At 41.6% G+C, this 72,089-nt stretch overlaps 1 protein-coding gene across 1 annotated transcript; it reads right to left on the bottom strand.

Moving 5' to 3' along the window:
* Positions 1-11,492: 11,492 nt before the first annotated feature.
* LOC124622767 lies at positions 11,493-49,893 on the bottom strand. Its single transcript, XM_047148558.1, has 4 exons — positions 49,792-49,893; positions 46,414-46,754; positions 34,534-34,630; positions 11,493-11,546 (listed from the first exon to the last, which is right to left on the bottom strand). The coding sequence occupies exons 1-4, from the start codon at positions 49,891-49,893 to the stop codon at positions 11,493-11,495; spliced, it is 594 nt and encodes a 197-aa protein (XP_047004514.1).
* Positions 49,894-72,089: the final 22,196 nt, after the last annotated feature.

Genomic DNA, 72,089 nt, shown 5'->3' with positions numbered 1-72,089 from the left:
ATAATTGCATCATAACTGAAAACTACAGTCATTATGCGGACTGCTCTCCGGGCGATGAACACGGCTACGGTCACTGCATGGAACCCCTCCTATGAGTCCTGTAGCTTATATGCGAGGCATCACTGCCCATTTACTGTGACCCTCGCACCCACACATTCACGATGCGATACAGAAATTGCATCGCGATATAACACTACAGGCTGCATGACGAATTCTCTCTAAGAGACTAACCGCTATAGTCACGTCATGGAACCTCACCTGGGAGTCCTCTAGGTTATACAGATTGCACAAATGCACCTTTACAGTAACCCACGCACCCTCAAATTGATGATGTGATGTAGAACTTGCATCGCGATTTAATAGTGCAGGCTTCTCTGCAAGAGACTATCGAGGCTACCGCAGGTAGCTCTACTGGAAGTCTAGTAGCTTATACCCCACGAACCAATGCCCCTTAACTGTAACACCCCTACCCACACATTGTCGATGCGCTGCAGCAACTGCATCACCAAGAAAACTACAGGCTAGATGATCACTTCTCTCCAAGGGACCAACACAGCTGCGGTCACTGCACGGAACCTCGATGCACGATGCACGACTGCCCATTTGCTGTAACCCTCACACCCTCAGATTGACGATGGGATACTGAAATTGTGCCGCGATTGAGTACTACAGGCTCCATACCGAATTCACACCAAGAGACTAACGTGGGTACAGTGACCGATTCGAACCTCTACCTGGAATTCAGTAGCTTATACCCGAGGCACCATTGTCTGTTTACTGTATTGGCACACTCGCATTCATGATGCGAATCGGAAATTGCATCGTGATTGAATAATAGAGGCACCATGCTGACTTCTCATGAAGAGACCAACGTGGCTACGGTCACCGCGTGGAACCTCCCCTGCGAGTCCAGTAGCTTGTATACGAAGCACGACAGCCCATTTACTGTAACCTTCACACACTCACATCGGCGGTGAGGCACAGTAATTGCATCAGAACTGTAAACTAGTCTTTATGCCGACTTCTCTCTAGGAGATGAACACAGCTACGGTCACTGCATGGAACACCTCCTAGGAGTCCTGTACCTTATACCCGAGGCATCACTGCCGATTTCCTGTGACCCTCAGACCCTCACATTCACGGTGTGAATGTGAAATTGCATCACGATATAACACTACAGGCTCCATGACGAATTCTCTCTAAGAGTCTACGGTCACCACATGGAACCTCTCCTGGGATTCGAGTACTTTGTATCCGATGCACCACTGCTCGTTTACTGTAACCTCGCACACTCACATTGACGAAGGAAGACGGAAATTGCATCGCGATATAATAGTGCTGGCTCCATGACGACTTCTCTCCAAGAGTATAACGTGGCTATGGTCATCGCATGGAGCCTTTCATTGGAGTCCTCTAGCTTAAACCTGATGCACCAATGCCCGTATACTGTAACCCTCTCACCCTCACACTGACGACGCGGCACAGAAATTGGATTGTGATTGAATAGTGCAGACTTCATAACGATTTCTCTCCAAAAGACTAACGAGGCTACCGTCACCTCAAGGAGCTGTCTTGGAACTCCAGAGGCTTATACCCCATGCACCAATTCCACGTAAATGTAACCCTCACACCTTCTCATTGTCGATGAGATGCAATAATCACATCATGCAGAAAACTACAGGCTGCATGATGACCAAGAGACTAACATGTCTACGGTCACCGCATGGAACCTCTATTCAGAGTCCAGTAGGTTGTATCTGTACCACAACAGCCCATTTACTGAACCCTCACACCCTCACATAGATGATGCGAGTTGCACTCACGACTCAAGGTCTTATTTACCAGAAATTCAAATTATTTGTCAACTTAAGGCCCCAGTAGTAATAACTCAAAAAACAATTTGACAGCTGAAGGCGTGGATAGCAAATTCTTAAGAACCAGTTAAAGTACGGCAAGAGATACTAAAATATTTAAAAAAAGACAGTCCTCAAAATTTCACTGTTAAGTGACAGTATCTAATTAAAAATTCTTAAGACCAATTGCATTGACAAGAAATTCAAATTATTTATCGGCTGAAGGCCCCTATAGTAATGACTCAAAAAACAATTTGATGACTGAAGGCGTGGATAGCAAATTTTTGAAAAGCAATTAAACTTCTTGGAGAGACATTTAAAGAACAATCATGAACATTTCAGTGCTAAGATATTTTGTCCTATTAAAATTCCTTAAGACAAATTACACTCATGGCTGAAGACCTTATTAACAAGAAATTCAAGCTCTTTGTCGGCTGAAGGTCAAAACAGTAATAATTCGAAAGTAAAATACATTTTAAGAAAAACAATCATCACAATCCAACCAAATCAAGAGGGAAGTTGGCCTCAGACAGTGCTCCAAAGATCGACCTGGAAAAGTCGCTCAACTTCGTAAACGATGAGAGAGGAAGCCAAGAGTTGTATCACTTAACCGGATGGCAACTCAAACTGGTGACAATTTCAACGCAGCTCAACACTCTTGCAAAATCTACCTAACGCCTGATAACCAAACAACGACGGAATGACCCAGGCAAGGCGGAAACGGCAGGCAGCACTACGCCGGCCGATGTGGCCGAGCGGTTCTAGGCGCTTCAGTCTGGAACCACGTGACCGCTACGGTGACGGTTCGAATCTTGCCTCGGGCATGGATGTGTGTGACGTCCTTAGGTTAGTTAGGTTTAAGTAGTTCTAAGTTCTAGGGGACTGATGACCTTAGATGTTAAGTCCCATTGTGCTCAGAGCCATCTGAACCATTTGGACAGCACTGCGTCTTCAGAATCCGGTGTTTAAGACATCCAGAAGCAAAGGGAACCACAACGATAAATGTAGTGCAAAAGAAAATAATATCCGAACCACAATCAAGGAGGCTGTCGAACTACACATCTTACCGGATGCAGCGGCAAGGCGAGGAAAGGTACACTGCAACGAAAATACGCTAAACTCCGGGGCAGGTAACTGGGGCTTTAGCAGCCAGTAGGCAGAAAAATACCGCTGGTTGAACTTCACCAATAATAACATAAGGAATTTAATGTTGAATAATGAGAAGTTTAGGATGGATAATTAATTTCGCCAACTCCAAACACTCCACTCGTTTCTCTTCATCTCAGTGACCCTGCAAGCAGGAACGCGCGAACGAACGGCTTGATCCCAAATAGTGAAGGTTTCGCTACTAGGTTAATGTTCACTCAACTCAAACGTCCTGGGTCCGGTGGACAACGAGGTTGTGGCCCTTGCAGCTACAGCCCCTCGATCCGACAGTGCCTGCGTGCCGCCAGCAGTTCCGGCGTATCCTCGCGCTGCCGGAACTCACTGCTGATCCGTCCCAACCGAACCCCCCCGACACACCCGACACAGAAAACAACTGAGATCCTTCTAAAGAGAGTACCACCGTACTAGATATCGATACCCGCTGCTGCTGACACTTGCGGACAGACAACGCTAGGAAATGTAGTGGCGCCAGTAAACACAAGAAGAAAACAAAACGCCACTAGCCCTATTACACGATGCCAACCTACCTACTGCCCCAACGCGGGCTGCAACACGGCTCGGCTACGGTCACCACATGGAACCTCCCCTGGGAGTCCAGTAGCATGTATCCGAAGCGCAAAAGCCCGTATACTGTAGCCCTTGCACCCTCACATTGACGATGCGGCACAGAAATTCTTAGCACTTGAAAACTACGGGTTCCATGCTGACATCCCTCCAAGAGACTACCATGGCTACGGTCACCACATGGAAACCCTCCTGTTATACCCAATGCACCGCAGCCCATATACGGTAACCCTCGCACCTTCTTATTGACAATGGTACACAGATATTTCATCCTGATATACAACTACAGACTTCATGCCGACTTCTCTGCAAGAGAGTAACGTGGCTACAGTCAATGCATGGAACCTCTCCCTGGTGTCCAGTATCTTATATGCGATGCACCATGGCCCAGTCACTGCAACCATCGCATTCTCTCATTGACGATGCGATATAGAAAAAGCATCGCGACTGAATAATGTAGGCTCCATGACGACTCGTGTCCAAGAGACTAACGCAGCTACGATCAACACATGTTACCTTTCGTGGGAGTTCACTAGCTTATACCTGATGCACCAACGCCCGCTTACTGTAAACCTCGCACCATTGCGTTGATGGCGCGACACAGAAATTGAATCGCGATTGGCAACTAGAGCCTTCATGCCGACATCTCTCCAAGAGACAAACACAGCTATGGTCACAGCATTGAACCTCTCCTAGGATTCCAATACCTTGTATGCGATGCACCACTGCGCATTTTCTGTAACTTTGGTACCCTGACATAGACGATGTGACACAGAAATTGCATCGTGATTGTACACTACAACTCCCGCGCTTGCAATTCTCCAAGAGACAAACGAGGCTACAGTCACTACATGCAACCTCTACTGGGAGCCCGGTAGCTTGTATGCAATGCAACACTACCCATTTTCTGTTTCCCTTGCACCCTAACATCGACGATACGACAGAGAAATTGCATCGCAAATTAAAACTATAGGCTCCGTGACGACTTTTATCTATGGTCACCACATACATCATCTCCTGGGAGCCCATTACCTTGTACCCAATGCACGATTGCCCACTTCTGTAACCCTTACACCATGACACAGAAATTTCATCGCGATTGAATACTACAGGCTCGATGACGACTTCTCTCAAGGAGACTAACTCGTCTACGGTCACTACCTGGAACCACTACTCCTGCGATGCATTATTGCCTATTTATTGTAACCCTAGCATCCTCACCTTGCCTACACGACACAGAAATTGCATGGCGACTGAAAAGTGTAGTCTCAGTACCAACTTCTCTCCAAGAGACTAATGTGTCTACAGTCACCACATCGAATCACTCCTGGGAGCCTAGTAGCTTGTATATGATGCACCACTGACCGTTTATTGTAACCCTTGCAGACTCACATAGACGATGCGACACAGAAACTGCATCTCGAATGAATATTACAGGGTATATGTCGACTTCTCTCCAAGAGACTAACGTGGCTATAGCTATGGCACGAAATCTCACTCGGGAGACCAGGAGATTATAGACGATGCAGCACTGCCCGTTTACTGTAATCATTGCACCCTCAGATTAACGATGCGACATAGAAACTACGTCGCGATTGTATACCACTGGCTACATGCCAACTTCTCTAGAAGTGACGAACGCGGCTTTGGGCACCGCATGAAACCTCTCCCGGGAGTCCAGTAGCTTATACTCACTGCAATACAGCCCGTTTACTGTAACCCTCGCACCTCCACGCTAATGATGCGACACAGACTTTGCATCGAGATTGAAAACTAATGCTTCCATGCGTCTATATTTCCTTGAGATTAACCCAGCTACAGTTACCGCATTGAAAATCTCCCGGGAGTCCAGAAACTTATACCTGATGCACCACTGCTCGTTTAATGTAACCCTCGCACACTTACGTTGACGATGCGACACAGAAATTGCTCCGCGATTTAAAGCTACAGGCTTCATGGCACAATCTCTCCAAGAGACTAATGCAGCTATGGTCACGACAAGGAACCTCTCATGGGAGATCAGTAGCTTATACCCGATGCACCACTAACCATTAAATATAATCCTTGCAGCCTTACAGTAATGATGCGACACAGAAATTGCATCACAATTGTATATTACAGGCTCCATGCAGACTACTCTGCAAGACAGAAACTCCGCTACGGCCAACGCGTGAAACCTATCCTAGGAGTCCACTAGCTTGTATTCGATGTATCACTGCGTGCTTACTGTCGCCCTCACACCCTCACATGTCCGATGTGGCATGGAAATTGCAACGTGATTGATAACAGCAGTCTCCATGATTTCTCTGCAAGACACAAACGTGGCTACAATCATCACAGGGAGCCTCTCCTGGGAGCCAAGCAGCTTGAATCCGATGCACCACTGCCTGTTTACTGTAACCCTTGCACCCCCAGAATAGCGATGCAACACGGAAACTGTGTCGCGATTGAATACTGCAGGCTACATACCAACTTCTCTCCAAGAGACTAACTCGGCTTTTAGCACCGCATGGAATCTCTTCTTGAAGTCCAGAAACTTACACAAAAAGCACCACTGCCCGTTTATTGCAAATATCGCACCCTCACATTGACGATGTGACACACAAACTGCCTCACGATTGAATACTACAGGCATCTCTCCAACGGGACTAACGCGGCTGCGGTCACTGCATATAACTTCTACTGGCAGTCCAGTACCTTATACCCGATGCGGCACTGCCTGTTTACTGTAACCCTCATACTCCATCATTGACGATGCGACACAGAAGTTGTATCGCGATTGAAAACTACGGATTGCATACCAACTACTATCCAAGAGACTAACGCGGCAACGTTCACCACATTGAACCTCTCCTGGAATTCCAGTACCTTATACCAGATGCACCACCGTCCGTTTAATGTAACCATGGCAACCTCTCACTGACGATGCAGAACATAAATTGCATAGCAATTGAAAACTACAGGCTCCAAGCCGCATTCACTCCATAATACTATCACGACTATGGTCGCTACATGGAACTTCTCCTGGGCGTACAGTACCTTATACCAGATTCACCACTGCATATTTGTTATTACCCTAAACCCTCCCATTGACGCTGCGTCACAGAAATTGCATCGCGATTGAACACTACGGGCTGTATGGCAACGTTTGTTCAAGAGACTAAAGCCTCTACAGGCACTGCACGGAACGTCTCCTCGGAATCCAGTAGCTTACATCCGATGCACCACTGCTTGTTTACTGAAACCCTCGCACCCTCACATTGACGATGCACAGCAACATAAAACTACAGGCTTCATGTCGCCTTCTCTCCATTAGACTATCGCGTCTATTGTCACCTGGGAGTCCAGTAACCTATACCCGATTCACCACTGTGCATTTACTATATCCTCACACCCTCACATTGACGTTTCCACACAGAAATTGTTTCATGACTGAAAACTACAGGCTCCATGCAGACTTCTCTCCAAGAAACTTAAGCAGCTACGCTCATCGCATCGAACCTTTCCTGAGAGTCCAGTAACTTACACACGATGCACCACTACCCGTTTACCGTAAACCTTGCACCCTGACATTGAAGATGCGGCACAGAAATTGCATCGCTATTGAATACTGCAGGTCCATGCTGTCTTCTCTCCAAGAGAGTAATGCGCCTTCGCTCTCTTTGCATGGTCCACGCTGGAAGTCCAGTAGCTTATATCCGATGCACCACTGCTTGTTTACTCTAACTCTTTTACTGTCACAGGTGACGATGCAACACAGAAGTAGCATCGCGACTGAAAAGTAAAGGCTCCAGGCCTATTTCTCTCCAAGAGACTAATGCGGCTACGGTCATCGCATGGAACCTCTCCTGGGAGTCCATTAGGTTGTATCTGATGCACCAGTACCCGTTTACTGTTACTCCAGCATCCTCACATTGACGAAACGACACAGAAATTGCATCGCAATTGAAAACTACACGTGCCATGCTGACTTCCCGCCAATTGACTAACAAGGCTAAAGTCAACGCATGGAACCTCTGCTGGGAGACCTTTAGGTTATACATGATGCAACACCGCCCATTTATTGTAACCTGCGCATCCTCACATTGTCGGTGCGACACAGAAATTGCATTGAGATTGAAAACTACAGGCTTCGTGCCGACGTCTCTCCAAGGGACCAAAGCGATTACAATCACTGTATAAACCTCTACTGGGGGCCCAGTGCCTTATCGTGATGCACTACTGCCTGTTTCCTGTAACCCTCGCACCCTCACATGACGAAGCAACACATAAATTTCATCGCAACAGGAAACTTCTGGCTCCATGCCTCCTTTTGTCGCAGAGGGTAATGCGTCCTCGGTCACCACATGGAAAAGATCGTGGTTGTGCCTTAGCTTATACCCGATGTACCACTGCCCATTTACTGTAACCCTCGCAGCCTCACATAGAAAATGCAACACAGGAACTGCATCGGCAGTGTCCATGCCGACTTCTCTCCAAGAGACTAACACAGTTACAGACATCTTATGTAACCTCTCCTGGGCGACCATTAGGTTATACCCGATTAAGCACATCCCGTTTACAAGAACCTTCACACCTCCGAATTGACGATGCGACACAGAAGTTGCACCACGATTGAAGAATAAGGGCTCTCCAAGAGACTAATGCGGCTACGGTCACCGCAGGTCACCTCTCCTGGCAGTTCATTTGCTTCTATCTGATAACCACTGACCGTTTACTGTAACCAACACACCCTTACATTTACGATGCGCCTCAAAAACTGCCTCGCAACTGAAAACTGAGGGCTCCATGTGGACGTCAATCGAAGGCGCTAACGCGGCTACGGGCACCGCATGGAACCTCTTTTGCGTGTCCAGTAGCTTTTACCCGATGGACCACTGCCAGTACACTGTAACTCTCGTACCATCATGTTGTTGATGCGAGACAGAAATTTCATCGCGATGGAAAACTACATGCTCCATGCCAACTTGTGTCCAAAAGACTAACCCAGTTTCAGTCTGCGCATGGAATCTCTTCCTTAAGACCAGTGGGATATACCCGATGCACCACTGCCCGTTTGCTGTAACCCTCATACCCTCACATTGACTATACGACACAGAAATTGCATCTTGATTGAAAACTACAGGCTCCATGACAACTTCTCTCCAAGAGACTAATGAGGCAACGGTCACCGCATGTAAGCTTTCCTGGGAGTCCACTAGCTTTCACCCGATGCATCGCTGCCCATTTACTGTAAACTTCGCATCTTTACATTGACAATGCGACACTGCAATTGCACCGTGATTGAAAGATACAGGCTTGACGCCGATCTCTCTTCAAGAGGCTAATGCAGCTATGGTTACAGCATGTATCCTTTCTAGGGAGTCCAGCAACTTATACCCAGTGCGTCACGGCCCATTCACCATAACCCTCGCACTCTTACATTGACGATGCAACACAGAAATTTCATCTCGATCGAATAGTGCACGTTCCATGCTGACTTTTCTCTAGTTGATTAACGCGGCTTTGGCTGCCACATCAAATCTCTGCTGCGAGTCCACTAGCTTGTATTCGATGCACCACTGCTCGTTTCACACTGATGATGCGAGACAGAAATTGCATCGTGATTGTAAACTACAGGCTTCATGCCTCCTTCTCTCTAAGAAACTAACGTATCTAGAGTCACCACATGGAACCTGTCCTTGGAGTCCAGTAGCTCACACCCAATGCACCACTCCTCCTTTACTGTAACCTTCTCACCCTCACATTAACTATGTGAGACAGAAGTTGCATCGTACTGAAAAGTACAGGCTCCATGCCTCCTCCGCTCTATGAAACTAACGTGTCTAGAGTCACCACATGGAATATCTGCTGGGAGTCCAGTAGCTCACACCCGATGCACAACTACTCATTTACTGTAACCACACAACCTCACATTGACGATGCACTACAGACATTGCTTTCTGATTGCTTAATACAGGCTCAATGCCGTCTTCTCCCCAAGTGACTAACGTTGCTACGGTAATGGCATGAAACCTCTCCTGGGAGTCCAGTAGCTTGTATCTGATGCACCATTGCCTCTTTACGTATCACTCGCACGCTCACATTGACGATGTGACACAAAAGTTGCATCGAGATTGAAAACAATAGGGTCCCTTCCGAATTCTCTCCAAGGGACTAAAACAAGTACATTCACCACATAGAACATCTCCTATGTGTAAAGTAGGTTATTCCCAATGAACTACTGCTCATTTACCGTATCCCTTGCAGCCTCACATTGACGATGCAACACAGAAATTGCATCGCGATTTAATACAACGGCATCCGTGCCAACTTCTCTCCAAGAGACTAACGCGGGTACGGGCTCCGGATGGATCCTCTCCTTGGAGTCCAGTACCTTATACCCGATGCACCACTACGCGTTTAGTGTAACCCCTGCACCCTCACATTCACGACGCGACACAGAAATTGCGCCGCGATTAAAAATTGCAGGCTCAATGCTCACTTATCTCCAGGAGACTAACGTGGCTTCCGTCACCACATGGTAAATCTCCTGGGAGTCCAGTAGCTCCTGTCGACTGCACAGGTGCTCGTTTACTATACCCTCATACCCTCACGTTGCCGTTGCAACAAAGAAATTCCATCGTGACTGGAAACCACTATGCATTAAAGGAATAGGCACAATGTACACAACCATAACAACACGCACGTAGCAGGTTGAATGGCAAAAAACAAATTTCAGTGTGGGAACTTTTCAAAATATGATATCTCGTAAACGAGTAACACTAGAATCCTACAACTGACACTCTAATTTACCCTACTGTCGGTATGTTAATGTCAATAGGCATTATCGCATTAAAAAGTGTATATCTGCACAAAAAATACACTTAATAAGTATTTTTACAATCTGTTGATTGGCTAAAAATACGTGCCCCTGGCTACCGATTCATTCTTTCAAAATCGCGCATCGATAGTACTTTCCATTTCTGCAATGTTTGCGATGCAAATTTTAGGTGATTCACATTGTATATATGTGTTGATTGTAGTATTTTGTGCATGTCAGCATGAAATAATTTTAAATAAGTTTTCAGTCAGTGAATAAAGATTGTTTTGCACTATTTCACCAACTCTGTTCGAAAACAAATCCTGTTGTTCTGTACTACAATTACTTTGATCGATTAGTATCAACTGTCATGCTTATCAATCTCATGTACATTACTTTTCTTTAGCACATTACATCTCTGGTAAGGCACTGAACCGACGAAAAGAAACCAATATATTCAGAAACAAAAAGATGGACTCCACCAACCAAGGACCAGTCGTTCTTGCAACCGATCCGCTACATTTCTGGAGTCAGAAGTGGGATGGACTGGTTGCAAAGAATAATTTACGCTTCATTCCGATGATTGAAGACTGTAACTGGTGATTCAGTTTTGACAGCAACCCATGTAAGTGGCAGCTTGGACTTTTGCTTTTCAGTAGTGCGATCCTTGTATCCTGGTATCTTTGCATCTTTGTGCCATGTAGGATCGTATCTTTGTATTTTAGTTGCTCACTGTCTTTGCTTCCCACTCAGCCCCAGCCATTAACACCTGTTTACGCACAGAACGTAATTTACCAGAGCTCGCATCATTGTGCACCAAATCTCACGTATTTTGTTGGGCTTACCATCGAAAAGGCATTACCCAAGCCAGTGCCGAAAATGTGCCTATCTTAGACATCAGAACAGTGAACTGTAAAATAACATAACTACTCTAAAAAGGGAAATACAGGTAACACATTGGAGGACCTTTTACATTTGACTGATGTACGTGGAATATGTGAGTATTTGGATCTTCGCGCTTTTAGTAAGAAGAGAGATGTAACTGGATCAGATTTACTTTCTCTATAGAATGTTACAGTATTCTTAAGCAACAATATGCTGAGGCATTACACGTCTGCGAGACGTTCACAGTTGAAACGCTCCGGGTCTGCCGGCACACACTGCACATGACAGCACAGACTCAGTCAGCGTTATGTAATCACCACTGCTAAGAGTGATTTTCCGTAATTCCGTCAAACCTCTCGTTTAGTCAAGTGCAGTGTTACGTGGCTGATTGCAGTCCGACGATACTATAGCTTTAGCATTTGTTGTGGTAATTACACTACTGGCCATTAAAATTGCTACACCAAGAAGAAATATAGATGATAAACGGGTATTCAGTGGACAAATATATTATACTAGAACTGACATGTGATTGCATTTTCACGCAATTTGAGTGCATAGATACTGAGAAATCAGTATCCAGAACAACCACCTCTGGCCATAATAACGGCCTTGATACGCCTGGCCATTGAATCAAACAGAGCATCGATGGCGTGTACAGGTACAGCTGCCCATGCAACTTCAACACGATAACGCAGTTCATCAAGAGTAGTGACTGGCGTATTGTGAAGAGCCAGTTGCTCGGCCACCATTGACCAGACGTTTTCAGTTGGTGAGAGATCTGGAGAATGTTCTGGCCAGGGCACCAGTCGAACATTTTCTGTATCCACAAAGGACCTGCAACATGCAGTCGTGCATTATCCTACTGAAATGTAGGGTTCCGCAGGGATCGAATGAAGGGTAGAGACACGGGTAGTAACACATCTGAAATCTAACGTCCACTGTTAAAAGTGCTGTCAATGCGAACAAGAGGTGACCGAGACGTGTAACCAATGGCACCCCATACCATCACGCCGGGTGATACGCCAGTATGGCGATGACGAATACACGCTTCCAATGTGCGTTCAACGCGATGTCGCCATCATTATGCTGCAAATAGAACCTGGATTCATCCGAGAAAATGACGTTTTGCCATTCGTGCACCCAGGTTCGTCGTTGAGTACACCATCGCAGGCGTTCCTGTCTGTGATGCAGCGTCAAGGGTAGCCGCAGCCATGGTCTCCGAGCTGATAGTCCATGCTACTGCAAACGTCGTGGAACTGTTCGTGCAGATGCTTGTTGTCTTGCAAACGTCCCCATCTGTTGACTCAGGGATCGAGACGTTGCTGCACGATCCGTTACAGCCATGCGGGTAAGATGCCTGTCATCTTGACTGCTGGTGATTCGAGGCCGTTGGGATCCAGCACGGCGTTCCGTATTACCCTCCTGAACCCACCGATTCCATATTCTGCTAACAGCCATTGGATCTCTACCAACGCCATCAGCAGTGTCGCGATACGATAAATCGCAGTCGCGATAGGCTACAGTCTGACCTTTATCAAAGTCGGAAACGTGATGGTATGCATTTCTCCTCCTTACACGAGGGATCACAACAACGTTTCACCAGGCAACGCCGGTCAACTGCTGCTTGTGTGCGAGAAATCGGTTGGACAGTTTCGTCATGTCAGCACGTTCGTCTTCTTCCTGTAGGTTAAATTTTGCGTCTGTAGCACGTCATTTTGGTGGTGTAGCAATGTTAATGGCCAGTAGTGTACGTTTGGTTGGTTGCCACAGTGCCTGTGGTAAATTACACCATTTCTTTCGGCGCAGCTGAGCTTTTGTGGTGACCTAAACTCGTATCAGATGCAGGCCATTTCATTGATTAGTTGTCATATTTCATCACAGAAGGATTTAATTTTGGGTCATCAGTTTCAAAAATATATTACACATGGATAATCATTTTAACAGTACAGGAAGGGGTAGTCTGAATGTAACGAAGAAAGTGTGCTTACCTTTTAAGTGACAAAGTAATTAAGCTATCACAGATATTATATGGATAATCATCAGTCCTCTGGAATATAATAGTTTTTGTGTGACCTACAACATTTACTTTTCGTGGCGTGAGACGACTCGAACTGGTCGACTTATTTACTACAAAAATGACAACTCTTAACGACACGATCCACGTAATACATTGAGGATTAGTCATTTATCAGTAGAATGAATAATAACAATGAATAATAATTAATAACGCCACCTTTACAACTATTGTCAGGCAGATGCATGATGGTATATCTGCTTGGTCATTGTTTTGGCGCATAGTTTTATTGTTTCCTTCAGTGGTGCGGTGGCGCAATGAGGTGGTGTTGTTCTGTTCCGTCTTTAGTCAACTGTGGTATTTTTCATGTCTTCAAGACAGTACAACAGTTGTGAGAGCCATGCGGGTGACCTGGGTTCGATTCCTTGTAATGCCCGGCATTTATCCTCGGCAGGTGGACTGGAACAGTGTGCACTCAGCCTCGCGAGACCAACGCAGGAGTTACTTGACGGAGTGGTGGCGTTTCCGAGGTCTGGAATCCCGACAGCGACCGGAGAGCGGTTTCCTTTCCTAAGATCTTACCCAGCGGTTAGATAGAAACGCAGTATGAATAATAATTTGCTTAACCTAGGACAACTCAGTTCCAAGTTCCATTAGTAGTTTTAAAATGCCTACTAATGGTCGCCGGCCTATCCAGGCAATGAAACTGTAAAGTATTGGAAAAGCAAAGTATGTATTTTGCCTACTTTGTTGCTACTGTTTAACTTGGTACTTCAAATAAATATTACTCCACTTAAACAATGTTGGACTACACCCTTATACAATACGTTTTTAAAAGAGAAAAACCCAGTAGAAAACGTGAAGTAAACTAAAAAATTTGGCCAGGGGAGACCTTTAGAAAAGCACTTTCCATAATCAACAAACTTAAACACTAAAATACTTAGATACTAAAGCACATACTTGTTATACCGAACATTTCACTTCAAGAAAACGTATTTCTTACTGGAATTTGCTTTCAAAAACTATTAACGCTGTGAACTAATTCTGTATAGTCATTTAACAGATTCTAGTAACTTGGCTTCACTCTGATTGAATTTTTACGTAAGCAAACTTTTACTATAACACTTTGCAATAGTTAAGAAATCTTTTTTTATTATATACACATAAACAATTTGAATGGTGCCTCTTTATATTAACCTGATACTTCATAAGAATGTAAAACATCACATCCAGCGACGCACTGACAAAGGACGCCACGTCGGGCTTTGGGTCTGATTGGCTCGTGTAGGGCCAGAACGCGGGACTTTTCTAACTTTAGTGTCCCAACTGCCATGTTAACACACCGGACAAAATGTTAATGAACACCCAGGAGACGTCACGCTGACACAGTGCGACACTCCGTCTACGCTTGATAATAGCCTCAGACGGACAAGGACCAGAGCCTAGATGTTTCTTCGGGCACCATACCCGGCTGAAGTCACTCATTCTGCATCTACATACACCGCGAAGCACCATACGGAGCGTAGCGGAGTGTACTTTGTGCCATAGCCGGCCATTCTCTTTCCTGTTAGTTCCGTAAGTGGAGCGACGGAAAAACGTCTGTCCAAATGCATCCATACGAGCCGTAATTTCTCCTCTTCCCTGTCATTACGCAGTGGGTACATTGCTGCCTGCAGAGTCATTCTTTAGCAGTGGGACCGTAGCAACTGATGTTGGATGGTGCGTCGTCGACAGATGTAGAAGTAGCTTTGGGTGTGCCTCATGGAAGCGTGCTGCGACTCTTGCTATTAATGGTGTGTATTAATGACTTTGCAGGCAATAATAATAATAACCTCAGAATTTCTGCAGATGTAGCAGTTATCTATTTTGTACCGTCTGAAAGAAACTGCTTAAATATTCAGTCAAGACTTGTTAAGATTTCAAAGTGGTGCAAAGACTGGCAACTTGGTTTCAGTGTACAGAAATGTAAAATTCTGCATTTCTCAAAACGAAGAAACCTACTGTTCTATGACTATAATATCAGTGGGTCACAGTTGGAATCGGTTAATTCACACAAATACATGTCTGTAACATTTTGTAGGGACGTGAAATGGGTCGATCACGTGCACTCAATCGTATATAAAACAGGTGGTAGGCTCCGACTTAATATCAGAATAATGGGGAAATGTAACCAGTCTACAAAGGTAACTGGTTAAAAATCACTTGCGCGAGGTATCATAGGACACTGGTCAAGTCTGTGGGATCCGCACAATATAGTATAACCCTACCACTACTTGTACCGGTATTTAGTGTGGTTTAACCTAAATAACAGAAACCCTTCCTCTATGTTGCCACGTATAACCCTCTCACTAAAATTTAGTTTACTTTCCAAACAAATTACACTATAGAAGGATAGTCCTGTTTATAGGAAAAACTAGTCAATAGAGTTAGCGTTTTTACACAACTTGACCGTGTCTTTTATCGAATGGATAAGTAAATCAGACTATTAACTTCCGTTCCTAAGATCTTACCCAGCGGTTAGATAGAAACGCAGTATGAATAATAATTTACTTAACCTAGGACAACTCAGTTCCAAGTTCATTTAGTGGTTTAAAATGCCTACTAATGGTCGCCAGCCAATCCAGGCAATGAAACTGTGAAGTATTGGAAAAGCAGAAGTATGAGTTTACCCACTTTCTTGCTACTGTTTAACTTGGTACTTCAAATAAATATTACTCCACTTAAACAATGTTGGACTACACCCTTATACAATACGTTTTTAAAAGAGAAAAACCCAGTAGAAAACTTGAAGTAAACTAAAAAAATTTGGCCAGGGGAGACCTTTAGAAAAGCACTTTCCATAATCAACAAACTTAAACACTAAAATACTTATATGCTAAAGCACACACTTGTTATACCGAACATTTCACCTCAAGAAAACGTATTTCTTACTGGAATTTACTTTCAAAAACTATTAACACTGTGAACTAATGCTGTATAGTCATTTAACAGATTCTAGTAACTTGGCTTCACTCTGAATTTTTACGTAAGCAATATTAACCTGACCATAAGAATGTAAAACAGGATACTCGGATTAATCAAACACCAGGAAGGAACCCTATATAGCTTTATGATTAGGATGAAATAAGAGTTAGCCCTTTTACATGATTTGATCATGTGTTGTATCTAATGGATAAGTAAATCAGAATACTCACTTCTTTTCCTAAGATCTTACCCAGTTGTTAGATAGAAACGTAGTATGAATAATAATTTACTTAACCTAGGACAACTCAGTTCCAAGTTCATTTAGTGTTTTAAAATGTGTACTAATGGTCGTCAGCCTATCCAGGCAATGAAACTGTGAAGTATAGGAAAAGCAGAAGTATGATTTTACCCACTTTCTTGCTACTGTTTAATTTGGTTCTTCAAATAAATATTACTCCAATTAAGCAATGTTGGACTACAGCCTTATACATTACGTTTCTAAAAGAGAGAAACCCAGTAGAAAACATCAAGTAAGCTAAAAAAAACTTGGCCAGTGGAGACCTTTAGAAAAGCACTTTCCATAATCAACAAACTTAAACACTAAAATACTTATATGCTAAAGCACACACTTTTTGTACTGAACATTTCACTTCAAGAAAACCTCTTTCTTACTGGAATTTACTTTCAAAAGCTATTACGCTGTCAACTAATTCTGTGGAGTTATTTAACAGATTCAAGTAACTTGGCTTCACTCTGACTGAATTTTTACGTAAGCAAACTTTTACTACAACACTTTGCAATAATTAAGAAAACTTTTTTTATTATATACACATAAACAATTTAAATGGTGCCTCTTTATATTAACTTGGCAGTTCATAAGACTGTAAAGCTGGATACTCGGATTAATCAAACACCAGGAAGGAACCCTATATAGCTTTATGATTAGGATGAAATAAGAGGGCGAACCAGTTTCTTTAAAGTTAAAGAATGATTATTGAAAACACAGTTTAAATTAATGGTTCACGCTGTACAAAAGCAAAAATAGAAAAAATCCTATCTGGTGGCTGTAGACTTGGGCGCAGCGAACAATTATGACGGCTACACTACCCACAGTACGACCTGCAAGTATCTCACAGGTATGGGCTCAATTTCTCTTCTTGGCGTCGTTCAATTTTACATATAGTAGTCCATCAACTCGTATCTACGCCGTAAGCCGTTTGCAGTCTTCATCCGAGGAAATTTTGTGCAAATTTGCAGGCAAAGCTTCCGCTGCTTCACAAAGGTGTTGCCTCAATCACTGCTGTCTACAGACTGTGTCACTTACTTCTCGCGCTTGCTCTAGGTAGCGCGCCAATTCACCCTTGCCACCTTTTCCACGTAGCGCACCAATTCACCCTTGCCACCTTTTCCACTCCCCAGAGCCACTTTCGTTCCAAACATAAGCACATTTTTACATAACGCTGTTTCTAACATTGTTCCTAAGCGTGACCATTTCTTAAATTGTCAAATTTACATGAACATCAACAATTTATACACACAAATATTTTAAATACAAAATGTCATCATAAAGTTATTTAAGGTAGTAAACAATGTACATAGTATTTTCATACATTACGCACATAAAATGCAAAGATCTTCAAACTCCTGTATAGCACACTTTGCTTTACATCTACAGATAATATAGTACCAATATGTGAAAATTTTAAAGCAAAAAATTATAAAAATTTAATGAACCATAAACAAATAATGTTATTATAAGAGTAATATTGGATATAGAATGTATACAGAGAAGGGCATCTGAAATGTTCACATATCTGATTGACCCATCTGAGAGTGTTAGAAGGATGCTGAAAATTGAAGTTAGACATAAAGTGTCTCGACAAAGCAAACTTAGAAAGTTTGAAGAACAATTTTTAAGTGACTATTCAAGGAACATACAGCAAAACTCTACATATCGCTGTCATAGGGATCATGAAGACAGGATTACATAACTAGACAACCCATGGACGCACTTAAAGAAACATTCTTCTTGCACTCCATACGTGACTGCAGCAGGAAGAAACCCTAATAATGGGTACAATGGGACTTAGCCTCCACTGTGTACTTCACAGCCGTTTGTGTAGATGCAGTGTGCTGGATCTCTAAGCTTTCTCAATAATGTTTTGTGATAAGTGTGTCGTCTCCCTTCCAGGGAACTGACATTCGAGATCATGGAGCATTTTCTACACATTTGTTAATCAAAACTACGAGAAGCTTGAGCCGTCCTGACCCCGGCTTATGCGTTGCTTTAAAACTTGTCTGCTACTCTGTGTTTGGTTTCCCGTGGTTATTGCGGTCATGCCGTGGTTCTTCTCTTTCTACGTGTGGCAGCAGTGGTGTGTATCGATATTTGCACCGTGTACCATCTTCGGCCTGGTGCTTATAGATCTGGCTTGGCGGTGTGCAGCCAGTCAGTCGGTTGGAGCCGGTCAGCAAGCAGGTCTCCGTGTGGTGCAGTCGGCCGGGCCCACTGGCGGTCTCTACGTAGTGATGGAGCATGTGCTGGCTGTTCTGAGTGCTATTCATGTTGTCCCCTTGGTTGGTGGTTCGCTGTTGGCGGTATTCCTGGGAGCAACAGCGAGTGTTCGTGAAGATTTAGCCGCCGTGTGGTGGAATTAACTATATTTGTGGGTTTGAAATTCAAGTGTTCCGGTTACCTGCCCTGATCGCTGAAATAAATTCAGACAGTGTCCTTTCCTCACCTGTTGTCACTGTCCAGCCTGGTGTGTAGTTTTTGACACCTTAATGTATATTTGGTTGTGGGCAGTTGCGCCTGTAACGTTTTCGCTTTGGAGTCCTCATATACTGGTCGGTGGTTAGCAAGTCGTCTTGTCGGTGGGTCCCTGACTGTCTCTTGGTTGTGTTGCCGGTAGATCGAATATAGTTGGGCCGACTTCTTGTCTCACGTAAACGAACGGAAAGATTTCAAGGGCAGACTGATGCCCCTGGAAACTTCTGAGCACCATTGCTTATACTGCCTTTCTTATTGGCATTTAATTGTGTGTTTTAAAGGGCTCATAGCCGATGGTTTGAATTTGTATACTTGTAACTGCGTTTTTAAAATCGAAGGCTTTCTGCCTGTTGAAAATTTATTCTGTTGTTTTCTACAAGCATCAGCCATCAGCCGCTGTAAGTTTTAAGAATCTTACTTATCAAGTATTACATTCTTTCAAGATAAGCTGTGGGTCTTCTGCTTGTTGAATATTTATTATAGTTGTGTTGTTCTTAAAATGATGGGACTTCAGCCACTTTAAAATTTTGGATTCTTACTTATCAAGTCTTACATCATTTGGGCTTAAATACTACTTGAGGTTAAAACATTTGGGCCTCCTGGCTCGGAAAATTGGTTGCATCTTTTTTAAAAAAAATCAAAGGCCTTCAGCCGTTTTGAAGTAATGTTTCTTAATGGTCATAAAGCTTGGGCTTTCTGCAAGTTATTGTATTTATGTCGTTTTAAATTTATGGCCCTTCAGCCGCTTTTAAAAACTTAATCTAGCTGACTTGGGCTTAAATACTATTTTAGGTTAAAGCCTAGAGCCTTTTTCCTCAAATAAAAGTAAAAGCAGTTGTATTTCATTCATGGGCTTTCAGCTGCTTTAGAATTAAAGAAGATAGTCGAGCTTAGAAGCTGCGCTGTAATGTTTGGACAACTAAATAAAGTGTTATGTTTGTAGTGTAACTGACAGCCTCTCATTCTCGCCCCCCCCCCCCTTTCCACAATTCCTACTACTTGTCCTGCCCTGCGGGTTTAGCAGGCTGCACGGTTCTAAATTGCTTCGACATCTTCCAATAATGTGACCTTTTGGTGCTCCCAAACACTCGAACTGTGCTCAAGAATTCGTCGCACAACTGTTCTACATGCGATTTCCTTTGTACGTGACCTACACTTTCCTACAATTCTAATAAAGTGAAGTCCGCCATTCGTTGTCTCTACAAGCGAATTTATGTGCTAAATCCATTTCACATCGATGTGAAAAGATATTCCTGGATAATTCGTGCTGAGATTCTGCTTCGTTACCAAACTACAGGCGTGTTGATTAGTACCTTTCAATTGGTGCTCAAAACAGTCCAAGACTTTTTCTGTTTTCCTTAGCAAAAATGGTAGGATACAAACCGCAGAGTGTCTGAGGACAATGATATGGAGTGCAAAAGGCAAAAACTCAACAGCAGCGTTCAACAAGCCTCAGAAAAGTACGTTTCGAGCAAAGGCTTAAGGGATGTGGAAGACCCAATGTGGTTTAATTGCCATGGTAGAAAACTGTTCTGCAAACAAAGAGAGCATCTTCGGACGGTTCAGCGGGTCAGTCGACGTGAAATTATAGGGGAATTAGTGCTTAAACTATTGAGGTACAGTCTTATTAGACGTTACCTCCCAATTTCAACAGGAGTAAAACATTCTGTATTAATGAAAAGTGTCTATGTCGCTGAACATCAATGCTACAGGCATATGCTACCTTAAACCTCCCATGGGCCAAGGGTACATATTGCATAGTGCTGCGTGTGGATAAGCTTGTGGATACAGGTGCATTAGCAGAACTTGATTTCAATTTTAAATTCTTTTGTCTGTAACACTGTTGTTATTGTTGTTGTGGTTTATAGTCTGAATACTAGTTTGATGCAGCTCTCCACGCTACTCTACCCTGTGCGAATCTCTGCATCTCCGAGTAATCTAAATCTCTTTACTGTTCTCGTATCTTGGTCTCCCTCTGCAGTTTTCTCTCCTTCAACACAAAATTGACCATTCCTTGATCTCTCAGGATGTGTCTTATGAACCAACCTCTCCTGTCAGTAAGTTATGCCACAAATTTGTTGTTTTCCAAATTCGACTCAGCGCTTTCTTATTTGTAATATTAAAGTAAGATTACCCACGTGATCTCCAACATTCTTCTGTATTCCACATTTTTAGAGCTTCTATTCTCTCCTTTTATGAACTGTTAATTGTTCATGTTTCACCTCCATACATGGTAAAAGTAGTAGAGTAGGGTAGAGTAGTTGTGTAACGTACCGTCGACAGCGAGTTCGTTAGAGACCGGTCGCAAGCTCGGATTAGGGGAGGGTGGGAAAGGAAAATCGGACGCGCGCTGTCAAAGGAACCATCCCAGCATCTCCATGAAGTGATTTAGGTAAACCACGGAAAACTTAAATCTTGATGGCCGGACGCGGGTTTGAACTGTCATCCTCCCGGATGTGAGTCCATCCATACATGGTTACCTCCCAGAATGCCTTCAGAAAATACTCCTTAATTAAATTTATGTTTAATGTTGATTAATTCCTCTTCTTCAAATTGCAATTTTACACTTTTATATCTTCTCTATTTCGGCCTTGTTATATTATTTTACTCTCCAAGTAGCAAAACTGATCTACTAATTTTAATGTCTCATTTCCTAATGTAATTCCCTCATGATCACCTGATTCAACTCGACTACAATTCATTACCATTCGTTTGCCTTTATTAAGATACTGTCCGTTCCGTTCAACTGCATTTCAAAGCCCTTTGGCGTCCATGATGGAATTTCAATGTCAGTGACAAAAATTTAAGGTTTTTATTTCTTCTCCCTGAACTCCAATTTCCGTTCCTTCACAGTTTGCTCAGTAAACAGATTAAATGACATTTGGAATCGGCCACAAATCTGTCTTACTCTCTTCTCAATCACCATTTCCCTTTCAGGCCAGTGACTCTTGTAACTGCCGTCTGGTTTCCGTACATGTTTGAGCCGTGGTAAAAATTGCTGTTTTGAAGAGCGCTCCGCAGCGCGTAGTGTGCAGCAGTCGTCCTCCGTTTCTGGCGGTGACGCCGCTGCGGCAGTCCCAGCTTTGGTGTCTCCCTCTGGTGGGAAAAGGGGAAAGGTTGCCTGTTCACGTGCATTTAAGGGACGCTATGAGCTCGCCAGTCGGTCAGTCGGGGTCAGTCTCTCGTCCGCACTTGTTAGGCAGTTAAAGCCTGTCTGTCGTTCGGAGTGCCAGTATGTCTGTCGTTCGGATCAACCTTTAAAGTCGGCAAAATGAGCCTTTCCACTCCCCCAGTAAGAGAACTCAGCGAGTAGTCGCCCGGTCGGGGCTTAGTTCCTGCATCTGAGTCTGCGCGTTAGGCCGCCAGTCTGGTCGAGTTTGCTCAGGCAATGGTCATTGGCGGTTGGATCGATCGGTTGGTCGGTCACGCACTGAGACACAAGATGACTTGTCCGTCTTGAGCGTCGGCGCATGTGAGGTCGCCACGTGAGTCCAGTGGGCCGCGGCGTATAGCGAGGGGTAGTGACTTCGCCGTCGACACGAGAGCAACAGGAGCCAAACCACGACATCAGTCTGGCCGGTGCAAACTGCGACGCCGTGGACGGGAGATCGGCGCGCCTTCCTGCGTCCGTTGAAGCGGCTGGCAGTGGACGGTTCGGGAGAGCGATTTGGGGCTGCTGCGCCAGGTCTTCTCGAGAAATCGCCTTTCATTAGAAGTTAAGTGATTGGTGATATCTTGTTTGATTTACTCTTGTTAAATTCTACTTGTTTTCTTGGTGAGGTCACCAGCCGTTTTGCTTTGAGGTCGTTCCACCATTCTTTTCCGTTTGCCCACCCGCGGGAAGGTGGTTGTTTATAAATTGGGTGGTCCGTTTTTCCCTGGCGGAGTAGGGGCGGGTTAGAGCAACCTGCAGTTCGGGTTGTTCGGTAACCTCCCTATCAATCGACCGTACGTTAGTAGCTGCCTCTGTCATGTTTGTCGGATTTGGTGTGTTAACGAATTTATTGCTTGGAGTGTAACGGCCTAGTACCTGAAATATGTCTTGATCTTTGGAAACTTTGATATTATTGCCTATGATCTTGAGAGGCGATATCTGTGTACTGTAGAGCATCTTAACTATTGTTTGGCCAACCTTGTAGAATTTTATTTAAAATTGCATTTCATGGGCTTTTATTTAAATGGTCATTTTAGTATATAAAGTTGCCATTCTTTCACCGTAAGACTTTTCTTATAAATTAAATCAAGTTGCAACTTCAGTGGCAAGGTTAATATTTTAATTGTTAGTGTTCGTACCATTTCCATCCCTCCTACGGGGGGTGCATAGTGTGTATGCTTGTGTAAATTGTTAAAACTCTTAGTTTAAAGTTATCTGGTGTGTTGCAGATTTGCACCAGTGTAGTCTTTCAGAGGCTGTTGTTAGCGGTCGTAACTACGGCCGTGTCAAAAGGGAGCGGCAAGGTTCTCTGCCTGCAAGCTCATACAGTCAAAACTTGTTTCTTTCTGCCTCTGAATAAATTGAAACTTTGATATTTACATTGTGCTTTCTGATTATAATTGTAAATCTTTCTTTTGAAAAAATGCTTTTAGGCACTAAAAAGTGAATAAAATTCCCATTTGTTCAAAGAAATTTGGTTATGATTTCGTCAGTTATTCCATGGCAGCTACTTCCATGCTTACATAATGTGATTAAATGTGTTAATGTTCTTGATGAATCGCTAGTAAATAAAATGAATTCTTAAGAATATTCTTTGAAAATTAATCACGGTTCAATGTTGTAAATAATCTTTCGCCGACTGCATGTTACTCTTTCTAGTTTCAGTAATCTGAAGAGGGTAGTCCAGTCAACGTTGTCAAAAGCTTTCTGTAAATCCACAAATGTTATACAAGTAAGTGTACCTTTCCTTAACCTATTTTCTGAGATACATCGCAAGGTCGTCATTGCCTCACCTGTTGTAGCACTTTTCTGGAACCAAAACTGATCTTCCCCGACGTCAGTTTTATCTGTTTCTCCAATCTTCTTTAAATAATTCATGCCAGGGATATGCGCCTGTGACTTGTTAAATTGCTAGTACGGTAGTGCACAACTGTTTTCTTTGGAATTGAAATTATTGCATCCATCCTGAAATCTGAGAGAATTTCCGTGTCCCACGAATATCACACGAGGTGGAGTAGTTTAGTCGTGGCTGGCTTTCTCAAGGATATCTGTCAGTCTCAGGGATTGCCATCTAATGTAGGGGTATTGTTTCCACTTAGGTCGTTCACTGCCCTCTAAAATTCTTCTCGCATCTCATTTTGATCTACTTCCTCTCCCGTTTCTGTAATATTGCCTTTAAGTTGATTTCGCTTGAGTAGCCCCTCTATATATTCCTTTCTTTGTTCAGTACTGGTTTCCTGTCTGAGCTATTGATTTTCTTACAGCTGTTTCTTTGTTCTCCAAAGTCCTCTTTACTTTCCCAATAGGCGGTGTCTACCTTTCCTCTAGCTATATAACCTTTTATAGAGGTACATTTGTCCTCTAGAGACTCCTGATTAGCCATCTTGCACTTCCTGTCAGTCTAGTTTTTCTAACGTTTCTATTCCCTTTAGCCTGCTTAATTTGTTGCATTTTTATATTTTCTCCTTTCGAAAATGAGGTTTAGTATCTCCTGTGATAGTCAAGGATTCTGCTACGACTCGTCCTTTTACGTATTTGATCCTCTGCTGCCTTCACTATTTCTTCTCTCAAACCTACCCATTCTTATTCTACTGTCCAGTATTCCATTCACCTGTTCCAGTCAATGATTGTCTAATTCTCCCTTTGAAACTCTGTTACCGCTGGTTCTTTCAACTTATCCAATTCCCGTCTCCTTAATTTCCTATCTTTTTGCAAATGCTTCAGTTTTAATCTGCCATTCGTAACCAATAAATTGTGGTCAGAGTCAGCGTCTGCCACTGGAAATTTCTTACACTTTAAAATCTGACTGCGAAAATTCTGTCTCACCATTATACAATCAGTCTGGGACCTTACAGTGACACCAGGTCTCTTCCCTGTACACCGCCTTGTTTCTCGATTCTTAAACCAAGTGTGAGCCGGCCGGGGTGGCGGAGCGGTTCTAGGCGCTTCAGTCTGGAACCGCAAGACCGCTATGGTCGCAGGTTCGAATCTTGCCTCGGGCATGGATGTGTGTGATGTCCTTAGGTCAGTCAGGTTTAAGCAGCACTAAGTTCTAGGGGACTGATGACCTCAGATGTTAGTCCCACAGTGCTCAGAGTCAAACCAAGTGTGAGCGATGATTAAATTATGCTCTGAGCAAAGCACTGCCTGGTGGCTTCCCCTTTCATTCCTTTCCCCCAGTCCACATCCTCCGACTATATTCCCTTCTCTTTCTTTTCCTACTGCCGATTGCCAGCCACCGAACACAGTTAAGTTTTCCTCTCCCTCAAGTATCTGAATAATTTCTTGTTTCTCATTGTAGATGCTTTCAATCTCTTCATCATCTGCAGAGTTAGTTGGCATGTAAACTTGTACTACTGTGGTGGGTGGTGGCTTTGCCTTTCTCTTGGCTGCAATATGGCTTCACTATGCTGCTCATAGTGCCTTAACCTGTTGTCATTTCGTTATTCATTATTAAATCTGCTCCTGCATTACCTTCATTTGATTTGTATTTATAATTCGTACTCACATGTGCACAAATTCTGTTGTTCCTGCCTCTAAACTTCACTTTTTTTTTTTTTGGTCATCAGTCTACTGACTGGTTTGATGTGGCCCGCCACGAATTCCTTTCCTGTGCTAACCTCTTCATTTTCATGACGTATTCCAATCTCTGTCTTCCTCTACAGCTTTTGCCCTCTACAGCTCCCTCCAGTACCTTGGAAGTCATTCCCTCATGTCTTAGCAGATATTCTATCATCCTGTCCCTTCTCCTTATCAGTGTTTTCCACATATTCCTTTCCTCTCCGATTCTGCGTAGAACCTCCTCATTCCTTACCTTATCAGTCCACCCAATTTTCAACATTCGTCTATAGCACCACATCTCAAATGCTTCGATTCTCTTCTGTTCCGGTTTTCCCACAGTCCATGTTTCACTACCATACAATGCTGTACTCCAGACGTACATCCTCAGAAATTTCTTCCTCAAATTAAGGCTGGTATTTGATATTAGTAGACTTCTCTTGGCCAGAAATGCCTTTTTTGCCATAGCGAGTCTGCTTTTGATGTCCTCCTTGCTCCGTCCGTCATTGGTTATTTTATTGCCTAAGTATCAGAATTCCTTAACTTCAATGACTTCGTGACCATCAATCCTGATGTTAAGGTTCCCGCTGTTCACATGTCTACTACATCTCATTACCTTCGTCTTTCTCCGATTTACTCTCAAACCATACTGTGTACTCGTTAGACCGTTCATTCCGTTCAGCAGATCATTTAATTCTTCTTCACTTTCACTCAGGATAGCAATGTCATCAGCGAATCGTATCATTGATATCCTTTCACCTTGTATTTTAATTCCACTCCTGAACCTTTCTTTTATTTCCATCATTGCTTCCTCGATGTACAGATTGAACAGTAGGGGCGAAAGGCTACAGCCTTGTCTTACACCCTTCTTAATACGAGCACTTCGTTCTTGATCGTCCACTCTTATTATTCCCTCTTGGTTGTTGTACATATTGTACATGACCCGTCGCTCCCTATAGCTTACCCCTACTTTTTCAGAATCTCGAACAGCTTGCACCATTTTATATTGTCGAACGCTTTATCCAGGTCGAGAAATCCTATGAAAGTGTCTTGATTTTTCTTTAGCCTTGCTTCCATTATTAGCCGTAACGTCAGAATTGCCTCTCTCGTCCCTTTACTTTTCCTAAAGCCAAACTGATCGTCACCTAGCGCATTCTCGATTTTCTTTTCCATTCTTCTGTATATTATTCTTGTAAGCAGCTTTGATGCATGGGCTATTAAGCTGATTGTGCGATAATTCTCGCACTTGTCAGCTCTTGCCGTCTTCGGAATTGTGTGGATGATGCTTTTCCGAAATCAGATGGTATGTCGCCAGACTCATATATTCTACACACCAACGTGAATAGTCGTTGTGTTGCCACTTCCCCCAATGATTTTAGAAATTCTGATGGAATGTCATCTACCCCTTCTGCCTTATTTGACCGTAAGTCCTCCAAAGCTCTTTTAAATTCCGATTGTAATACTGGATCCCCTACCTCTTCTAAATCGACTCCTGTTTCTTCTTCTATCACATCAGACAAATCTTCACCCTCATAGAGGCTTTCAATGTATTCTTTCCACCTATCTGCTCTCTCCTCTGCATTTAACAGTGGAATTCCCGTTGCACTCTTAATGTTACCACCGTTGCCTTTAATGTCACCAAAGGTTGTTTTAACTTTCCTGTATGCTGAGTCTGTCCTTCCGACAATCATATCTTTTTCGATGTCTTCACATTTTTCCTGCAGCCATTTCGTCTTAGCTTCCCTGCATTTCCTGTTTATTTCATTCCTCAGTGACTTGTATTTCTGTATTCTTGATTTTCCCGGAACATGTTTGTACTTCCTCCTTTCATCAATCAACTGAAGTATTTCTTCTGTTACCCGAGGTTTCTACGCAGTTACCTTCTTTGTACCTATGTTTTCCTTCCCAACTTCTGTGATGGCCCTTTTTAGAGATGCCCATTCCTCTTCAACTGTACTGCCTACTACGCTATTCCTTATTGCTTTATCTATAGCGTTAGAGAACTTCAAACGTATCTCGTCATTCCTTTGTACTTCCGTATCCCACTTCTTTGCGTATTGATTCTTCCTGACTAATGTCTTGAACTTCAGCCTACTCTTCATCACTACCATATTGTGATCTGAGTCTATATCTGCTCCTAGGTACGCCTTACAATCCAGGATCTGATTTCGGAATCTCTGTCTGACCATGATGTAATCTAATTGAAATCTTCCCGTATCTCCCGGCCTTTCCAAATATACCTCCTCCTCTTGTGATTCTTGAACAGGGTATTAGCTATTACTAGCTGAAACTTGTTACGGAACTCAATTAGTATTTCTCCTTTTTTATTCCTTGTCCCAAGCCCATATTGTCCTGTAACCTTTTCTTCTACTCCTTCCCCTACAACTGCATTCCAGTCGCCCATGACTATTAGATTTTCGTCCCCCTTTACATACTGCATTACCCTTTCAATATCCTCATACACTTTCTCAATCTGTTCATCTTCAGCCTGCGACGTCGGCATGTATACCTGAACCATCGTTGTCGGTGTTGGTCTGCTGTCGATTGTGATTAGAACAACCCGGTCACTAAACTGTTCACAGTAACACACCCTCTGCCCTACCTTCCTATTCATAACGAATCCTACACCTGTTATACCATTTTCTGCTGCTGTTGATATTACCCGATACTCATCTGACCAGAAATCCTTGTCTTCCTTCCACTTCACTTCACTGACCCCTACTATATCTAGATTGAGCCTTTGCATTTCCCTTTTCAGATTTTCTAGTTTCCCTACCACGTTCAAGCTTGTGACATTCCACGCCCCGACTCGTAGAACGTTATCCTTTTGTTGATTATTCAATCTTCTTCTCATGGTAACCTCCCCTTTGGCAGTCCCCTCCCAGAGATCCGAATGGGGGACTATTCCGGAATCTTTTGCCAATGGAGAGATCATCATGACACTTCTTCAATTACAGGCCACATGTCCTGTGGATACACGTTACGTGTCTTTAATGCAGTGGTTTCCATTGCCTTCTGCATCCTCATGTCGTTGATCATTGCTGATTCTTCCGCCTTTAGGGGCAATTCCCACCCCTAGGACAAGAGAGTGCCCTAAACCTCTATCCGCTCCTCCGCCCTCTTTGACAAAGCCGTTGGCAGAATCAGGCTGACTTCTTATGCCGGAAATCTTCGGCCGCCAATGCTGATTATTTATCAAATTTTAGGCAGTGGCGGGGATAGAACCCAGGAACGAAGACGTCATTATGAATCAAAGACGCTACCCCACTATATCTATCTTCTACTTTTCCATTACCCTTTTCGAATTTTCTAAGATATTTACCAGATTAAAGATCTAACATTTCCCGCTCTTATCTGTAGAGTTCCAGTTTTATTTTTACTGATACCGACATCCTCCTAAGTAATCCACGCCTGAAGGCGCAAAGGATAACTGTTTTACTCCTGGAATATTTTTCCGTCATAATTTAACCATAGAGCAGAATTACATGAACCAGGGAAAAATGAAAGCTGTAGTTTCCCTCGCTTTCAGCCGTTTACAGTACCAGCAGAGCAAGGCCATTTTGGCTACTGTTAGAAGGCGAGACCAATTCATCATTGACACTGTTGCCACTGCAACTACTGAAAGGCTGTTGCCCCTCTTCAGAAGCATATGTCCGTCCGACCTTTCCAAAGCTACCCCTTCAGTGTGGCGCCAGCTATTGTATGGCTGTCTGTATCGTTTCGTTGAGACATGCGACCCAACACACTTTGCCAATGTTTGTGGTTCACTGGGCAGCATTGATGTATGGAAGTCATTACGGTGAATAAATGAGAGAGTTGCGTATCTACGTGTTATACACGTGAACAGTAAAACATTCTGAACCTGATCATAATAAACTGAGTTTAGGGCAGCACTTCTGTCATCTTATAATCTTAATCTCATGAGAGCTAGGAATACCAAAGGCGTACGTATTGAAATTAAATATACGGAAAAGAATGCAGGTATAATCGGACCACAGAAATTTTGTTCCCAACCACTGTGACGTACCTATCACGAGTGAGGCTCCATTGAAAAAACGAAAGGATATCATGATCTCAGAGTGATGTATTGTCAAACAATATTTTATATGCCACACCACCTATTTTCTGTGTTTCGTTAGACGATTTGTTGGCATGCAGAAGGCTATCCTTTCCAGTAAGTGTAGTCATCTGTCAGTCGTCAATTGTGAGGTGATATTCATGGCTGCTACCACATTCATTCTAGTTGTGTACTTGCTGAAGTGATTTTCATAGTTAGTTAAAATATGTATGACAGTAAGTTCTTGAATCCTGTATTTCGCGAGTAGTAATGTAAACGCTTTTTATAGGACTATTAGTTTTTTTGTGAATTATCAGTAATTGTCCAATTCTAATTTAAAGAACAGCAAGGTCAGAGGTACCATCACAACAGCATTTGCACCTTGAAGAGCTTGGAGGCAACTGTGTTGGAACAAATGTGGGAAACTGATCATTAACACATTTCATGAGTGAACCCCTGAAGCATGCAATGCAATGCAACATGCCATGTTCATAATAGTAAGCTCAACTATGTATATTGTAAAGGTGGTGCATATATGAAAATGCCATGTAAAAATATTTATTGATACAAAGTGTTATTCCCAAACGAACGAACAGTTCTTTTCTTTAATAATCAGTGTTGATGCTGTTGATGAGCAGTCTAGTTTCTTTGTTAATGTAGCACTTGAGTTTTTGTCTCTACATGTTTATTTCACTTTCCAGATTCTATAGTCTGCGTTATATTTTCGATTTACTTCTCAGATTATCGGCGTATTAGTCGATGATTTTCTGTGTATGGTGAGCTGCAAATTGTGTGCGTTGCTGAGAACTTCTGAACATCTTATCAACATACAAATATGTCAGTATCACACCTATAGGGACGAAACCTTCATTAATCACAAGTGAACTTAGCACAGTTCGTTACATGTTGGGATGGGCTAATGCACCTTCATGTATAGCCTCTACCAAAAAATGAGATTACGAATAATTAATATTCTATAAATATCATTGAAGATTCTAGGCCCCTTCTTAGTCTTTCATAGTTAAAATTTCTTTGACATATGTTCGAAAAATTACAAGTAAAAAACTGTCTTTTGTTATGATCAAAAACACACTTTCTTTACCAACAAAATTTAAAATTTGCCAGTTTTGATCATCAGTGAGATGGCACATCTGTGTCTGTTTAGCCTAACTAAACCCGTGATAAATGACGATTTTCAAAGTTAATTTTTTGTTTTAAGAGTGTTTTTAATATGGTGAAAAATATGGGAAAATGCTTAACAGTACAATACCAAAACACATTTGTTCTTCTGACAGTTAAAAATATGAGAACCACACACACTTTTCAAGATGAAATTTAAAGATCACTGTGCAATATTGCATGAGATGTTCTCTACAGTCTATGAAGTTTGTTGGGCATGTATGTCCCACTAAATACAGGTATCGTAAAAGCCAGTAGAATTGCTGAGCCTTGTGATAAAGTTTCAAACCAAATCCACTATATGTAAGATAACTCACTTACTTCAGAGATTGTTGTAATGGAAGAGACGGTGATCTGAGTCAATTTTAGTGAAAGAGGCGCACTTGCTCCAATTGATGGCTTATTGCTACAGAGAGGTATATGTGCCCCATCAGTCATGAAAGTGTTGAACTCGTTGTTGAACTTGTCATCGAGTCGTCAATTTTATTTTGAGGTTCACTAAACTTTCAAAGCAACCTACCCACTGAGGTGAAGGACCACATAATTGACAGTTTACTGCCATACTGAGGAGCAGTCTACTGGAAACCGACTGTGGATATGATCATTTAATCTCACAAGCTGCGACATTGTCGCAAATAAAACAGTGACCCTTATATACAGTAACTTTCCTTTAATTTACATCTATGGTCACAAACTTTTTGTTAACAGACTACTGGTTTCGGTCTATAATGATCATCATCAGATCTGTTTTATAGAAACAAAGTCCTAATGTACTGCAGCCATAGTGGCATCGTCAAATGTTAAATCCAAAATCAGCACCAGCATATTTATATATATTTGAAGATGCTGGTGCTGATTTTGCACTTAACATTTGACAATGCCACTATGGCTGCAGTACATTAGGACTTTGTTTTTATAAAACAGATCTGATGATGGTCATTATAGTCTGAAACCGGTAATCTGTTAACAAAACATTTGTGGCCATAGACGTAAATTAAATGAAACTTATTGAACATTTAATTATTTGTTCAAGATGGCAAAAATTGTTAAATCCATATAGAACGCAAAATGTATATCAGCTTAGTTTGGTGGCAAGTTAAGGGCAACTGACAGAGCAGCCAGCAGTTTAATTAATTAACTTCAAAAGATAGCTGAAAGCCACATGACGGAAACATCTTAACTTAAACCATTCATAAATTCTGTAAACACAAGAAGACTTTATTAATCTCATACAGAATTTTTATGATAAACATCGGATGTACTCCACATTCAAATGATGTCAAATATGTAAAAGCATTCATAATTCTACATCAGTTGTACTTTCTTGTGTGGTGTGAGCTTGTATTTGATGGATTAGCAATACATGCTTATGAGATACTTGGTAACATAAAGTAAAATTATTATTGTCAAAACTTGCTACATATTGTAATTTGAGCATTTTTCATAAAATTAGTAAAATGTCAAATATTAGCTATATAGCCTTGTCTATATGGTAACCAATGTCTAATTGCTTCTTAGGCTGAATATCATTATTTCAATGCAACCTGACATTCAGTACATTTTATGGCTATTTATACTAATTATAAAACTAAACAATTTATAGTACAATCATGACTCTGGTGTTGAATATATATCTCCTAATCACTAATAACCAAGTGTTGTTCCCAGACTTATTAATATAATACCTTGCACACTCACTTGTGTGCTAAGCAATGTATAACAGAATTGTAACTATTTGCTTACAATTTAGGCTTATAATTATGAATAATTGTTGTAGAAGCCAGTAAAACTGTACATCAGCTTTATGCCTTCAATTGCATACTACCTGCAATCAATACATTTTTTGGTGAAGAATTGGCTGATTACAGCAACCAATCTCCAATAGAATATTAAAACAATCGTTGGTTATGTATCCTCTTATGAATACTAACCAGATGTTAACATTTTTTTAAAAGGCGGTATGTTCGCCGCTGACTGTAGAAATTATTTCACGATTGCAATTTCGGCCTTTGGGCCATTTTCAAGTGGTATTGCTAAAGATTTTGTTTTAGCATATTCAAGGCTTCAGAATCCTCTGAGACACACATACCGTACGTCATCGTCAAAAATAAGCATCCTCGCTGTAGAAGTACAGCAACATGAAATGAGTGCAAAGTGCAAAGCTCTGTAGCTTTAAATTATGTAAATTTCGTGAACTGTTACCAGTGTTAACATTTTTCACACAAATCGCTACAAATTAATGTCCTGACACACAGTTTACCGGTGAACTAAGGCCATTGAAGCAAAAATATATTCACATCTCAGGCAGACTGAGTTCAATACCACTTGAAAATGGCTCAAAAGCCGAAATTGCAATCGTGAAATAAATAATTTCTACAGTCAACGGCGGATGGGATGTTCTTCAAAAAATTCTCTATGATTGTGAATCTCGATCATGATAAGTTAATCAAGATGTGTATTGTCATTACATTATCAATGCACATCAAATACAATGTTTCAGTTTAGAAATCGACTATACACTGTTACTCAAAACGTAACTAAAATGTAATCGAATGCTAGAAACAGCAAGATGTGTATTATTATTACATTACCAATGCACATCAAAGACGATGTTTCAGCTTAAAAATTGACCATACACTGTTACTCAAAATGTAACTAAAATATAATCGAATGCTAGAAATAGCATCAACCATCTGCAATCGTATGAGAAATAAACTAAATTTAACAGAATTTAGAGTCTCATACCAGAGTATCAATCGTTATTTTGCCACCAACCGATAGCTAAAAGATTTAATAAATTCGAAGCTTATAATTTAGCCTCATTTGAGTACTAATTAATCTCTAATACAGTTTTAAAACTAAATATTGGCTGCAAAGTGTGAAACATACAGGAACCAATATATAGTACATGTGGCAGAATAAGTTTCTGTAATTAGTCACCAACAGTGCTAATCAACATTGAAATGCAATTTAACATTGAAATCATCAAGATTCAACAAAATTTCAGTCTTGACATTGGATATCCATTCTCACTTGAATGTTAATGAGTATTTGATGCAACATTAAGTAGGAATAGGCTTACTATTATGAATCAATGTCTCATATAGGAGTTTATGTAGCTCAAAGGTCACGAAAAGGCTAGACCATGCCACATCTAATAGCACCAGTCCTTAGACTGATGACTTGAGACAGACCCCAATGATTGTGAAGACAAAAACAGCTACAACGGTAATAGTCCGTGCTGACTGTTGAAGTTGAGATGCAGAATTTCCAACATCATTTCGTGTTAGATGTATTGTTGATTGTGTGTTATTGTGAAAATTTGGTGGAGGGGATTCTCGACCACCAGTGGTGGGCTGAGAGGGATGATACTCTACAGAATCTTCGCAGATGACGGAGAGATCAGGCAGAGCCTCCTCCAGCCGTTTTTTCTCAGACAGGCAGTGTAGATTACGATTTCCACTCAATGACAGGGTCTTTAGCGCTGTCATTCTCTTCACTACAGCAACATCAACGCTCGTCAGGCTGCAATTCTCTATATACATGGTCTCTATTGATGAACTGACCAATAGAGGCAAGTGATGCAGACTGGGATTGTCAGAGAGGTTTACAGTTCTCAAATGCTTGTTGCACTTGAAGCTCAATGCATCTAGATGATCCAATCTGAAACAAGAAACATACATATATTTAAATGATAGTCGTAGATATTATACTGCTAATGGCCAAAAATTTTTGAATGAAAGTAAAATAGTATCTGCTGGGTATAATTCAATTATGAGTCAGTTACATGAAACAAAATTCACTAAGTAGCTTCATTAAATACACCGCTTCAATGGCCTGTTTGAGCAGTTACCTTACTCTCCCCTCTTCTCTGCATACATATTGCTATCAGTGTCTCACAGACTTGACCCACAAATTCCAGTTTCATATTTTCCCAGAAATTTAGTTTCAGCCATTTCTTCTGTGTGTCAAATCAATGCATCATACACATCATATGTCTTGTACAACTATCCTCTCTTCTGCATAGCCTTTTCAGTTGACTCGTTTCTTCCTCTGTAGTTTCGGGATTGGGTTCCGTCTGTTTAATAAGACCTTATAATTTTTCTACTCTTACTTCTCTTGGTCAGACATGTTTTGTGACAGCACACTTAAGCTAAAACATGTTCCGACAAGAACTATGAAATCAAAAATATTTTATTGTTTATTTAATTGGTGGAACCTAATCCTGTGAGTTGATCTACAAAGTGGCTGATGTTAGACCATAACAACCAAAGAATTACTTCCTTTGTTGTATCTAAGGTCTCTTCAGTTTTTACTTTGGCTGTCAATTGATGCTTCTATCTCCTTCTTAAAGAAGGGAACAATATTTAACTTTCATTGGGCATCTAAGTCATTAGTGGTGAAAAATAAGATCGGTTGTAGAATGGTGAGGAAGGATACGGGGCAAGACCAAACCAATATGGACGAATTGGAGTTTGGTTCTGTTCTGTCGTGTCTCACTACACGTTAAAGTTTTTGTTTTTCATTTTCTTGAGGAATATGAATTACTCTTCAGACGTAAGTCATACTCGGAAGTGTACAAACGCCAGCATAGTAGAAAAAGACTAATAAGTAGGATCAGATACTCGTCAGCTAATTTATCACAGCTAACAATGCTAGTACTACTGTGTTGAATGTTTAATGTTAAAAATTTGTAAGTCGCCCACAGTTGTTAGGGGTATGAGAGATTTGGTTACACGCGGTCGCTTTTGATTTGACAGGTCTATGAACAATACCAGATAGGGTACAGATATCTTCTACGATAAATGATCAAACATGTGGTATCACTTCCTCCATGGCATAGCTTTACATAACATCCTCCATGCCAAGCTAAAATTACATTTTTGTAGGTTTTGCACTGAAAAGGTGTTTGTAGTCGGAATACGATTGTAGTATAACCTAACCTTGTTTTATGTCCATACACATCGGTTAACGTTTCTTCAGCATTGAAACCCATCACTGAAATTCCTGAGGCATCAAGGAATCGTTTGTTTCGTTATGGAGGGAAGCATTAGTGTAAGAACTGTATAGGGAGACAAAGGCATGAATACAGTAATCAGGTACAGATGGTTGTAGTCTGCTGTAATTAGTCAGAGATGAAGAGACTTGCATAGTATAAACTAGAGAGGAGGTCTGCATCAGATCAGATTTTTCATTTTGGCATTTTTGTTGTGACGAGTTTTACTTTGTTTTCACCTCTTCAATCCTTAAAAGAGTTTAATCGCCATATTATAAACTCGAGTTGCATGCAAACAGGAATATCAGAGTACATTATTCTATGATTTTTATTTACATTCTTTGAATGTTCCATAAAACTGGCGACCCCTGTAATTTGCCAATATATAAAGATGATTTAATTTAAAAGATATTTTGTAATTAGGAAATCAGTATGAAATGTCCAAAGAAGTCAGAAATGTATATCGTAATTAAATTACTGAAATTTGTGGAACATTATAGGGTTTTCATAAGAATTACCTTAGAAACAATAAATTGCATGAGAAGGTACATTTCACAGAAGGCATATGACATGTTCTTTCATTTGTTTTCAGAGCGAATGATATACACTTGAAATTTTTGTAGACATTGTTCGAAGTATCACGACAGGAGAGTACGACATTGATTTGCGATTTAGATCCACCAGCCCCAAACCAGAAACGATTTATTTTGATTTATGTGTGTGCTTAGTTGCTTAATTCGTAACTTTCTTGCGTGTTTGCAGGATTATTAGGCACAGTCTAGTGTATAGTTCCGCCGTCTGCAGCTCCACAGGCATTTGTTTTGGGCTGAAAGTCAGTGTTGGTTGGACAGCTCAGTAAAGCGGTTGCTCTAAGTAAAGAGGTTGCTCCTGCTCCAGCAGGAGAGTACAGCATTCATTTCTGACTTATTTATATGAGCTTCTAACTAAAACCGACATATTTCGACATACATGTGCTTAGCAGTTAAATTTGCATAGTTCTTGAGGAATGCAGGATGATTTGGTGATCCTTCGCTCACAGTTCCAAGCAGTGCTGTCTTGGATCATGCAGTCTGAGGCTGTTGCAAAAGGGCATCGGTGTGGGGGACCATATGTAGGGATCCAAGGGACATATGGCACATCCGTGTCTCCTCCGATTGGTCCACTAATGTGGCCGCCACGGTTATTGTCCCCACTGAGGCTGACATCTCACACATTGGTCGAGGAGGAGGTCGTTCCTAGATACGCCAGGCAGCGAAAGACCTTTATGGAGGCCGATGGAAAGGCCTCACCAGTTCGTCTGACAAACAAATTTCAGGCGCTGTCAATGGTGGGTAAAGATCGTGAGGCGGATCAGGTCGCTCGTCCTTTTTCAGACGAAGCATCTCGGCCTGCGAGATCTAGGCATTCACAGAAGGTGAGCCCACTGGTAGTTGGAAGCTCCAGTGTTGGAGGTAATGGGGCCCCTTGAGGGGGAGGTTGTATGTAAAATCAGTCAAAAATGTTTAGTTTTTTTCCACCATATAGTTCTGTACCATGCTAGAAATATTATCTCCAATTTTCAGAGTTTAATTTGTGATACAAATGATGTAAAAGCCGTCTTGTTCCAACAAATACACAGTGAAATGCTCCCTTTTGTACAAGACTTTGTCCTTGTTTGTGATATTTTATGATTTCTTGCCATCAAAGAAGACATTTGTAGAGAATAGTAGTGCCTGAGCACATTTACGATGCAGTTAATTAAGTTTTATTAAAGAAATGCACACATGGTGGAACACGAAACTCGAAATAAGGCTTCGATAACCTCATCTAGAGGAGACGTCCAAAGGCAACATTTTGCCCATCTACTGTTTTTAAAATTTCCTCATATGATGCTTGTCTGTCGTTCAGTGATGGTGACATTGGAAGAATCAGAACCCTCATGAGACTTGAATTTGATACATGTTCCTTCACTGAAAAGTAATTGAAGGAGACTGTTGGTGTGCGTATTTCTAGTTCTGAAATGTGAGTGAAGGATACTGCCAAATGGGCACCCCAGAAGGTCCATATTAGAAAATTAAAGCTAAAGATCTACATGAACTCCAGATGTAATGTTATGGCTACCAGAAGATACTTTTTTCGGTTATAAACGATAATAAAATCTATTTTATGAATAGAATTTTTCATTGAATAAGGAACATTTTCTGGTGAACCATTGAAGAAAAAAAGGTGAAATTCGCTACTGACTTTGTACATACTACAACGCAATTTCCTGTGGTACAGAATGTTTGAAAGTGCATTCATTACTACTAAATTTATTACAATCTTTGTGTGAAATAAAAACTGGTATGTACAATACATATAAATTTAAAAAAAAAGTTGTTGCGGCACTTCCAAGACAAATATTAAAAAACTAATACACATACTTGTTCGCCTAATTTCTAAGAATAGCAAGCCACATTATGAAGTGGTAAGAAAAGTAAAATTTAGGAAAAGCTTCCTTGTTTGGTACTATGTGTGTAAAAGTATATAGCAATGTCCTGACCAAATGAGCTGATCGGGTATCGAGCCTGGGTCCACTGCATGACAATCAGACGCACTGACCACTTAGATAAGGAGGTGGAGGAGGGAGGACTGGAGCTCAAGTAGGTTATAGGCACTGAAAGCTGGCTAACGCCAGCCAACAAGGGGCCTGACGATGTTCAGAAAGGTTAGATAAACTTCAGTTGGTATTGGTGTGTTAGTTGCTGTTACAAGCAATTTACGTTGTAGCGAAATTCAAGTAGATGGTTTCTGTGGGTTAGTATGGGTTGAGGCTTAACAAGCGCACTAAATTAATAATTGGCCCTTTTACCAACGACCTGCCGGTGATGGTACAGTTGCTGGAATGTTCAAAGAAAACTCGCGTATTATCTCAAAAAAGTACCCCATTTATACTGTTATAGTTGGTGGCGACTTCAACCTATCTTCAGTGTATTGGAGAAAATGTGTGCTCAACGTGTCTGGTGGGTGTAAAACAGACTGAAACTAAACTAAATGCGAAAATTGTTTTCAACATTTTGTTTACGAAACCCACTTGGAGCGTAAACGCTTGTGAAAAAACATTTGAGTTCATAGTAGTACATACTACTGGGCAGATGGGTAGTTGCATGACGGATACAGGGATTAGTGACTGAAAGTGGTTGTAGCGAGACTGAATACTGTAATATCCATCCCCACCAGAAGTAAACGCAGAATTTATCTTTTAAAAATATCGGATGTAAGATCGCTTAAAGCTTCCTAAGAGACAGTCTCCACTCCATTCGAACTAACTATGTAAGTGTAGACGAGGAGTGGTTTGAATTCAAGCAAATAGTATCAGAAGCAATTGAGAGAATTATACTTAATAAATGAATAACAGGCGGGACTAAAGAAATGAATAAGAAAAGGAACTGATCCTCTGTGGTACACAAAGCACGACAGAACACTTTTACAGAAGCAACGAGAAAAGCATACCAAATTAAAAAGAACGCAAAATCCCCAAGATTGGCGACGTCTTACAAGAGCTCGGTATTTAGGGCGGACTTTGATGCGAATCGAATTTAATAGCTTCCACAACGAAACTCTATCTCGAAATTCGAGATTCTGATTTTATTTGAAATAGATCAGTGGCAACACACAGTCAATACCTTCACTGCATGATAGCGATGGTAACGCTCATGATGACAGTGCCACGAAAGAGGAGTTACGAATACGATTTTCCGAAACTCCTTCACCAAAGAAAACGAAGTAAATATGCCATATTTCGAATAAAAAATTGAAACCAATATGAGTAACTCAGAAACGGATATCTTCTGTGTAGTGAAGCTACTCAAACCATTTAATAAAGGCAAGTCTTCCAGTCTAGATTGTAGAACAATTAGGTTCCTTTCAGAGTACGTTGATATAATAGCTCCATACTTAGCAATTATATGCAATCACTCTAACGATGAAATATCTGTACCTACAGACTGTAAAGTTACGCAGGTCACACCTACACTCAAGAAAGGCATTGCAGGATGTGAGTTCCGCCAGATATGCGGAACACCGGTTTTTCTCAGTACCCAAACATGTTTCAGCACCACTGTGCCACCATCAGTGGGTTTCCGTTTTATTTATTCCGTAATGTGAACATTTTTATTACATTTTTACAAAATTATCTGGATAGTTAGTTCAAATAATAGTTAGTTTCTTTTTGTTAATACCTTTACACTTGGTGTGCATGATTTTTCAGGTCACATGTATATTATTTACTATAGGTAGCTTGTCATCTGCAATCAAACGATGTTGATGATAAATTTTGCTGGGAGTTAACCTACCATCTAGAATGTAATTTAGTGCCGGCCGAAGTGGCCGTGCGGTTAAAGGCGCTGCAGTCTGGAACCGCAAGACCGCTACGGTCGCAGGTTCGAATCCTGCCTCGGGCATGGATGTTTGTGATGTCCTTAGGTTAGTTAGGTTTAACTAGTTCTAAGTTCTAGGGGACTAATGACCTCAGCAGTTGAGTCCCATAGTGCTCAGAGCCATTTTTTGTAATTTAGTTCGTCGCGATATTTAGCGCCTATATTCGTTTTTACTTACGTTTTCGTGTGGCAAGTCCTTTTTCTCCGCATCATGGTGAGGTGTCGTGATGCACACGTAAATATAGCAAGTATTTTCCACAAATAAGATTGTATGGAACCGTTTTTCGTGTGTGTGTGTGTGTGTGTGTGTGTGTGTGTAGACTTTATCTGTTTGTGTTGTCTTTCTTGTAAAGTTCCTTTAATGTGTTAAATAGTGTGGCCTTGCTGAGTGTAGTAAGTGAATACACTACACTGTTCAAGGCCGCACTATTTAACACTTTAAAGGAACTTTACAAGAAAGGCAACACAAACACATAAAGTCTACACACACACACACACACACACACACACACACACACACACACCACACGAAAAATGGATACTCTACAATCTGGAAAGACTCACCATACAAAAGGAACACCATGTAAAAGACATCACAAACAGCTAAGAAGCGTACAAAAAACATACATACACACACACACACACACACACACACACACACACACACAGAGAGAGAGAGAGAGAGAGAGAGAGAGAGAGAGAGATAAAACGTAAACAAAATTCGAATTTGGCGCCGAACTCTCTGGTGTTTTGGAGAGATGAGAAGTGTTTTACGACCTTATTTGTGGAAAGTACGTGCTATATTTACTTGTGCATCACGATATGAAATGGGTTTGCCGCACAAAAATGTAAGTAAAAACGAATATATGCGCGAAATATGGCGATAAACTAAATTACATTGTAGATGGTGGGTTAACTTCCAGCTAAATTTCTCATCAGCATCGTTTGGTTGCAGATGTCAAGATACCTATAGTAAATAATATACAACTGATCTGAAAAAAAACATGCACACCAAGTGTAAAGGTATTAACAAAAAGAAACGAACTGTTGTTTGAACTAAACATCCACTTACTTTTGTAATAATTTAATAAAAATGTTCACATTACAGAATAAATAAAACGGAAACCCACTGATGATGGCACAGTGGTGCTGAAACATGTTTGAGTACAGAGAAAAAAGGTGTTTTGCATATCTGGTGGACTTCACATCCTACAATTTTAACTGCAAACAGGGTCAACACAAGGAGCTGCAAATCCAAATCATGAATATCAAGACAGGAAGTTGGATTGCAGACCCATATAATTCACGACTACTGGCATTTCGATTTTGGAACATATACTGTGTTCGATTTGTATGAATTACTTAAAAAAGATGTATTGACTGAAAGTCAACACGTCTTCAGAAAGTATCGTTCTCGTGCGACACTACGAGCTCTTTATCCTGATGGAATAGGGAGTACCACCGACAGGAGATCTCAAATTGATTCCATATTTCTAGATTTCCAAAATCTTTTTGATATCGTTGCTCACTGGCGTCTTCTGATAAACATTCATGCCTTTGGTGACTCAATCGTGCTACTTGATTCGTGAATTACTGTCAGAAAGGTGAGAGTTCGTAGTAATTGACGGAAAGTCATCGAGTGCGATATATAGCGTTCTCTAAGAAGTGTTACAGGCTCTCTGATGTTCCTGTTCTGTATAAGCGATTTAGGAGACAATCACAGCTTGTTGGCCGGCCGGAGTGGCCCTGCGGTTCTAGGCGCTACAGTCTGGAGCCGAGCGACCGCTACGGTCGCAGGTTCGAATCCTGCCTCGGGCATGGATGTGAGTGATGTCCTTAGGTTAGTTAGGTTTAATTAGTTCTAAGTTCTAGGCGGCTGATGACCTCAGAAATTAAGTCGTATAGTGCTCAGAGCCGTTTGAACCATTTGAACCACAGCTTGTTGCACGATAAATCACGTTCACCTAAATCGCTACGGATAAGACCTACGAAGAACTTGACTTCGAACTGTTGTATTTTGTAGGGACGGCGAACTGAAGACGATGTGTTATTGGCAGAACAGTTAGATGATCCAACAAATCCACTACACTACTCGTGCCCGCCCTCTGTTAGAGTACTGCAACGTGGTATGAAATCCTTACCAGGTAGGATTAGCGGAAGACATGAAAAAGATCAAAGATAGGCAGCTCGTTTCGCATTATTGCAAAACAGGTGAGAGACTGTCACGGATATGATACGCGAGCTGGGGTGCAAACGAAAGAGCAAAGGCGTTGTTCGATTACGAAAATATTTTGTTGACACCCACCCACACAGGAAGATACGATCATCGAAACAAAATAAGAGAATTGAGGGCTTGCAGGGATCTTCTTTTTTCCCGGCCGCTGGTGGACAGTGTAACGACCGATACTCTACATCTGCACCTACATACATACCTCGCAAGCCACCGTGCTGTGTGTAGTGGAGGGTACCCTGTTCCACAACTAGTCATTTTCTTTTCTGTGCCACTATCAAATAGAGCGAAAGGAAGACGATTGTCTATGTGCCTCCCTATGAGCCCTAATTTATCGTATCTTATCTTCGCCGTCCGTACGCACACTGTATGCTGGCGGCAGTAGAATCGTTCGTCAGTCAGCTTCAAATGCCTTTTCTATGAGTTGTCTCAACAGGGTTCCTCGAAAAGAATGTCATCTTCAGACAGGAATTCTCATTTGAGTTCCTGAAGCATCTCCGTAACACTTGCATTTTGGTGGAACCTAACGGTAACAAATCGAACAGCCTCTGAATTGCTTCGATGTCTTCCTCTAATTCGAACTGGTGCGGATTCCAAACACTCGAGCAGAACTCAAGAATAGGACACGCTAGTGTCCTACATGTGGTTTGCCTCACAGATGTACCACACTTTCCTAAAAGTCTCACAATAAACCGAAGTTGACCATCTGCGTTTCCTACCGCAGTTCTCACATGCTAGATTCATTTTATACCGCTTTGCAACTTTGCGCCCAGATATTTACAAGGTGTGACTGTATCAAGGACGACACTAATAACACTGTACCCGGATATTACTGGCTTGTTTACCTACCCATCTGCGTTCACGTAAATTTTTCTTCGTTTACAGCTGGCTGGCATTCATCACACCAGCTAGATATTTTGTCTAAGACATCTTTTATCCTCCTACACTCACTCAACTCGGACACCTTGCCGTACACCACAGAATAATCGAGGAACAACCGCAGACTGTTGGCCACCCTGCCCGCCAGGTTATTTAAGTTTGCAGAAAATAGCAACGGTCCTTACTTGAGGCATCCGTGGCGACAGCCTTGTTTCTCATGACACCCCAGCGTCTAGAACAATATACTGGGCTCCATTGCTTAAGAATTCTTCGAGCCACTCTCATATGTGGGAATTTATTCCATATGGTCGTTCCTTCGTAACCAGTATGCAGTAGGGCACCGCGTCAAGCGCTTCACGCAAATATAAAAATGTGGAATCTACCTGTTGCCCTTCATGCATACCTCACAGTATATCGTGTGAGAAAAGGGCAAGCTGAGTTTCACACGAGTGATGCTTTCTCAACCCGTGCTCATTGGAGCACATAAGCTTTTCGGTCTCTAGAAAATTTAATGTTCAGAATATATTCTAGAATTCTGCAGCAAAGCGTTGTTAAGAATATTGGTCTGTAATTTTGCGGGTCCGTTCTTTTATTCTTCTTATATACGGGAGTGATCTTTTTTGTTTTTCAGTCGCCTCAGACATTGCGATGGGGGAGAGATTCGCCCTAAATGTAACCTAAGTAAGGGACTAATGCCGTAGAGTTCTCTTTGTATAACCGAACTGGTATTCCATCCTGACCTGCGATTTATTTGTTTTCCTTTCTTTCAGTTTTTTCTCTACGCACGCAATGCTTATTACTACGTCGTACATAAGGGACTCTGTGCAATGGTGAAACGATGGTATGTTTTCACAGCTCTCCTGCGTGAACGATTTCTTAAATAAAAAATTTAAAACTTCGGCTTTACTTTTGTTAAGTTTTGCTGCCACACCTGACTGATCAACAACTGACTGGATGGAAGCCTTAGACCAACTTATCGATTTTACGTAGGATTAGAATTTTCTTTGATTCTCGGCAAGATGTTTAACTAAGGCATGAGGATGGTGCTTGTTATAAGCTTCGCACAGCGATCTTTTTACAGAAGTCCGTATTTGTATTAAATGTTGCCTGTCGTCATTTGCGCGTTCTCTTCTGAACCGATAGCACAACAGTCTTTGATTCCTCAGCATTTTCCGAATTTCGTTGTTAAACTATGATGAATCTTTTTCGTCCTTGTTCCACAGTACGATTTACAAAGTGTTTAGACATCCTCTACGCTCTCTCTAGCAGAACCATTTCCCTAGCCTTCTTAACTGAATTATTAACTTTCGTAACAAGAGTCGCTATGATGACATCGTCATCACCAATCCCGTCTACATGCCAGTACCATTGATGAGGTCCAGTCTCTTTGTAGCTATAAGGTCTGCATGTGGGCTGCAAAACTAGCAGCTGAAAAAGACCGTTTTCACAAAGCCTTTTCGAAATTACTTGACAAGACTGTCTGTCCATACCGCTGCGGTCAGCCGAGAGGTGACCCATTCCGTACTCGATAGGCTGGACTCACCTCCAAGTAATGTCGCATTTGCATATTTACGTGCTGTTGACCGTAAGTTTCGTTTGAATGTCTCTGCAGCTGTCACAGCCGAATCGGGTGGCCGGTAATTGCATCGAAAAATTAACTTGGTTTCATGTGGATCTGTTATATGATGAGATGAGTTTTGTATTACACTCAAATCCTACCTCAATTAAGACAATATTTTTGTCATGTAGACAAGCTGTATTTCCGATATACATACCATGACTCTATATCTTAAAGCGTACTACTTTGGTTTTCTGTCAGTTGTAGATCCGAAGAACAATTTGAGCACGAGACCTATTTTGGAGGATAGTAAAATGTTAAGAATACTTCGACAATTTACTGACAAAATATTCTTGCAGGACTAACTGAAGAAGTAAACTATAAAACCAGACAGAAAAGTAGATATGCAACCTGCTACCCTCCGGGCGTGCCACCAAAGGACGCTGATGCGTTAATGAACTGTGTAGCTGACTGTTCAGCAAAAATTAAAAGAGCGCTACAGATTGTCTAAATTTACACTTGGAGATAAAATCGCGAGATTAAACCGCTTAAACACAAAAACACGCACGGAATTGAAGAAATATATTACTATGAAACTACAGGAACAGATAAATATTGAAACTTGCGGCTGTGGGGCTGTGTAACAAGCGATTTATTGTAAGTGGTGTGACGGTCGTTCAGTGAACCTTCTACCAGGTGTGTATGTGTGAGTTGCCGAGTGGTAAAGTAGATGTAGACGTACTACACTAACTGTTCAAGATGCTTCCTGAAAAGAAAAGTACTGGTAAATAAGGTATTTGGTATAATTGGAAAGGCTAATAAAATGTGGAAAGTGGTCAACGACGTCCATGTAGCAAGTTCTGGTATTAACATAATTTTTTATTCCGGAAAATTGATATCTTGTTCTGAAAATGATATTCTACAAGTCGAATTTCTCAGAACTTCAATCTGAAATCTATTGATAACTAGAAGAATTCTGCATTCGTTATTTATAAATCTATTTCAATTGATAAAGAGGCTACATTCACTAACATAACAGTTATGTCCTTAACATTGATTCCATTGGCTAGTTGTCAACGTCATCTATGGTGCAGAGACGGTAACTTCTTTCGAGCATACGGTGAACATGTTGAATGAGACTCATTTTAACAATTGACGTAAAATCTCATTACTGTAGTAAGACGAATTACTTGCATTTCTTCCACTGTTAAGGAGATTAAAAAATGTGTCTCTAAACGAGGGATTCAACATAAAAATATTAGCTTAAAGATGTTCCCGTCAATGAAGAAAAGGCAAAGGTGATGTTTCCCATAAGTGAATAATAATTGAAGGAGATTCACAGTGGTTCACCAAACGTCACGTTAGAGGAGAGTAACGAGCACTCACTGGTTAAGAGACAAGTCGAGCTTCGCCAGGGCGGGCAACGGGCAGAAGGCGTTAGCCGCGACTCTGGCCAGCGCACCGCCGCTCACAGACAGGGTCGTGAGCTCGGCCAAGCTACGCCCCTCGAAGCTGGTGCTGTCCAACGACGTGATGCTGGTCCCAGTAAGACGCAACAATTTCAGATCGCTAGACAGCATCGTCGGTACTTTCGTCACCAACGGCCCAGAACACTCCATCGCCACACGCGCGTAGTCCAGCGATGGGTACCACACGCAGCTCATATTCATATTCATTGTTGTGCCACCAGATATACATGGCAACAACACCAAAAATCCAAAAATCCACTGGAACAAAGAACAAGTATGTATATTTAGGTTAAATATTTTCTGCGTGTATAGCGTTATAGTGCTTTCCACTGTAAAAGGTGTCAGACTTGTTGTTATGCGCTATACCACGACACAGTGACATAAAGGAGACATGCAATAGTCTAAGCTCGTATAAGAAAATCTTTCAAATACTCAGAGGGGTGTTGAATTGATTAAGCAGTTTTAGCCTACAAATATAAGAAACAAAGTTAATGCAACTATTATATCTTACATACTGAAGCCAAATCTCAATACTGGATGTGAGAAACAATAAATGATAAGGGGCATTTAATGAGCTGGACTGAAGTAATGTATGCTTCACGTTACTGACGTATTCATGAATGTAACTGTTGTAGACCTGACACTGCATCATCTTCCCGATTTTGGTCCATACAAGCCTGCTTTGGTCATCAATGAGACGCAGGTACAACTTTGCAAACCGACACACCAATCCCACTTTGGTTTATCTGTGGCGTCTGTGATGTTTACAGACCAAAGGTTCTCCAGCTGATACATTTACAGTCCCAATAAACAGTAAACGTGATGACTAAACGAACATCTTGTAAGTAGTGTGGATATCAACTATCTGGGGCACTTTTGTACTGTCCTCTCTCCCGCGACCTATAACAGTGACATCATCTTCATTGTAAGTGATGTCATTATCTTTATCAGTTACACTGTAATCCTTATCAGTGTTCCCCCCTTCTCTTGAGCCAATCACAGCACAGTATTTTCCAAGATGGCAGAAATTCTGCAACTGTGTTAGTGGAAAATATTAAAAAACCCTCCCTCACCCTTCCCCATCCAATCACAGTGCAGTACTCCTTATTTCCAGGTAGTCATGGCGCAGTATAAAAACTGGAAGATGGCAGAGACAGTAACATTCTATTAGTGGAAAAAATTATGAATCCACTACCCTTCTTCCGTCTCCAGGCAATCACACATTGCAGTACTCCTTATATCCAGCTAATCTTAGTACAGTATTAAAAATCCAAGTTAATGGAAACTGACCACATACAGTATAACTAAATCCGCAACTTTTTTGCAACCAACTACAGCATGATATTTAAATGCTATGTAACAATGGTATCAAATTACATTATTTTCGATGTGTACATCGTCCCTATCTCCAATCAATCACAGTGTAGTATTAAAAATAGTGTCAAATATGAAGTAAACATTATGCAACCTTCACATTCAACACAAATATATTCATTAGTTCTGGAAGACATTTATCTCCTGTGTACTTCTCTCTCCTTTGCTCCAATTATAACCTAGTATTAAAATGAAAGAGCCAAATGAAATGTAGCCCCATATGGGCTGTGCCCAAAGGTATCTGAATGAGCCGAATTATTTATCAAAAAGTACTTCAGACACCTCTCTCTCGTCCAATGGGAGACTAGTATTACTACTGGAATATAACCCCACCTGTTCTGTGCAGACAGATCTCCAAAGTATTTTTTTATCAAAAAATACGTCAAAGCATCTGAATTGCCCAAAATACTACAAATATTGTCACAACTATGTTTACATTACTAACTTCCGAAATATCGCTTATGGGCTGACTCACCAGTCACATTGTTTTTTTTTTTTTTGTGATGTTACACTAAAGCATCACCGCTTTTTTGCGGTCTAACTGTGTTGGTGAGGAAGTAAATTTATCCACAGGGCAGTGACACTGCATTACTGTAATATACTTTGGAGGTGTGGCGGTAGGACTTGGAGTCCCGTACCACCCTTCGACAGTGACAGTACTACATGAGTCAGGCAGAAAAATTCAGCCTAACGTGGGCAGGTAGGATGGAAAAGTGTTGGATGTAGAATGGGGGCTAGTCCAGCAAAGGATGCATTGGTGGTGGGCGTGCCAGGCCTATCGTTATCCATGATCGGAATGTGATTCCTCTTGGATGGTTAGGGGAACCGGATGTCGATGTGGAAGTGAGGTCCCAACGAGGCATACCCCATGGACAGTGTCCCACAGGGCAACCACTTTCCCATAGAGCAGCTGCGCATTGTTGTGTATGGTCGTCTTGAGGGGGACGATATCCGCTTCCTCGTGGAGAGTGACAATTCTCGCGAGTGACGTGGCGTGCAGGCTCCACCTAGCACCTTGTTCTGCAGGCACTACAACGTCCGCATCCTGGTGACACTAATCGTGGCCCATGCAGCAGAGCCATACGTGAGGACAGGCAGGATAACTGTTCGGTAGATGCAGAGCTTGGCATGCAGGTTAAGTTCCCTACAGCAGAAGAGTGGGTACAAAAACCTGGTCAGCTTTTGCCCCTTGTTGGCAACATACTCCGTATGACAGTGGAAGAGCAACTTGCGGTCCATCTGGACCCCGAGATAGGTGGTTGTTGGGGACCAGGGTAACTGCACGCCTGCAATCGAAATACTGTGGCGGAGGACTGGGTGCCGTTTCGTGAAATAGACTGCCGTAGTTTTGGCGGAATTGAGAGCTATTTTGTTTGTATGGCACCAGGTGATGATGGCCTCCACCTGTCGCTGGAGGCGGGCGACGACGGCGACAGTAATGCGTCCAGTGGTATATAGTGCTGTGTCGTCAGCATATTGTGCTAGGTGGCACTCGGGGATGACTGGCATATCATTTACATACATATTAAAAAGGATGGGAGATAATACCGACCCTTGTGGAGTGCCTGCCGACAATTGGCAAATGCCAGAATGCATCCCCCGTTGAGCCACCAGGAAAGTACTACTGTGGTGGAAGTCATCCACAATCTTTACACAAACTTCTGGTATGGGGTCTGTGTCAGCATCTTGTGTACTAGGGTGTCTTGCCAGATCTGGTCGCAGGCGTTCTGCAAGTCCAGAAAAACGGAATCTGTCGGCTTGGCGGTGTTGAAGCCATTGCTGACGTGATCCGTAGGACCTGAAGTTCGACAGACACATGCAAAGTGAATCCAAACTGTTCAGGACGGATCGTCCCAGCAGCCGCCAGTTGGAAAAGCCGGTGAAGGATCAAGGATTCAAGGACTTTCACCATAGTATTTACGAGGCTGATGGGCCTGTTGCTGGTGTGGACCATAGGGTCCTTGAACCTCTTGGGGAATGCAGTCAGCTTGGCTTGTTTCCACTGAGGGGAGACTTTCGCCATAGTATTTAGGAGGCTGATGGGCCTGTTGTTGCTGGGGACTGTAGGGCCCTTGAACCTCTTGGAGATCACAATCAACTTGGCTTGTTTCCACTGAGGGGGGAAAAGGCCAGACGTGAGACAACAGTTTAAAATCTTGATGAACAAGATGAGTGGCTTCCAGGGAAAGTGGCAAAGATGTTCATTTAAAATTCAGTCCAATCCAAAGGCCGACCAGCCACATTTACCTTGAACGATGTGCTGCCATGGATGTAAGGAGGGGGCAGACTGGGGTGGGCAGTTGCAGAAAGCAGCAACAGCTGCCAGGACTTCATGTTCGTCCTGTAGTTCGTCCGGAGAAAGGTCTTGGACAAGGGGGCGGTTTTGGGCCTCAAATGCATCCGCCTGCATTTCCACAATTTGGAGGGTATCATATGACAAGCCCACTACTGTGCGAATATAATGGGTAATCGCTGGCATAGTAAACCACAGCGTGTGAATGACACCCCAGCCAGACTTATGGTGGAGGAGGAAAGCGGACATCCTGTCCTCCCAATGTTCGGACCGCCAGTCAGTGAGCCGGTGGCACAATTCATGCTGGAGGCATCTCATTTGGCGTTTGTCCTGAGGATTGTGAAACTGCTTCCACCTTCAGCCCCCTCAACAGGGGAGGCAAATCGTCCTGGGGGGTTAAATCCCGAGGTGGAGGGTTTCACTGCTCTCTGTATTTTGGCGGTACGGACTATATTGGCCGGTGTTGTCCAATCGAGGTCGTGTAGAGTGGTGTTATTAAGTACCCTAGCAAACTTGTCCCAATTGGTGAGGGTCACAGTGGAACGAACATCGAATGAAAGGACAGCATTGGTGTCGTGCAAGAGTACTGGCTCATAGCCAGAGTCCAGTTCATGGAGAACTTCCAGTGAAAACTGAGTGGTGATGTTTTTGAAGATGGCCACATCCAGAACGCCTGGTTGGCAGTTCGAACGGACTGCGATATGGGTAGGTACATGCGGGCCATAGACCAATAGCGCTGAAGTATCCTGCAGGTCAAGGAGGAGCCGACATCTGGGGTTAGAGACCCGAGAATCCCAAGCTGGGTATTTGGCATTGCGATGCGCCCCAACGATGAGCCTGTTGAAGAATGCCAATGTGCGGAGGTCTGCTTCAAGCTTGTTTGGGCTCAAATACGCTGCTGCAAAGGTAATAGCACCAAGGCATGTGGAGATGGTAGCTGCTGTGGCCTCTATGTGTTCCATTGGCTGGAGAGTCTCTTGGGTATGGACAAGAGCTCTGTTGAGGAACACTACCATGCCTCCACCATGGCAGTCAAGGAGGTAAGAGCACTAAGACACCGTGTTGCGAAGGTGGAAAACATCTGCCGGTTTAAGGTGTGTTTCTGTCACCAGTAAAACATCCACATGATGGTCATGGAGGAAGGGGTTCAACTCTATCTTCATCTGTTTATGCCACTGCTACTAAAAATGCAGGTGACATGATCCTGAGGGGGCTGGTGGTGGTGGCGTGCTGGTCGATTCGGCAATACAAAAATATCTGACTAAGCCCATCCACTAGGGCGATGACCTAGGAGATCCCATCCTCTGACCGACGGATTTTTTATGCAATGTTACGAATAACAACCCAGATGTGTGGTTTCATGAGAAAGGAGATGACCTGGAGGATTTCGAGTATGTGCGCCCGAATGGACGCATCAGCCTCCACCACTGGGGGAGGGTCCTGGTTGGTCTGCTTGCCCCTGTGGCAGGCAGGTGCCGGTGTAGTAATAGGCAGAGTGGAGGTAGGGGTAGAGGGCTGGGATAGAGCCACAGATGTACTGGGGGGGGGGGGGGGGAGTTGCAGCTGGCTCCTGTAGTCGGTGAGCAGTAGAAGCCGTCACAGAAGATGGGCAATGAGGACGAGACCGAGCTGCAGCAGCAAAGGATGTCATGGGAGTCTGGGAAGAAAGGTGCCCAGGAGCCATAGAACCATCTGAGTGACTGGTGCCAGAGTGGCAGCTGAGGGCGGTGCATCAGGCTGGACCCACAAAACAGGATAGTTGGTCGTTTTCCATTGCAGTGGAGGAGGTCGATTTGTTTTTGGTTTCTTTTTGGGAGAACAAGAAGACTTCAGTGCCTTCTGGTAAACAGGGCACCCCCTCCAGGATGCCATGTGGTGGGGTTCATGAGACGTGTCCAGACACCTGCAGGTGGGTTTCTCCAAAGCTGGGAGTGTGCAGTTCACTAAGGGGCTCCGGAAAGGCTCAAAATCATGAAAAGTTCAATTTTTACTTTTTTGCGTTTTCTGAATCTGCAGACTATTACCTTTTAATAGATATATAATTTATTCAATTCCGAAGACTACAACTATTTTTAAATTTTTTTTGAAATGTGTTCTACATGGGCGTGACCCACTGTGGCGCTGTTAAACTGCTGTCAAATGGTGTTATTATTAACGTCCGTGTTCATCAGGTACATTTTAGTGATGTGAGATAAAGTATGTGTTGTGGCTAACCTGTGATGGTTCAATATATATCGCTGGTGTGATTGTCGATTGTTTCATGTTTATTTACTCTGTCGTTATCTCGAAAATATTCGTAATTAATTCTGTTTCTTGAGTCTCTGTTTTGTTGAAGTATAATAATGAGTAAAAGTAAAGTTATTAGAAATCCTCTGAAGGCTTTTAAGAAAAGGAGAAATGTTGGAAAGCCAAAGAAAGGTATGTGTTATTACTGTAAACAATAAAGACGATAACCAAGTGAGTGAACCTAACCTCTCAAGTACACCTGCCCATAGCAGTCAAAGTGGGAAAGAAAATACTTCACAGAAGAAGCTTGGTTCAATGAGTGAAAACTATGAATGTTTTATGGGCGAATTGGATGTGAATGAAATATTTGATATGTCGGTTCTCAAAGGAATTTTTTCAAACTGTGTAAGATGAATTCATTGTAGTGCAGTTGGTCTGAAACTCTCCATAATAAAGCACGTAGGACTTGCTCGTGAAATACAACTGAAATGTGATAAGTGTTCATACATGACCACCTTTTGGAACAGTGTTGCAGTAACTGCAACTGAAGAAAATGGTAGCAAAATCTACGAACACAACAACGAGCGATGCTTGCTTTAGACAAGGAATGCCTTCGGGCTGCAGACAGGGCCGTAAAGAGTCTCTAAATACAAGCAAGAGTAAATAGGAGGAGGAACAAGAGGAAGCTGGAGGAGGAGTTTGCAGAGGATGAAGATAATCCATCCTATGGACCTGGAATGCACTAAAAAGTTAATCCAATCTTTGTCGCTCGATTCCCAAAACTTTTATTTTCTCATACTAATTACATGTTTTCTAAGGATCTTCCAAACATATTTGTTTCAAACTTTCAGTAAATGTTACACAGTACCTTCTGCATAATTTAACACAGCCTTTTTCCAAAAAACTGCATATTTTTGAATACATAAATAAGAAATTGCAAAAAAATGTTGTGAATTTTCATTACAATTGAAAAAAAATCATCTTTAATAACTGAACTAAAATTTTGTAAAATCCCTGTGTTAAGTTGTAGCCCATATTCCAATAAATAAACTGTAAAAAGTTCAACTTCCTACCTCAAATACTTTGTGAGGAAAGATGTAATTTATAAGCGTTATTTTAACATTGCAAGTATAGGGCGTTCCGGAGCCCCTTAACACACTGCAACAGCAGGGAGCAGTAATGCACAGTACGTCATAAACGTTGGTATTTGCAACAGATGGCTGGCCTGTTAAGGCCCTTGTACCATTCAGTCAGAATTTTCGTGTACAGAAGATACCGGATTTGATAAATCCGCTCTATGTCCTCCCTCCAGGAATAGGAGACGACGTGGGTAGGGCAGGGGATCAACACCTGGGTCTCAGGATCCCTCTTGCTATACTGGTGGACCAAAGGATCTTCGAAATGGAGTCGAAGCAGTTCGCCCTTGACCTCCTCTGCCGTAACCTCTTGTGTCGTCGTTGATGTCCTTGATTACGATTTCCGTTCGGCTATTACCCGACGTCTGGTGGGTAAAGTAAGGCATTGTCTTTCATTTGACAAAGACGATAGTGGTAAGATAGTTGCCCCTACTGTCAATCAGGTATTTCACATGATCTTTTTGGTAAACAGCTAGCAATTGGCCGAAGATGAGCCGCTGGAGCTCAGTGTTCAGTTTTGTATAATTAGTATACCACAATGAGGAGTATCTTCTCTTTCTTTGGAGGGCTTGACGGGATCTCTTGAGAAGGAGGGTCAGGAGCATCCACAGGACCATCCGGTGCGGCATCCCCCGGGAGGGGGGATTTGGAACACGATCCGCTGTCACCACAGCCCGCGTGTCCGGAGGAGCGTCTGGAGCGACGGCCAGATGACTGTCTGACTGGGTCAGGGTATGCAGAAGACTCGCCACGGTGGCGGGACAGCGTAGGAAGAGGTGCACTCACAGGTACAGCCGGATGGTGGCCAGACAGAGCCGATGTGTTCGCCGCCTCACTGCGAGAAAGATCAATCACTAAGCGGTCAGGTGAGTCATCGGACGACGACCACACGGAAGAACGGACCCTGACACGGGACGGTGGACAGTCTTCACGCGGATCGGTTTCAGTGCTGGTGGTATCCATCGGCGATTTCTGGTGGTTGGCGCGATTCAAGCGATCCTTCGTCCGCTGCGAGGTGGGCGGAACATCACACGCGACTGGAAGCTGGGGTGAGCGGCGAGTCAGACGCGATTCACCCCGAGGGGCGACAGTGGGAGAGTCGGAGGGCCGCAAGGGCTGCTCCGCGGACTCCTCCATGGTGGACATGGGTCCGCCTGCCGTCGCCAGGGGCTCGGCACGAGAGGACTTCGCACACCAAAAACTTTCCAGCTAATCTGGGACTGAAACTACGCAAATACCAACGCCGAAAAGGCAGGTACACATCGTTGATATTTGGTGTAAAAACTTCAACGATACGACACGTAACAGCACTCGTATAAGAAAACGCTTTCAGGTATCCAACCTGAATCATGTCACATTGATAAGTTTTGTTCAGGGCTATATATTACTCTATATGGAATATTTAAAAGAGTGTATAACATATTCCCTATAAATAATCAATATCAAAATTTGGTTACAAAATTAAAGAACCGTGATAAGAATATGTAGTCGTCTAACATCAGTTTCACGTAGAATACTGTTCTGCAAACCTTAAAAACGCGAAATAAAATCAACTCCCGTTTTACATCTCAGGTGCTTAGTGTCCCCAACAGATGGCTCCATTGTTAAAAAGCATCAGATTTTTAATCTCTTTATCACCGGTTGTTTTCACTGTCACCAACAGATTTTGAAGTGGTAAAAATGTTCTAAGTTCGACTTACGTATCACACTTGGTTTTAGACGCAATAGAGTCTTTAATTAATCTATAATATCAAAATATTATAAAAAAGCAGCAAAAAGTTCAACAATGCAAAAGCAATGAAGTTCATGCATTACTAGAAAGAGGTAATCGAACACATATACTAAAAATGATTGGGGCCCAGTTGATGTTAACTACAAGAAAGATGATGCAATGCTCAAAATAATTATTTTACGTCAGCTGTGACACTTCTCATCAAAATGTCACAATATTCTACAATACATCAAAAAATGTATTGTTTACGCTGCAACACTGTGCAAATGCGTAATGTATCATCTTCTAACTTTTTCTTTAATCGATGGTTTAGGAGTGGGAGCAAAGATAATGCATCACAAGGGGCAAAAACAACAAATCGGTGACTCGTTATAGAAAAACGAAACCAGTAATGAACTACACCAACACCTAATGAAAGTTCCATCAAATGACCTGTTTCAGTCCGTAATGACCATCCTCAGATTTTTTGTACACCATGTCCTAAGGTTTTAAGGCCAAAACATCACTTTAGGACATGGTGTAAAAAAGATCTGAGGATGGTCATTACGTACTGAAACCGTTCATCGTCTAAAGAATTCACATTGTGATCAAAGACTGAAATAAAAAACATTTGACAGTATTGGATCACTGTTTGTATACACGACCATGTCGCAGTTGGTGAAAGTTCCACCACACATTCACAATATGATTTTTTCAAGCAAGTAAGGAATAATAAATTCCATTTTCGGAAGAAATAAGGTATTTATTACGAAATATCTCTGATATCGATTATCACTGTGTTTCCATCATGCTACTTTCCTTCTATAAAACATGACTGTCAGTTTTAAAGTATGTGTCACGTTGCGAGAAGAGAGTGAAGTGAACGTATCTCTAGAAACGTAATTACTGCAAATAAACGGGATCCAGTTAATGTCCTGTAGAAGAGGCTGAAGAACGACAAGCGGTTTTTGTACGTACCCTCACAAGGGGCGACCAAGGACGGTAACAATGAAAGATGTATCACCTCCAAAGACAATGTAAGCGTCGAAATATCTCGAAAATGAATAAGAGTATGTATCATTTATCCTATTATACGAGAGACTTCTCACACTTCGCAGAAGCCATGAAGATACATATTAAATATTTCAGCATGTAAATTCACACAGCTTTCACGCTTATTGGTCCATGCCAACATGTCCCAAAAAGCAGCGAGTTCTATTGGTCATAGAGATAAGGGATCCAGGATTTTGGATAGACCTTGGGCTAGCGACCGTTTCTACACTTACTGGAAGAACTAACGTCCTGTAGCTGCTCTACAGTACAGTACATATTTTAAACATTGCACACTTCATCCTGCTCAGGCCAATTGAGCAAATCTGTGGTTCTAGGTGTGGTAGAGGATGGTCGTTGGCTAGATTATAAAAGCACCATTTGTTGATGAGCGGTTCCTGAGAAAACCTCGAAAAACCATGAGTTTTGAGTATGGACAGTATCAGTTGTGGTGAAAGGGTACAGTACTGCCCGACATTGAAAATAGGTACAACATACTTCATTATTTTTGTCAGAACAACACAATTTTTTTTGTAAAATAACTCAATTTCAATTAATACAGCGAAGCCAGATACCAGTGTGGGAAAGAATGACAATTTATTTATTTAATTGATCGGATGTGAACTCCCACAAAATAAATCCCTACATCCAGTTTGGTGAGATCTGTGAAATGAATGAATGTATGGTCGTCTGCTAACTGCAGATAGTGAATGTGAATATATGATCATCTTTGAGACGATCCTTTGGTCACCTTTGGTGGGACCAAAGAGATGAAATTTTACCAGAGCTTTGAGCGCCTGAAATGTGGCTGACCAATACGGTAGCAAGGTGCTCCCCCACTTCAGCAGAGGTGCGAGAGGACCTGGAGAACGGCCATGTTTCAGCACTCTGCCGCTGGATCTTGTGCTGTTAAGACCTGTCTTAGGTGTGCTCCGTAAAGACAAAAGAGTGGAGACATGGTATGCATGTGGAATATTTAAGAGTAGTTAGAAATAATAATTTCTCTATTTCAGGAACTTTTGTGGGGAGAATTAAATGTCAGGCAGGTAATATTAATGGGATCGTAGTAATCTTCGGAAGTGACCAACGGTCACAATGAAACCACGTGTAGCAATAAGCTGAAATACTTCCGTGTGCTTAAGTTAAGCTGAATTACTAGCGTGTGTACAATAAGTTGAAATATTTAAGAAATAGCGTGTGTACCATAAGTTGAAATATTTAAGAAATGGCGTGTGCAGGACTTGAAATTGAGGACGAGTACTTCCACGTGGTGAGTACTGTGTGAGTCTCAATCTGTGTATGAGACAAAGGATAAAGAGAAGTACTCGTCCATGGTATCAGTTGAGGACTAGCGTGTGTGATGAATATGTTCTTGATATTACTTTGCGTGATATGATCCCGTGTGACGCTTGATTCAAACTCTGAGAGAGAAGCAAGGTGAGTCAGCCGTCTATCCAGCAACGCCACTTGGCTTGCATTGCAGAGGAAGACATGCACATATCTCCAGAGTTCATAGTAGGAAAGTAGAATTACAAAGTGGGCAGTGTCGTGTGAAACTGGGAGAAATACCAATTGAAGTGGGAAAGCAGAAAGTTATAATGTTGTGACTATTCCCTGTGTTGTATTCCATTTTGTAGTGTGGTGTATGTCATGTAATTTAAGTATGTGTGGTTTGCATGGGAGAGTAGCTAGGTAGTTTTAGAGGTAGTGGGCTATGCTTGTTCCTTCTGTACCACTCAGTCTGGAGGAAAGTTTTGTGATGATGATTGTGAGAGTCGAAGTGTGAGATATAATAAAAGGTCCACCATCCTATCCAGAAAGTGCACTGTAGCGTTAAATAATTACGAGACCATAAGGTAGAGACTCACCAATATAAAGCCATGCCCACTGGGCGGAATTTCTCATGTATTATTGTTGCAGGTTATAGAATTTGTGTGTTTAGGCTATAGAATTCATCGGAATAAATAAGATAGTGAAAAGAAAAAGATTGGTGGACTTTTCCTTTGAATTGTATGTTGTCATGATGTCCCGAATTTATAATGTGTGCGCCATCCATATTCAGTGCAGTGGCCCTTGTTGATAAAAGCCGTTAAATAAAAGAAAAAAGAAAATGTGGTATTGCCAGTGCGTAGTGAACAGTCAGAGTTCTGTAAATTAATTATAGATGTGCATTTCTGTTGCGTATTATTCATACAGGAGGTTAATTTGTGACTTAATTGTGAGTACGAGAGTTCATGTTACTCGATAAATAAGAATGAATCCACTCACTTGGCAGACCACTCATCTTGCAGGCGTGACTGCTTGATGGCATAGTATGAGCAAGGCATGTGGGTGCCTCTCATAATTTCGACTCTGCCAGGATTCTGCTGTTAGGGTTTGCTGTTAAGATTTTTTTTTTATGGAATGTATTGTGATAGCGCTAAGAAGTAAAATTCTTTTTGTTTGCAATTTCTTTCTGGATTGGTGAGGATCTCTTATTTTTTTATGTAATCGCTTGCTACGTCGTCCAAGGCTGGAAGATCGTTGTATATTTTTTTTTTTTTTTTTGCGTAATGTCCGTAGTAACTAGGTCGCAGTCGAAAAGTGTAGACACCATGGAGAATAGCGATTCTGGGGTGAACGTAGCAGTGCAGCAGGAAGTAGCTGTCGACCATGGGATAATGAGCGAGAACGGCAAACACTCGGAAGGGGCTGAATTGTTCACCGGACCGCGGCTAGGTGATCTTTTATGCGGCGGGCTTTGTCCACAAATGGGGGTTTTTCCCGACGGCGTGGGCGAGCCGGGACTAGGTCAGGTATGCAGTGAAAGTGCATCTACCCTTAGCGAAGCGACGGTTTCTCATGCAAACAATGTGAGCACACCGAAAGTAGCAAATGACAATGTGCTATAGCAGTTTTTACAGAGGATGGATAGAGATAATAAGGAGAGAGATAGGGAGATTAAGGAAATATTCGAAGCGATGGATAAAGATAGTAAGGAAAGATTGGACGCAAATGAGGAAAGATTGGAAGCGATGGATAGAGATAATAAGGAGAGAGATAGGGAGACTAAGGAAAGATTGGAAGCAAATAAGGAAAGATTGGAGGCAATGGATAAGGGAAATAAAGAGGCAGTGAGGAAGCTACACTCAGTTACCGATGAGCGTCTGCCCGTAGTTAATAATCGGTTAGATGAGGGGGAGAAGAATCTGGGTGCGTTGAAGCAAGTATGTGACGCCGTGAAAGAAAAAGCCAATAATTTGGAGGTACGAATTTTTGCAATAGAGAATGATACTACAGAACGTAGGGACGTGTTGCCAGATGAGTGAATCAAAGAGATAGTGGTCAGAATGAATACGATTAGTGCAGATGTAGAAAAGATCAGTATAAGAGGCGAGACAGGCTCTGACAGTACGCAGCGAGAGGCTTATGCCAACCAGGGGGAGATACAATCACTATTACAGCTTAAAGAGGCGCAATTAGAAACAAATAGGAAACATAGGGAAGAACTAGCACAGTTGCAATTAGCGTGCAGAAGCGAAGGTGAAACACCACCAGGTAGACCGCAGAGGGAGAGGGAGATAAATTCAAAAAACGAAAATAGGCAGAAAGAGGAAGACGAACTCAGAGAGTTAGAAGAACGGTTGTGTCGGACAAAACAGGTGGCAAACCCAACTGGGTATAGTCCAAGGTCGGAAAACATAAATGCGGAAGAAGAATGTAGGAGGAACTTCGTGTCGGTACAAACGTACACTTGTTTTCCGGATCCTTATAATTACCAACATCCATGCCTGTGGCTGTCTCAATTTCAAGATTCATTACTTTCATCGTGGGGACCGCTCCTCAAAATGAAGATTGAGTGTAACCATTTGATGGACGAGGCTAGAGCGAAAATGTAGGAAGTTGTTAAAGACTGTAGTAGCTACAAGATATTTTGTGACAGGTTTTTAAATGAATTCTGGTCGAAAAGTAAGCAGGACCAGATTAAGCAAAGCATATTGATGATGCCAAATTGTAACGAAGGTGGTATAAGAGATCCAGTGTCGAGCTATCAGGAAATGCTGAGACGAAATAGGTATTTGGATGTGCCATACGAAACTGGGGAGCTCATTAGAATCGGTATAACGAAGTTGCCAGTGAGATTGCGCAGAGATATAGCGATAGCAGGCAGAGGCGTAGACGATTCTGCGTCATTTCAGCACTTGTTACAAAAATTGGGTAATGAGAGCAATATTGTGAACGGAGACACGACTCATAGGTCAGACAGAGTCGAGGATAGGAACGGCAGAAACTATCAGAATGACAGGAGAGCATGGAATCCTGGCATTTCTTTCTTTTCGTAATAGATTGATGGATCCAACATATCAACATATCAGCCCTTAGCATCTTGCTTTAAAACGCCGCTGTCACTGAAAATTGTCTATGTAGCAGACATACTCTACTGATATGTAGGAATACAAATACCATACTTCTGATCACAGAAAAAAAAATACCAGTAACGGCATCTGTTAGGCTGGTCTCTCCGAGCAAAACTTGCAAATTTTCTTTGGAACACTAAAGTAAAAGGACTGTTTCCCCAAAAACCAATTGCTAAAAATGTTATGTAATAACGCCAATGAGTCCAGTTTAATTAGTGCGATTTGACTATTGCAGGTACTTAACACGTAATGTAAAAAGTCAGCATTGTGATATGTATGGAATAGGGTACTTTTTACTGTTACAGGTAACATCAGTAATGTGATCGAAGTTTTTAAGTTAGATGCCATCTGACATATAGTATGTCATCGTCGTGGTGACAGTTATAATGAGATGCTGCGTATGGTTGTTCGGAATCTGGTGTTGGGGAAAGAGGCCACTAGCACCAAAGTTTCTAACACTTGTGCCGTACATCTCTCCATGTAAGCACAGATTCCTAACTAGCAAATTCTTTGCTGTGTATAGTGGACCATTCAGAGTGAGGCGGATTGTCCATGAAAATGCTGTACTGATTGAGACGATCAAGGGAAAACAATCTCGTGGGCTTCATCACATTTCTAACATCAAATTATGGAAAAGTTAAGGATAGATCGAAAGTAGGCAATTTATGGTAGAGAGTCAGTGTATTTATTTGTGGTGTGTAACGTTGTGCAGGGTCAAATCGAACACAAAAATTTTCAGGCGGGATGTCAGGAGGTATGACGGAATAGACTGGTCGAATGAGTCATGAACAGGAGTCGACAGAGTGGTGTATGTACGTATTTTTTGTCATATGAATAAGGATCAAGCAGAAACGACGTGATGATTAATGAGCGGATAAAGATGGTAGATAGAGAAGCGACGTGATAAATAGTAGTGGATAAAAGGTGATATTTAAGGAGAGAAGCGACGTGAAGCAGTGTGATTAATAAAGAGAGATTCGACGTGATGAAACACTGGTAATTAAAGGTGAGTAGAACCAATAATGTGGAGATGTCTTATAGGTATGTTACAGAGAGGCCTGTGTATGCTGCAATCGAGATTGATGCGAATGGCGAAGGAAGACCAGGAGATGATGGAGTAATCGACGGACGGAGAGCCGAAATACGAATGAAGAGATGAGGACAACTGCACAATGTGAAAGGACATAAAGGGAGTATGAGATCCAGATGGTGAACGTTGTGGAATACTGACGTAAGATGTAATATAAGTGTAAATCTAATTCTTACCATAACATTTGCTATATGAAAAAAATAATTTTTGTTGTTGTTGTTGTTGAAGCCTGGTACCAGTATAACTAATCAAAACGGTACCAAGAATGTGTACAGTTATTTTGCAGGATGAATAATTTGTGTATTTTTTGTTCTTAGATGAAATGTCGCAATTCTAAGTTGATATTTAGCAGGATGAATAATCGGTAAAGTGAATGCAGTGGTAAGCCGATGGAGAGAGGTGTCAGAGTGAAAGGACGAATTCGGAGACTGGAAAGCTATCTCCGAAACAGCTTAATGTGTTATGTGTTTGAGTATAAGGGAGCAAAGGTATGGTATGTTGTCGTGAGTGTGGTGGTGTTAAGGTTAGCTGACTTCTAGACCTATTCTGTTAGTGTATTAATGGATTGAATGAGAAGGAAAATGTGATGTCTGATGAGTGAGAGTAGTAGAGTAGTGTGATCAATGCGCACACTCCTGTAAAGGGGATGCTACCGATCCATAACTAAAACATTATTGTGTTATTGTTTGATTTGGATGAACCTCGATGGCAGGTCAGGATCTGACATCATGTAGATAGTACATACATGTCCTAGAAATGTTGTTATATATAATAAAAAGGTAAAATATATAAAGAGATACTAATTTCAGTCTGTCACAAGCACAAATGTGCATTGTATGTTGTAGATTTAGAGTCATCAGTTTCTAAAATGTTTATTGTGTTAGGATGTTAAAGTAGTTTAATATTTAATAACATGTGGTAGGTAATTGAGAGCTGTGTAGATTATTTCTTATTTTTTTGTTAGAACACTTTCAAGGGGTATTAATTTCAGTCTGTCACAAGCACAAAGGTTCATTGTATATTGTAGTTTTAGAATCAATAGTTTCTAACATTTTCACTGTGATAGGTTGTTAGAGTAGTCTACTATTTTATATTGTAATTATGAGTTGTATAGATTGTTTCTTATTCCTTTTTTTTTTTTTTTTTTTTACACTTTCATGTTTTGTATGAGGGACGACAGGTACGATCAATAGCACAAGTGTGGGTTGTATATAGAAAAGAGATAAATGTTGATGTTGTATGTGTAGAAAACTAGGGTGTATAATGTTATGTTTTTTAGAACAAAGATTCTTTTATTACCAATGTATCTAATAGATGATACATGTAATCAATGAGTATTTAAATAATGTAAGAATATCCTTTTGTCTGTAATGTTGCGAGATGCACAGAAGGGTCTGACTGATTGGGTGTCGTAGCGCAGAGGTGCTATGCAGAACGCGCCCATACCGCTAGCCGGCGACGGGCCGCGGCACTCCCCACTCCACTGCCAGCCGGGGTACACTCCACGCGTCCGCTACAGCAGGTCAACGGCCTGGCGCGACACGCACGTACCACTGGCTGCCATTCATAAGTTCCGCCACCCTTACGACTGGGGAAAGTATCCCGCGGAGGCAACAGCAGGTGGTTTCTTCTGCTCAACGTCGGAGCGACGGCAGAATGAACGACGCGCGGCAGAGTCCGGCGGGCATCTTTTACCAGCTGTCCTAATACAGTTTACTGGACTGTGGAGCCGTGAAACGAGATGACTGCTCGTATGTCTCCATAAGGTGGAAAGTGAAGGACTGGTGTTTCCACGTTGTGAGTGGTGGAAAAGATTTTGTCTTTAGCAGACCGGACGATAGTTTTGTTTTGTCTTTACCACTGAACGGTGGGAACCATAAACTTTTGGCAGTGACTTGTTAAGTGTGCTTTGTGAATTGCATGTGGGACGCTTGGTATTCTTAAATAGGACAGTTGTCGTTTGGTGACTAAGTATTGTATGAACGCAAGAAACTAAAGTGGGACATCGACATTTGCATTTGTATTAGGAGACATTTCTTTAATTGGTGTGGGAATAAGTGCTGTTTGTTGGAACTTACGACTTTTAATTACACCATGAACTGAAAGGACAGAACCGTGGGTAATAGTAGTTGTAGGGCCATTTCTGGACGACCAGATTCGTGTGGATGGTACTCTGAGAGTGACTATGACATTTGTGTTCAATGTGAGATACAGTTTACTGTTCAGTGCGTGTTCAAAATGCCGATTTGAGTGACTTAAAGACTTTCGTCCGGGCAACCATGGGAGAGCTTAGACACCGAGGCAGTGTTTCTAGGGAACCTGTCAGCAATTTTTTTGATCCCAAGAAAATCACAGAATGAAATGATTCCGTGTGACTCGCAAGATAGGGAATAATGTATTTGTACTTGTAATAGTGTAAATTTTTTTAATATGTTTCATTCCTGAAGGGACAGTAAGTGTAATTGTATTTCATTAACGTTTGTGTTTAGAATAGTTATTGTTTTTTTGGTTTTGTTTTGTTTGTTCTGGGTTACCAGTTCACGTATCATGTTTATTAGAATCTTTAGTACAATGATGCTTTAATTATTAGCCAGTGGCGTAGTACTAACGTAGCGGCTCTTGTTGCATTGGTCAGTAAGGTGGTCACAGGGGACAAAAGTTTGCATTGCACAACAAATATCGGAATTAACTGATGCATTTTGATGTCGTGGACAGTAATGATCTTGTTGGTGTGTTGACTGAAAGCACTTAGTTTCATTATCACAGTGGTGATATTTCACATTAAAGTGTAACGAAGGCTAGTCGAAATGCAAGTTCTTGTCGTCTAAATGTGTAACAATAGAGAAATGAGCAGTAGAGTAAGATACGAGAGCTACTGGTGGATTCAAGCACTTATTGCTAACTATTTATATTTCATTGTTTTTCTTCTCAGTTTTATTTCTCTGTAGGTTTGATGTATATTTTAGAGTACTGATATTGGGCCTGACTTCTACGTGTAACTAGTGTACGCAATTTTTTTCTTTTGTTGACTTTGTTTTGTATGTAGACATTGCCGTGTAAAGATTATTACAACATAATTTATGAATGTCAGACTACTTGTTCTGCGTTTGGACGGTGAGCTATTTAAAATTTCATGACTACAATTAGTACTTTTTAAATTTGTCATAGAATTAGTGAAGTTTGGATTACTCACAAAAATAACGAAGATCCCAGTAACTAAGCAAATTTTTATCTCAACATTATTTTTTATTTGTATGATGTAATGTTTTATTTGTCATGTTGATTGTTGTAAATTTGTATGTGTACGTTACTCCGGATTGTGGAGAGTACAATAATGGAACAACTGTGTCAATAATTTCGTAAAGCAACAACATTTGGTCGTCTATTTGAGGTCACCAGGGGCTACGGTCTCCTCCTGGTTATTTTGATGACTTACTACGTTTGTCCTAATACAGTTTTCTTAAAAAAATGTTCGGAACTACCCTCGCATTGCAAGGATAGTACCGTGCCATTTTTTTCTGCATGGGTAGCCGGTGGTGAAAGGGTACAGTACCGCCCGACATTGAAAATAGGTACAACATACTTCATTATTTTTGTCAGAACAACACAATTTTTTTTGTAAAATAACTCAATTTCAATTAATACAGCGAAGCCGGATACCAGTGTGGGAAAGAATGACAATTTATTTATTTAATTGATCACATGTGCACTCCCACAAAATAAATCCCTACATCCAGTTTGGTGAGATCTGTGAAATGAATGAATGTATGGTCGTCTGCTAACCACAGATAGTGAATGTGAATATATGATCATCTTTGAGACGATCCTTTGGTCACCTTTGGTGGGACCAAAGAGATGAAATTTTACCTGAGCTTTGAGCGCCTGAAATGTGGCTGACCAATACGGTAGCAAGGTGCTCCCCCACTTCAGCAGGGGTGCGAGAGGACCTGGAGAACGGCCATGTTTCAGCACTCTGCCGCTGGATCTTGTGCTGTTAAGACCTGTCTTAGGTGTGCTCCGTAAAGACAAAAGAGTGGAGACATGGTATGCATGTGGAATATTTAAGAGTAGTTAGAAATAATAATTTCTCTATTTCAGGAACTTTTGTGGGGAGAATTAAATGTCAGGCAGGTAATATTAATGGGATCGTAGTAATCTTCGGAAGTGACCAACGGTCACAATGAAACCACGTGTAGCAATAAGTTGAAATACTTCCGTGCGCTTACGTTAAGCTGAATTACTAGAGTGTGTACAATAAGTTGAAATATTTAAGAAATAGCGTGTGTACCATAAGTTAAAATATTTGAGAAATGGCGTGTGTGCAGGACTTGAAATTAGAGACGAGTACTTCCACGTGGTGAGTACTGTGTGAGTCTCAATCTGTGTATGAGACAAAGGATAAAGAGAAATACTCGTCCATGGTATCGGTTGAGGACTAGCGTGTGTGATGAATATGTTCTTGATATTACTTTGCGTGATATGATCCCGTGTGACGCTTGATTCAAACTCTGAGAGAGAAGCAAGGTGAGTCAGCCGTCTATCCAGCAACGCCACTTGGCTTGCATTGCAGAGGAAGACGTGCACATATCTCCAGAGTTCATAGTAGGAAAGTAGAATTACAAAGTGGGGCAGTGTCGTGTGAAACTGGGAGAAATACTAATTGATGTGGGAAAGCTGAAAGTTATAATGTTGTGACTATTCCCTGTGTTGTATTCCATTTTGTAGCGTGGTGTATGTCATGTAATTTAAGTATGTGTGGTTTGCATGGGAGAGTAGCTAGGTAGTTTCAGAGGTAGTGGGTTATGCTTGTTCCTTCTGTACCGCTCGGTCTGGAGGAAAGTTTCGTGAGATGATTGTGAGAGTCGAAGTGTGAGATATAATAAAAGGTCCACCATCCTATCCAGAAAGTGCACTGTAGCGTTAAATAATTACGAGACCATAAGGTAGAAAATCACCAATATAAAGCCATGCCCACTGGGCGGAATTTCTCATGTGTTATTGTTGTAGGTTATAGAATTTGTGTGTTAGGTTATAGAATTTATCGGGATAAATCAGATAGCGAAAAGAAAAAATTGGTGGACTTTTCCTTCGAATTGTATATTGTCATGATGTCCCGAATTTATAATGTGTGCGCCATCCATGTTCAGTGCGGTGGCCACGTGTTGATAAAAGCCGTTAAATAAAGGAAAAAAGAAAATGTGGTATTGCCAGTGCGTAGTAACAGTCAAAGTTCTGTAAATTACTGATAGATGTGCGTTTCCGTTGCGTATTATTCATACAGGAGGCTAATTTGTGACTTAATTGTGAGTACGAGAGTTCATGTTACTCGATAAATAAGAATGAATCCACTCACTTGGCAGACCACTCATCTTGCAGGCGTGACTGCTTGATGGCATAGTATGAGCAAGGCATGTGGGTGCCTCTCAGTGGGGATGGCATTTGTGCCATCTCATGGCGTATTTTTCCCTGCTAATATACTTGAAAAAATGACTTCATATTTTCCTGTAATATGCGAAAAATACTGACATTTTTTAATGTGAAGTGCCTAGAGTCAAAAGGATAAATTTTTTTTGGTCATCAGTCTACTGACTGGTTTGATGCGGGCCGCCACGAATTCCTTTTCTGTGCTAACCTCTTCATCTCAGAGTAGCACTTGCAACATACCTCCTCAATTATTTGCTTGACGTATTCCAATCTCTGTCTTCCTCTACAGTTTTTGCCCTCTACAGCTCCCTCTAGTACCATGGAAGTCATTCCCTCATGTCTTAGCAGATGTCTTATCATCCTGTCCCTTCTCCTTATCAGTGTTTTCCACATATTCCTTTCCTCTCCGATTCTGCGTAGAACCTCCTCATTCCTTACCTTATCAGTCCACCTAATTTTCAACATTCGTCTATAGCACCACATCTCAAATGCTTCGATTCTCTTCTGTTCCGGTTTTCCCACAGTACATGTTTCACTGCCATACAATGCTGTACTCCAGACGTACATCTTTAGAAATTTCTTCCTCGAAATAAGGCCGGTATTTGACATTAGTAGACTTCTCTTGGCCAGAAATGCCTTTTTTGCCATAGCGAGTCTGCTTTTGATGTCCTCCTTGCTCCGTCCGTCATTGGTTATTTTACTGCCTAGGTAGCAGAATTCCTTAACTTCATTGACTTCGTGACCATCAATCCTGATGTTAAGTTTCTCACTGTTCTCATTTCTACTACTTGTCATTACCTTCGTCTTTCTCCGATTTACTCTCAAACCATACTGTGTACTCATTAGACTGTTCATTCCGTTCAGCAGATCATTTAATTCTTCTTCACTTTCACTCAGGATAGCAATGTCATCAGCGAATCGTATCATTGATATCCTTTCACCTTGTATTTTAATTCCACTCCTGAACCTTTCTTTTATTTCCATCATTGCTTCCTCGATGTACAGATTGAAGAGTAGGGGCGAAAGGCTACAGCCTTGTCTTACACCCTTCTTAATACGAGCACTTCGTTCTTGATCGTCCACTCTTATTATTCCCTCTTGGTTGTTGTACATATTGTATATGACCCGTCTCTCCCTATAGCTTACCCCTACTTTCTTCGGAATTTCGAACAGCTTGCACCATTTTATATTGTCGAACACTTTTTCCAGGTCGACAAATCCTATGACAGTCTCTTGATTCTTCTTTAGCCTTGCTTCCATTATTAGCCGTAACGTCAGAATTGCCTCTCTCGTCCCTTTACTTTTCCTAAAGTCAAACTGATCGACACCTAGCGCATTCTCAATTTTCTTTTCCATTCTTCTGTATATTATTCTTGTAAGCAGCTTCGATGCATGAGCTGTTAAGCTGATTGTGCGATAATTCTCGCACTTGTCAGCTCTTGCCGTCTTCGGAATTGTGTGGATGATGCTTTTCCGAAAGTCAGATGGTATGTCGCCAGACTCATATATTCTACACACCAACGTGAATAGTCGTTTTGTTGCCACTTCCCCCAATGATTTTAGAAATTCTGATGGAATGTTATCTATCCCATCTGCCTTATTTGACCGTAAGTCCTCCAAAGCTCTTTTAAATTCCGATTCTAATACTGGATCCCCTATCTCTGCTAAATCGACTCCTGTTTCTTCTTCTATCACATCAGACAATTCTTCACCCTCATAGAGGCTTTCAATGTATTCTTTCCACCTATCTGCTCTCTCCTCTGCATTTAACAGTGGAATTCCCGTTGCACTCTTAATGTTACCACCGTTGCTTTTAATGTCACCAAAGGTTATTTTGACTTTCCTGTATGCTGAGTCTGTCCTTCCGACAATCATATCTTTTTCGATGTCTTCACATTTTTCCTGCAGCCATTTCGTCTTAGCTTCCCTGCAGTTGCTATTTATTTCATTCCTCAGCGAATTGTATTTCTGTATTCCTTATTTTCCCGGAACATGTTTGTACTTCCTCCTTTCATCAATCAACTGAAGTATTTCTTCTGTTACCCAAGGTTTCTTCGCTGCTACCTTATCTGTACCTATGTTTTCCTTCCCAACTTCTGTGATGGCCCTTTTTAGAGATGTCCATTCTTCTTCAACTGCACTGCCTACTGCGCTATTCCTTATTGCTGTATCTATAGCGTTAAAGAACTTCAAACGTATCTCGTCATTCCTTAGCGTCCCACTTCTTTGCGTATTGATTCTTCCTGACTAATGTCTTGAACTTCAGCCTACTCTTCATCACTACTATATTGTGATCTGAGTCTATATCTGCTCCTGGGTACGCCTTACAGTCCAGTATCTGATTTCGGAATCTGTGTCTGACCATGACGTAATCTAATTGAAATCAGATTTATTATCTATGAAGAAATACCTAAGAAGACAATGTATACCCTGTTAATTTTCATGTGTGTGATAAAAGAGAAGACATTGTACCTCTTAGAGTGGTACCGCTGACCTAGCAAAACGCATTCTTTCTACGCTCCATATTAAGAGGTCTGTAATAAGTGTAATAATTATTAATTTATGTAAATTGTTTTAAGAATACAGAATGCTGTTTGTTACTATTGAAAACAATTTCTTTATTTATAGGGCAACTCTGCCCATTCCAGAAGTTATTTTAAGTTTTATTAGATACGATCTTGCTCTATTGCTGTCCGCCATTACAGCCGATACAACTAGTTTTGGTCATCACGATCTCCCAGCCCAGATATTATTAAGATAATATATTCAGTTTATGCATATATGAAGGTGTTAAAGCATCTCCGTCATTATTTTCATTTTCCGATGTAAATTTTACCGTAATGGGCCGCAAGTATCGCTCCCTTACAGAGTAAACTATAACTAAACATGCTTCATGAAATTATAATTAACCACCCAGTGTGGAAATAATAATTATACATACGAACCCTAAGGTTTCAACCCCTGAGAACAAAAATATCATGTTCATATGTCGTTTTTGCTTTGATGTCTAATTACGTACCTGCACGATACGGCAACTTCAATAAAAGGAAATCATTGTGATAGATTATTTAGCACACCCAGATGTTGGGTGTAACAAGTCTGTGTTAAAATTTTGTACAGTTTAAAATATTGTAAGAAAATCTGTGATATAAATAATTAACCATTATCTGTTTAAAAGACAGTTTCATACAACACGTTACATTTACAGTACTCACAGATCATTCATTCATATTTACACACATACACACACACACACACACACACACACACACACACACACACACACTATACACAAATTCTATCGTTTCTGTTCATGTCAGATCGTCGATATGTTAACCGGATGTTCTCCAGATGATATTGTCTTCGACATTCGAAACTTTTTTCGCTGTTCCGTGTCCGTTACCTAGATCCAGAGGTTCAAACATACCATATTTATGAAAAAAATTGCAAAAACCGGTTGTCTGCCGATTTTGTACCGTGGGTCACAATTTATCTAAAAATCTAACCATGGCAAATGGCTCATATCTTCGCTCTACATTCTTCAGGCATTTATATAGAAATCCGTTTTCGGTAATCTGTATCCGTTAACAATGTACGTACTCAGGAGAAACCATAATTTTTAGGTATCAATATTACCGACTGACAAAAAAATAAACTAAAAAGGGTCTTAATATTCCCAAAAAGAACTTGCAATTATTGCCAAATATTACGCCAAACTGGGAAAACTGCAAATTCAGTAAAATATTTCTAATAAGATTTTTACTCTTTTAAGATACATACCAATAGCTGGGCGTTTTCAATGAACTGCGAACGATGAACAAAGTAGCCACAAAAAATTAACGGAAACGATTTTGTGTGAATCTTATGGTATACATATTTATCTGTTGTGTATATGTGTGATAATATATAAATACGCGTAAATCGAAGTATATATTGAAGTATACACATATGAGGGTGTGCTCAAAAGTAAGGCCTTCGAATTTTTTATGTAAAAACTCTTAAAGCCTTTTAAATAAAGCGAACTTTATTAACACCGAACGTTTTCATTCTTCATGTGTACATATTTATTTCCCGATATATTCACCCTGGCGACGAACACATTTCTCCCAACGAATGACCAGTTTATCGACATCACTTTTATCACTAGAGAAATGGAGTCCTTGAAAGTGTTCTTTAAGTTTTGGAAACTGCTGAAAATCGGATGTGGTGGCCAAGTCGGGACTGTAAGGAGGATGAGCGGCAACAGTGAACCCATGGCGTCAGATTAGTGCAGATGTCACATCGGTCGTATGAGGTTTGCCATTGCCATGGTGAAGAGGACGTTGCTCCAGGTGTGGACGACCTTTTAAGAACCGTGCTATCAGGTTTCTACGAATAAAATCTCGATTACAGCGCGTTCTTTCTCACGCGCCGACATAGTCACGTTACACACCGCCATGTTACACGCTACAATTCGGAGCCCTGTGGCAGCAGAGGGTTGAAACTCGCGTCAACAAAGCGGGAATGTCGACCGAGTAATATGCGTCAGATGTAACACCTCAGCAGATATTGAGAATAGAATAAAAAATTCAGAAGTATTAATTTTCATCGTAAACTGCCAAAACCTTAGTGACCTACAGAATTCGTTTTATATGAGCAGCACTACCTGCTGTTGGAGGAAAAGAAGCGAATTAGCAGCAAAATGCTTCTGGCAGAGCAAAAAAAGGTGAATATGTTCCTCTCTAAAAGATTCTGATCGAAAATGGAGAGTCTCCTGCCTCAGTCTTCAATTCGCCTTTTGGCATGCGAACATATTCGCTTTTTAATGCTGAAAGGTTGTAGCAGAGATACAGTGACGGTGAAACAGAGAGGACACAGCACCAGTGGGAGAGAAAGAGAGAGGAAACAGTGAC

Source organism: Schistocerca americana, chromosome 7, assembly GCF_021461395.2.
Source record: "Schistocerca americana isolate TAMUIC-IGC-003095 chromosome 7, iqSchAmer2.1, whole genome shotgun sequence".
Taxonomy (NCBI): Eukaryota; Metazoa; Arthropoda; class Insecta; order Orthoptera; family Acrididae; genus Schistocerca; species Schistocerca americana.
This window is presented reverse-complemented; position numbering and strand designations above follow the sequence as displayed.

Excerpts from the sequence above, each read along its gene's own strand:
- LOC124622767 (XM_047148558.1), bottom strand. The coding sequence starts at position 49,893 with ATGGCGAAAGTCTCCCCTCAGTGGAAACAAGCCAAGCTGACTGCATTC. Across the intron at positions 46,755-49,791 it reads GCAACAGGCCCATCAGCCTC|TGGATTTTTGGATTTTTGGT; the intron begins GTAAATACTATG and ends TCTTTGTTCCAG. Across the intron at positions 11,547-34,533 it reads TGCATCACTTGCCTCTATTG|TGTGTGCCGGCAGACCCGGA; the intron begins GTCAGTTCATCA and ends TGTCATGTGCAG.